Source organism: Neoarius graeffei, chromosome 3 (genome assembly GCF_027579695.1).
Source record: "Neoarius graeffei isolate fNeoGra1 chromosome 3, fNeoGra1.pri, whole genome shotgun sequence".
NCBI classification, from domain to species: domain Eukaryota; kingdom Metazoa; phylum Chordata; class Actinopteri; order Siluriformes; family Ariidae; genus Neoarius; species Neoarius graeffei.
Window position 1 is genome coordinate 93874445 of NC_083571.1, and position 72089 is coordinate 93946533.

The 72089-nt window shown below is 41.7% G+C and overlaps 2 protein-coding genes across 3 annotated transcripts; one reads left to right on the top strand and one right to left on the bottom strand.

Moving 5' to 3' along the window:
• The first annotated feature begins 7228 nt into the window (after nucleotides 1-7228).
• Nucleotides 7229-46475, top strand: nme6 (NME/NM23 nucleoside diphosphate kinase 6). 2 transcript variants are annotated; one of them, XM_060917667.1, is made up of 5 exons: nucleotides 7229-7609; nucleotides 18716-18818; nucleotides 19160-19199; nucleotides 37983-38143; nucleotides 45491-46475. In XM_060917667.1, the coding sequence occupies exons 1-5, from the start codon at nucleotides 7469-7471 to the stop codon at nucleotides 45640-45642; spliced, it is 597 nt and encodes a 198-aa protein (XP_060773650.1). In that variant the 5' UTR covers nucleotides 7229-7468; the 3' UTR covers nucleotides 45643-46475. The 2 variants fall into 2 exon arrangements, with proteins under 2 accessions (XP_060773650.1, XP_060773651.1); XM_060917668.1 differs by having other exon boundaries at nucleotides 7229-7513.
• Nucleotides 46476-49184: 2709 nt separating this feature from the next.
• Nucleotides 49185-53382, bottom strand: baalcb (BAALC binder of MAP3K1 and KLF4 b). The gene is made up of 3 exons (XM_060916091.1): nucleotides 53199-53382; nucleotides 50768-50961; nucleotides 49185-49366 (listed from the first exon to the last, which is right to left on the bottom strand). Exons 1-3 carry the CDS (start codon nucleotides 53380-53382, stop codon nucleotides 49199-49201), a joined length of 546 nt encoding a protein of 181 aa, XP_060772074.1. The 3' UTR covers nucleotides 49185-49198.
• Nucleotides 53383-72089: the final 18707 nt, after the last annotated feature.

Sequence of the window (72089 nt, forward strand, 5' to 3'; positions counted from 1 at the left end):
CATCCTGAATAAAGTGTGACAAGTGATGCCTCGTGCATGGCTCATTTAATAACAAGTAATAGATTTCGAAAGCTTTTTCCTCCATTCTAATTTGTGCATTTGTTAGACTGGTAGATTGGAAACTTGTAACATTTCTCTCTATGTATACGGCTTGCTTGATGATATAAAAGCAGCTGAAACTACAAATCGGTCCCGTATTTTGATTAAAAAAATAAAGCATGGAAATTAGAACAGCTGTGAGGCAGTGCTTTATTTTTAAACTAAGAGCCATCAGGTTCTACATGATGCACCAAACAGCATGCTGTCTTGCATTTACTGAAATTATCAGCATGAAATATAATCATTTTCAATGTAATGACTATGCGGCAATAAAATGTCTTGTATGGATATAAACTTTAATTGCATAAAACACACAAATATGGCAAAAGCATTTTTGACAATCAGGCTCTGTATCATGTATCATTTTTCATAACAAATTATGCCACACAATATTTCCTGACATTTTTTTCTCCAAGTAAATTCTGGCTTTATAGTTTCATAGGGTTTTAAAGGATTATTAATTGGGTATAAATATAGGTTTAATTCTGTTAAAGGGTATCATTATTGAGCATTTATCCAATAATAAGAGTGCATTATATAAAATTGTGGTTGTCAAATCAACATACGGTACAGCCAAGAAAAATGTTGACATTACTTTGGCAAAGTATCTTTCAGTAAACAACAGCAGCACCAGTAATGGTGATCACAACAACACTATTTATTATTATTATTATTATACATCTATCCATTGTCCGTAACCCCTTATCCTGTGCAGGGTCACGAGCAAGCTGAAGCCTATCCCAGCTGACTATGGGCGAGAAGCAGGGTACACCCTGGACAAGTCGCCAGATCATCGCAGCCACCAATTAACCTAACCTGCATGTCTTTGTAGGGGAAACTGGAGCACCCGGAGGAAACCCACACAGACACGGGGAGAACATGCAAACTCCACACAGAAAGGCCCTTCTTGCTGTGAGGCGACAGTGCTAACCACTACACCATCATGCCGTACGTTAATAATAATAATAATAATAAGGATACGAATAGAAGAAAATAAGTTGCTGAGATTGATAATTTAAAAAAGTGTGAAAAATAAAACAATTTTATTATTATTATTAATAATAATAATCATAACACAAAGAAATATAAGAAAATAAGTTGCTGAGATTGATCAATTTAAAGTGTGAAAAAGAAAACAACATTTATTATTATTATTATTATTATTATAATAACAAGAATAATCACGGCGGCACAGTGGTGTAGTGGTTAGCGCTGTCGCCTCACAGCAAGAAGGTCCTGGGTTCAAGCCCCGTGGCCGGCGGGGTCCTTTCTGTGTGGAGTTTGCATGTTCTCCCCGTGTCCGCGTGGGTTTCCTCCGGGTGCTCCGGTTTCCCCCACAGTCCAAAGACATGCAGGTTAGGTTAACTGGTGACTCTAAATTGACCGTAGGTGTGAATGGTTGTCTGTGTCTATGTGTCAGCCCTGTGATGACCTGGCGACTTGTCCAGGGTGTACCCCGCCTTTCGCCCGTAGTCAGCTGGGATAGGCTCCAGCTTGCCTGCGACCCTGTAGAAGGATAAAGCGGCTAGAGATAATGAGATGAGATGAGATAATAATAATCATAACACAAAGAAATATAAGAAAATAAGTTGCTGAGATTGATCAATTTAAAGTGTGAAAAAGAAAACAACATTTATTATTATTATTATTATTATTATTATAATAACAAGAATAATCACGGCGGCACAGTGGTGTAGTGGTTAGCGCTGTCGCCTCACAGCAAGAAGGTCCTGGGTTCAAGCCCCGTGGCCGGCGGGGTCCTTTCTGTGTGGAGTTTGCATGTTCTCCCCGTGTCCGCGTGGGTTTCCTCCGGGTGCTCCGGTTTCCCCCACAGTCCAAAGACATGCAGGTTAGGTTAACTGGTGACTCTAAATTGACCGTAGGTGTGAATGTGAGTGTGAATGGTTGTCTGTGTCTATGTGTCAGCCCTGTGATGACCTGGCGACTTGTCCAGGGTGTACCCTGCCTTTCGCCCGTAGTCAGCTGGGATAGGCTCCAGCTTGCCTGTGACCCTGTACAACAGGATAAAGCGGCTAGAGATGATGAGATGAGAATAATCACATTAATGATAACACAATTAGAAGAAAATTAATTGCTGAGACTGATCATTTAAGTGAGAAAAAGAAAACAATAACAACAATAATCATCTCATCTCATTATCTCTAGCTGCTTTATCTTGTTCTACAGGGTCGCAGGCAAGCTGGAGCCTATCCCAGCTGACTACGGGCGAAAGGCGGGGTACACCCTGGACAAGTCGCCAGGTCATCACAGGGCTGACACAGACACAGACAACCATTCACACTCACATTCACACCTACGGTCAATTTAGAGTCACCAGTTAACCTAACCTGCATGTCTTTGGACTGTGGGGGAAACCGGAGCACCCGGAGGAAACCCACGCGGACACGGGGAGAACATGCAAACTCCGCACAGAAAGGCCCTCGCCGGCCACGGGGCTCGAACCCGGACCTTTTTGCTGTGAGGCGACAGCGCTAATGCCGCCCCGCACATTACAACACGAAGAAATAGAAGAAAATAAGTTGCTGACATTGATCATTTTAAAAATTGTGAAAAGCAAAACAACAATACATTATTATTATTATTATTATTATTATAACAAGAATAATCACATTAATCATAACACAATTAGAAGAAAAATTGCTGAGATTGATCATTTAACAGTGAGAAAAAGAAAACAACAATAACAACAACAAGAATAATCACAATAATCATAACACGAAGAAATAGAAGAGAATACGTTTCTGACATTGATCATTTTAAAGTGTGAAAAACAATCAACAATACATTTTATTATAGCAAAGAATCACAATCATAACACGATTAGAAGAAAATAAGTTGCTGAGATTGATCATTTTAAAGTGTGAAAAAGAAAACAACAATAATTTATTATTATTATTATTATTAACAGCAAGAATCACAATAATCATAACACGAATAGAAGAAAATAAGTTGCTGAGATTGATCATTGAAAAGTGTGAAAAAGAAAACAACAATAATCACAATAATCATAACACAAAGAAATAGAAGAAAATACGTTTCTGACATTGATCATTTTAAAGTGTAAAAAAGAAAAATGTTATTATTATTATAGCAAAAATCACAATAATCATAACATGATTAGAAGAAAATAAGTTGCTGAGATTGATCATTTAAAAGTGAGAAAAAGAAAACAACAATAACAACAACAAGAATAATCACAATAATCATAACACGAAGAAATAGAAGAAAATAAGTTGCTGACATTGATCATTGAAAAGTGTGAAAAAGAAAACAACAACAATAATAACAACAATCACAATAATCATAACACAAAGGAATAGAAGAAAATAAGTCACTGACATTGATCATTTTAGAGTGTAAAAAAAGAACATTTTTGTTATTATTATTACAGCAAAAATCACAATAATCATAACATGATTAGAAGAAAATAAGTTGCTGAGATTGATCATTTAAAAGTGAGTAAAAGAAAACAATAACAAGAATAATCACAATAATCATAACATGAAGAAATAGAAGAAAATAAGTTGCTGACATTGATCATTTTAAAATGTGAAAAACAAAACAATACATTTATTATTACAGCAAAAATCACAATAATCATAACACGAATAGAAGAAAATAAGTTGCTGAGATTGATCATTTAAAAGCGTGAAAAAGAAAATAATAATAATAATAATAATAATAATAATAATAATAATAATAATATGTCTATTTAGGGAACAGTTACAGTATTCAGCCGCCCAGTTTAATGCTAATAAAATCTGGACGGTTCCACATTGAGACTAAAACTACATTTAAACTTGGACATTAAACTATTTAATACATTATAACTTCGTCTAAAAACGCATACAGCTGTTGTGTGTCTAATAATAAGTGTATTTGCCTTTGATATACTATTTAATAGATTTGGATTTGGATGCCTCTAGCCTCACAATACGAACATTACTTTCCATCTCATACTAGCAGTTTGCCAAACTCGCAGGCCGCTATCTGAGCTGCACATGCTGTTTAGTAGGACCATAGATTTACATAGAAGACTAGATGCCTCGTCCCCGTTGCCCGTCAACGAAGTCGAACGTCCGCACATGGCGGCCATCTTACCTCAGACAGCTGGCTTACCCATTACATTGTGTTGGTAGCGATATGTACTTTTCAGATGACCGTAACTTCATCAAATTTCAATCGATATTCAAACGGTTTGGTTTGTTATATAAAAAAACCAAACGGAAGTATGTATTTATGATATTAATGATGAATAATCATTTTATGTTTTAAAAAAATACGCATAGCTTGGCGAAAATATTTCAGTATACTACAGACTGTAAGACAGGATGCATGCTGAAATTCCTATGCTGTGAGAAGCCTAACACTGCATATTTATGGATAACTGCGGCCTTAGGACAAATAACCATACAATTTATTTCCAATTTTTAGTGAAAATATTTTTACGTGTGATAGGGCCGTAGGGGAAGCTAAAGTTAAATAAACAGCTTACTCACTTCTGAAACTTCAGAAATACTTCATCCACCTCAAAAACCTCATGCACTCACATCATAGCATAATAACAAATGCACTGCCCAAGTAAGTAATAGTATAAAACAGTGACAGCGACTCACGGTACACTGTAAAAAATATCCGTAGAATTAACAGTGAATTTATGTAAAATCATGACATAAAAAAACTGTAAATACAAAAACAATGAAGCAGTGTGTAATTTACATCAATATACTGTAAAACTCCTAACCAAATACCACTGTTAATTTAACAGTAAGAATATGTTGAATTGATCATATTTTTTTGTAGAATTTACAAATTGTTGTAGTTTAAACACAGACAAACTGTAATACTAAAACAGAAAGTGATACTTAAAATTACATCATTGCCCTGTTAAAAAAATTAAAAAATGTCAGTAGAGGCTCTCAGGCACGTTTCGTAAAACTCTAAATCATATAAAATATCTGTCTAGTAGATCATTGCTTGTAACCATCATTTTACATTGAATCCCGGTGAAATGTTCATGCAATCATTGTTTATTGTACAATGAATATCCATAAAATTAACAGTTATGTATTGATTATTGTACATTGAGTACCTGTAGAATTTACATTTAGTTATCATTAATTGTACATGGAATCCCAGTGAAATGTACAAGTTATTCTGTAATGTTGTTTACATCTCATCTCATCTCATTATCTCTAGCCGCTTTATCCTTCTACAGGGTCGCAGGCAAGCTGGAGCCTATCCCAGCTGACTACGGACGAAAGGCGGGGTACACCCTGGACAAGTCGCCAGGTCATCACAGGGCTGACACATAGACACAGACAACCATTCACACTCACATTCAGACCTACGGTCAATTTAGAGTCACCAGTTAACCTAACCTGCATGTCTTTGGACTGTGGGGGAAACCGGAGCACCCGGAGGAAACCCACGCGGACACGGGGAGAACATGCAAACTCCACACAGAAAGGCCCTCGCCGGCCCCGGGGCTCGAACCCAGGACCTTCTTGCTGTGAGGCGACAGCGCTAACCACTACACCACCGTGCCACCCCGTTGTTTACATTTCACTGTATTTTTAACAGGATTATTCTGACAACCACAGCTGCCAGTATTTTTCCGTAAAAACAACGGATTTTTTTTTTTACAGTGTAGTTTGTGACAAAAAAAGCATTTAATTAATCACATGTGGTTATACTTCCAAGGATAAAAAGATATCTTTACATTTACAAAAAGAACATTCAAAGCTGATTATCATGTCAAAGTCAATATATGTTAGCACAGAAGATTGAAATTTCATTTGACTAGGCTCCAATGTGCAGTTAAAATAAAACTAAACATACTGATATAAACATCTACAATTAAAACACACACATCATCTTGTCATCAAAGTCAGTACTTTGATTTCCTGTAAATCATAATGTGAGTGCTGTGCTTGCGTAAGTCTTCATACCCCTTGTCTGTGGTAAGATGGCCGCCCTGTGCGGTGAGGAATCCATGTGCTATGGGAATTATGGTAAATACCAAATGCCGACATGGAAAGCACACATGAACGCCCCCTCTTGTGGTATTTTCCACTGGGCAACTCGTAGAAAATTTTGATACACGAGTTGCCGAGGTGAGATGAACTTTAACCTTTTCAACATGGCGGCGAGCGGTACAAGACTAGCTTATGAACCAAGAAAGAAGTGGTTTTCACCTACGGAAAGCTGACTCTCACCTTCTAAACAAGTCATGTTATCTCATCTCATCTCATTATCTCTAGCCGCTTTATCCTTCTACAGGGTCGCAGGCAAGCTGGAGCCTATCCAGCTGACTACGGGCGAAAGGCGGGGTACACCCTGGACAAGTCGCCAGGTCATCACAGGGCTGACACATAGACACAGACAACCATTCACACTCACATTCACACTCACGGTCAATTTAGAGTCACCAGTTAACCTAACCTGCATGTCTTTGGACTGTGGGGGAAACCGGAGCACCCGGAGGAAACCCACGCGGACACGAGGACATGCAAACTCCACACAGAAAGGCCCTCGCCGGCCCCGGGGCTCGAACCCAGGACCTTCTTGCTGTGAGGCGACAGCGCTAACCACTACACCACCGTGCCGCCCGAGTCATGTTATGTATATTATATTATTATAATACGTATATTATAGCCTAATACAAAATATTCTGTGGCTGTCCAAAGAACGCCAACAATGATCTAGATACTGGCTACTCTCATTGTGGCTACAGCCAAATTTCCAAAAACTGCGTGGCATTCAATGTGTTAAGAAAATCTCTACTTGTCATGATCAGGAAATATTCAGCATTTTTTGACTTTTGATAACTCATATTCCTGCTGCAGCTGATGAACAAGGCAACCTATAATTGTTTTAGCCAAATAACAGGCCTGATTCTGAATCTGGTCCACCATCTTTAATTTGTCAACAACAACAAAAGCATGTGAACACAACACACTGGTAAATACCACTTCCCAACTGGAAAATATCATCTTCCCATAGCACATGAACGCAGCATAAATCTATGAGTAGGACAGCACGTGGCTGCAGTGTGTGTAGGTCACTTCCGGTCGAGCTGAGAGGAGGCATTTGATTGGACCGCTCTTCTTGGTTTCCGAAAGAACAAAATGGCGGCGCCCATACAGGCTGGGAAGCGCGTGCAGAAGTAGCAAAATGTTGAAAGAAATGAATGAGCCGCTAGTCAGGGATTTATTTATTTTATTTTTACTAGACAGTTAATTAGTTATTCCACGGCTTTGAGAGTTTAACCGGTTTAAGATATGATATGAAGTGTCGGTTAGTTTACATTCCAGCGTTATCAGGGTTGAACCTGTACAACTAGTGGATGAAGGTGATAAGTAAACAGAAGGAGCATTTCCCGCAAACGCAGGTGATGAGTTTGATGCGTCTACGTTGCGCGAAAGCGCTGCAGCTCACTCTGGCAATCATAAAACCTGACGCTGTCGCTCATCCTCTGATACTGGAGGTGAGAGGAGGATGAGAATGTTGTTATTGTTGTTGTCTGTCTGTCTGTCTGTGTGTGTGCACGCATGTCAAACACTACGTTCAGACTGCAACCTGAAACGACCCATATCCGATTTGTTGTGAAATCCGATTTTTTTGTTAGGCCGTTCACATTACCAATTATATGAGACTTGTATGCGATCTCCAATATGAACGGAAAACGACCCAAAAGTGTCCCGCATGCGCAAATTGACACGTAATAAGCACATCGTGTGCTGTGTGTGTGTGTGAGAATGAGTGTGTCTCTGCGTGAGAGAGAGTGAGTGTGTGTGTGTGAGTGGGGCCGTGGCAGCAACCTCCATTGATTGATGTGCGCATGCTCTCTGTCTAGTGCAGACATCCCAAGACTCCCGGAAGTTCCGGGAGTCTCCCGCATATTTATAGCGGCTCCCTGATGCCCGCAAATTGGAGAATATCTCCCGGAATCTAGAGCAAGTGAGCAAGCGCGTGCACGCGAAACATTAATGTCTGCATCGCGCATATGACGGAGTGCGAGAGAGACTGTGTGCGCGCCTGTTCATGTAGCGCATTATGTCATTGTTGTTTTCCACCAAAGAGGCGGGATTAGCCAACGCAGAATAGTGACGTTTGTCTCTTGTTGATGACGTGTAGGTCGCATGAATGCGACCTGTCCGGTCAGACTGCAGTCGCATGTGAAAATATCGGATATGCATCGGATTTAGGACCACATATCCAAGCGGCCTGGGTCGCATGTGAAAAAATCGGATCTGTGTCGTTCAGATTGTCAATAACAAATCGGATACAGGTCGCATATGGACAAAGAAATCGGATATGGGTCGTTTCAGGGTGCAGTCTGAACGTAGTCTAACGCTACGTTCACACTGCAAGGCTTAATGCTCAATTCCGATTTTTTTGTGAAATCCGATTTTTTTGTGAGGTCGTTCACATTAACAAATATATGCGACTTGTATGTGAAACTCAGTATGAACGAAAAGCGACCTAAAAGTGTTCCGCATGCGCATTGCAGGATACGACGACGTCACACGCAGTGAGCATGGCCAGTGTTTACGGAAGTAAAACCGCCCGGTTGCGGTATGACTCATCCAATCTAGCTTGAATAGCTGCATCCCCCCAAATGGAAATCAGCTCCCTAACCTCTGCGTCTTTCCATTGAGAAGATTCTGAACCTTCACAGCCCGAAGCGTCCCTCGCATTGATGTCATGCGCAGGGGCGCAGATACGTTTTTTGAACTGGGAGGGACAAAAAACTGGGGGGGGACAAAGCTGCCAGCAAACCAACCCCAACCCCGATATGCCTGTCAAACTTGTTGTTAGTAACCATAGCAACCAAGCTCGAGCTCGCAACCTGTGCAGTCTGCGCAGCTCAACCAACCGAATATCAGTCTTTGTTTTATGTGAGTTGTTGCAACTATGTATACACTGCCGTGCACCTCAATAAACCGAATGGTAATTAGTCTTTTGATTTTTACGTGAGGTTTGCCTTATGCAAAGAAAGACAGCATAGACGTTTTTTCCTCCCTATAAGTGGGGGGGACCGAACGAGGTGAATTTAAATCTGGGTGGGACGAGTCCCACCCTCTATCTGCGCCCGTGATTATGCGCCATGTTGTTGTAACTTTTTTGAGAGACCCGCCGCCTACTTCAGCGCAGAATAGTGACGTAGCGTTCACACTGCAGGCTGAAGTGACTCAAATCCGATCTTTTCGCCCATATGTGACCTGTATCCGATCTTTTATTGACAATATGAACGACACAGATCCGATTTTTTCAAATCCGACCCAGGCCGTTTGGATATGTGGTCCTAATTCCGATCCCTATCCGCTCTTTTCATATGCGACTTCAGTCTGAACCGCCAGGTCGCATTCATCCGACTTACACGTCATCAACAAGCCACAAACGTCACTATTCTGCGCTGAAGTAGGCGGCGGGTCTCTCAAAAAAAGTTACAACAACATGGCGCATAATCACGGGCGCAGATAGAGGGTGGGACTCGTCCCACCCAGATTTAAATTCACCTCGTTCGGTCCCCCCCACTTATAGGGAGGAAAAAACGTCTATGCTGTCTTTCTTTGCATAAGGCAAACCTCACGGAAAAATCAAAAGACTAATTACCATTCGGTTTATTGAGGTGCACAGCAGTGTATACATAGTTGCAACAACTCACATAAAACAAAGACTGATATTCGGTTGGTTGAGCTGCGCAGACTGCACAGGTTGCGAGCTCGAGCTTGGTTGCTATGGTTACTAGCAACAAGTTTGACAGGCATATCGGGGTTGGGGTTGGTTTGCTGGCAGCTTTGTCCCCCCCAGTTCAAAAAACGTATCTGCGCCCCTGCGCATGACATCAATGCGAGGGACGCTTCGGGCTGTGAAGGTTCAGAATCTTCTCAATGGAAGGACGCAGAGGTTAGGGAGCTGATTTCCATTTGGGGGGATACAGCTATTCAAGCTAGATTGGATGGGTCATACCGCAACCGGGCGGTTTTACTTCCGTAAACACTGGCCATGCTCACTGCGTGTGACGTCGTCGTATCCTGCAATGCGCATGCGGAACACTTTTAGGTCCTTTTCGTTCATACTGAGGATCACATACAAGTCGCATATATTTGTTAATGTGAACGACCTCACAAAAAAATCGGATTTCACAAAAAAATTGGAATTGAGCATTAAGCCTTGCAGTGTGAACATAGCGTAAGACCCTGGTTCTGAACTATCCCCTGTCTTACACATTTTTTTCCTACTCCCAATACACCTGATTGAACTAATCAAGTCAAGTTTATTTCTATAGCACTTTTAACAATAAACATTGTCGCAAAGCAGCTTTACAGAATTTGAACGACTTAAAACATGAGCTAATTTTATCCCTAATCTATCCCCAATGAGAGCGACGGTGGCAAGGAAAAACTCCTCAGACGACATGAGGAAGAAACCTCGAGAGGAACCAGACTCTAAAGGGAACCCATCCTCATCCGGGCAACAGCAGACAACATGACTATAACATTAACAGTTTTAACATGAAGTCAGTTTCATTGATGTTATAAACACTTCATTGATGGAAACTTGAGTGCAAAACTGTTCATGACAACTGCAGTCCTAAAGTTAGCAAGTCAACTGCAGTCCCCAGCCACAAAAGCATTACTGTAAGAGTCCAGAGCGTCTTCCAGGCGCGACCCCCAACTGTCCTCGTGGGGCAGAATTTGAACGACTTAAAATATGAGCTAGTTTTATCTCTGATCTATCCCCAATGAGTGCGACGGTGGCAAGGAAAAACTCCCTCAGACGACATGAGGAAGAAACCTTGAGAGAAACCAGACTCTAAAGGGAACCCATCCTCATCCGGGCAACAGCAGACAACATGACTATAACATTAACAGTGCTAACATAAAGTCAGCTTCGTTGATGCTATAAACCCCCCACCGACGGAAACCTGAGCGCAAAACTGTTCACAACAACCACAGTCCCAAAGTCAGCAAGTCAACTGCAGTCCCCAGCCACAAAAGCACCACTGCAAGAGTCCAGCGTGTCCTCCAGGCGCGACCCCCAACTGTCCACATGGGGTAGAATTTGAACGACTTAAAACATGAGCTAATTTTATCCCTAATCTATCCCTAATGAGCAAGCCTGTGGTGACAGTGTCAAGGAAAAACTCCTCAGACGACATGAGGAAGAAACCTTGAGAGGAACCAGACTCAAAAGGGAACCCATCCTCATTTGGGCAACAACAGACAACATGACTATAACATTAACAGTTTTAACATGAAGTCAGTTTCGTTGATGTTATAAACTCTTCATTGATGGAAACTTGAGTGCAAAACTGTTCATGACAACTGCAGTCCTAAAGTTAGCAAGTCAACTGCAGTCCTCAGCCATAAAAGCATTACTGCAAGAGTCCAGAGCGTCCTCCAGGCGCAACCCCCAACTGTCCACATGGGGCCGTCCTCCACAGGAGTGATGCGATGAGACTCCAACCAGACAGGGCACCAGGATGGATCAGGCAGGTCCAAGGTGCAGAAGTCGTCAGCATCTCGATCCCAGGACTGACATGTAACTCAGAGGGACAGGTTTTTTGGGGGGGAGAAAACACAGGTTGTTAGGTATGCCCAGTGTCACCTGAATAAGTAGGACCAGTATACATATTGCACTGAGTACAAGCAGGGACTCCGGCAACTAACTATGACAGCATGACTAAAAGGGGAGCTAATTATTAGGGCAGCACGGTCGCCTCACAGCAAGAAGGTTCTGGGTTCGAATCTGGCGGCCGGCGAGGGCCTTTCTGTGTGGAGTTTGCATGTTCTCCCCGTGTCTGCGTGGGTTTCCTCCGGGTGCTCCAGTTTCCCCCACAGTTCAAAGACATGCAGTTAGGTTAATATATGGGACGGCCTTGGGCTGAGGTGCCCTTGAGCGAGGCACCTAACCCCTAGCTGCTCCCCGGCTGCCCACTACTGTGTGTGCGCGCACGCATGTGTGTGTTCACTGCTTCAGATGGGTTAAATGCAGAGAGGAATTTCACAAGCGTGTGATGAATAAAGTTGTTCTTATCCGCCTCTTCCTGAGTGTGGGTATGTTAGAGAAGAGAAAGCACTAAGGCGCTGCATGTCTCGAGCCAGAAACATCATCAGTGACCCCTCACACCCTCACTATGGGCTGTTCTCCCCTCTGGCCTCTGGAAAGAGGTTCCGTAGCATTCGGTGCAGGACCACCAGTTTCTGTAACAGCTTTCCCCCCAGGTCACCAGACTGCTGAACTCCAAACCCAAACTTCTATTTATAACTTGAACATTCCTAATTCCACAGGTCACTTTATACTATTGCACTTTATAATATTTTTGCTGCTGCGTAATTTAATTTAATACACTTCATATTTCATTCTGTGCTGAGCCAAATAGCAACGAAATTTCGTTCTGTGTATATTTGTTGCATGCTGAATGACAATAAAGGTTGTGTAATACCCTGTCCACACTAGGGATTTTGTACCGATACGAAACTACTTTCGTACCGCAACACCTGTCCACACTAGCAACTATACCGGTACTGTAGCGGCATAACTGTATCAGTACGAAACCCACAAAGGTATGGGTTTCGTACCGGTACAGTATCGGTACTGTAGTGCTTCGCTGTAGTGTGGACAGATGAAGCAGCTCTGTATCGATACAAATATAATGCGCAAGCGCAATGGACCATTCCTACGTCTTCCGGATTATTCATACAATACAATACGCCCGTGCTTTCCAGCTGTAAATAAAACGTCAAAATGGCTCAAAACGACCGTGGAGCTACATGGAGCAAAGAAAGGGGGGAGGGGGGGGAGGGAGGGGGAAAGAAGGAGGAAGAGGGGAAAAGGGAGAGAAAGGGAGGGGAAGAGAAGGGAAGAGGGAGAAAGTGAGGGGGGAGAAAGGGAGATTCGTTTTCTTTGTTTCTTTCTCAACTGCCTCGCACGTTTTATACGATTCGACAGAACAAATGACCAGAAATACAGACTGTACACTGACAACAAAAAGCGCACACATGTTGTTTCATCCGCCATATTCTCGGAAGGAAGTTACTCGGTAACCACGGAAACATTTCGTGCACGTGCATTTCAACTTCCGTGAAAGAAAACCGCAAACATTTCTCGCTAGTGTGGACAGATGCACTAAACTGTATCGATACAGTTATACCACTTTCGTACCGGTATAAGTGTGAACACAGCATAAGTCTAAAATGTGTAGGGCAGTGGGGGATAACAGGACCAGGGCTGGGAATCTAGGAGATGATGAACATCCAGACAAATATGCAAAGCAAGTGTGAACCATGTGAAGTATTGGTTTTCGATGTTGAGTCACAATGACACCGTTTACCTTGTAAATGGTACGAAAATGAGCCAGACTGTGTCAAAGTTTAGCACGAGAGTCAACTCATAAGATGATTGCCAAGCCTTCAAGAGCTGAATTTGGTGTATTATTCATTCATCTTCAGTAATCTTTGTAATCTTTTGGTTAAGGGTGTGGTGGGTCCGGAGCCTATCCTATCCATGTCCTGAAGGTTCGAGAACCAGCCTTGGGCCTAAAGCAGGGGTGGGCAATTATTTTTTCCATGGGGCCACATGAGAAACAGAAAATTTTGTGGAGGGCCGGACCAAAAGGCTGAACTAAATTCTGCATAATATTAATTGTATTTCTTTATATAAAGCAGTAAATAACATTGTTTTTACAAGCTGCTAAGACTGGTAAGAGTATGGAAAAAACGAGGTTGCCTTACAAAAAATGTCATTTATTCAATCAAATTTCCCAAAACAATGGTTAACAAAATGTGAACATTTGTACCATTTTTTTTTTCAGTCACATTCACCCCAAAACACAATAAAGACATCACAATATTGTCTTTCTACTTCAAATATCAAGCAAGATACATCATATTATAATAATGATGCCCAAATTTGTAGTCTAATCACCTCATTTGGTGCTTTTCGCCGGAGATCGGCTCCGGCGCCTGCTGGTGACATCACACGATGTGATTGGCTGGACCGTTTGAAGGATGACGTACAAGTTTGTGGTTGGTCTGGACAAATTACGGAAGTAGTTATCGCGGGATTAGGTTTCGTGGGATTTCATGTCATGTTCATGTCGCGCGCATTGCGTTTTTGTTGAACACAACTTCAAAATAAAAGCAACGCACATTCAGTCCATGCATGAGGTAAAATGAGAAAATACGTTTATTTTGTAATTTCTCATTAACCTTACGCGGGCCGGTCAGAATGAACCAAAGGGCCGGATGTGGCCCGCGGGCCGTAAAATGCCCTGGTCTGGCCTAAAGGGTCACTGGTTCGATTCCCAGGACCGGCGGCCTAGAAAAATGTGAGGGGAGTTGAGTGAATGAACAGCAGTTTCCCCTCCTTCTGTGTCATGGCTGAAGGCAAGGCATCTAACCCCCAACCGCTCCCCAGGTGCTGTAGTATAGCTGCCCACTGTGTGCTCATTGCTCACTTGTGTGTGTGTGTGTGGTTCACTGCTTCAAATGGGTTAAATGCAGAGGAGGAATTTCGCCATGCTTGAATCTGTGCTTGAGTGTACGTGTGATAAATAAAGGCTTCTCTCTTCTTCTTATCCTGGGAGTGAGCTTGGAATAAATCCTGGATGGGACACCAGTCTGTTACAGGGGACTACCCACACACATTTTGGGGTGTACTGCACTGGTACTTAAAAAAAAAAAGTGTGTGTGTGTGGGGGGGGTGTTAAAGATCAATAGATTATATGAAATAATAACATTGGGTGGCATGGTGGTGTAGTGGTTAGCACTGTCGCCTCACAGTGAGAAGGTTCTGGGTTCGAGCCCAGCGGCCGACGGGGGCCTTTCTGTCTGGAGTTTGCATGTTCTCCTCATGTCTGGGTGCTCCGGTTTCCCCCACAGTTAAAAGACATGCAGTTAGGTTAACATGGGGCAGCCTTGGGCTGAAGTGCCCTTGAGCGAGGTACCTAACCCCTAGCTGTTCCCCGGGTGCTGTAGTATGGCTGCCCACTGCTCTGGGTATGTGTATGTGTTCACTGCTTCAGATGCGTTAAATGCAGAGGATGAATTTCACTGTGCTCGAGTGTGCATGTGACCTAAAGGTTTCTTCTCCTTGAATATTCTTTACAATAGTAAAACATTTAAATCTTTTACAGGCTGCTCACTCTGCTGAATGATATATATATATATATCTGCATAATCTTTGGGACAAATGGAGAATGTTTTGTGATTGAACAACCCCAATAATTGCACTTTCAGTGGTCAGTTCATTTCGGTCAGTGGGAGCTTTTGTGGTTGGTCACATGGGCCACAAATTTGGAACTCTTGGGAACCTATAGTTTAGGCCAGGGGTTCTCAACCTTTTCTGCTTCGAGGCCCACCTATTCATACTTGTAACGAGTCGGGGCCCATTAAAAAAGAGAAATTATTTTGGCTCATCTATTCTATTAGAATCTAATAATCTACTGTAAAGTGTATTAATGGGATGCAACATCACTCTTGGTTACAAATGGGAGCCCAGGAATTAAATAAGTGCAATAAATACAAACTGTTTTTAATTGTAGGTATTGTATTTAAAACTGTATGGATGTGCCAGAAGCCAACATAAAACCATGCATGTAGGGCATTCTCAGTCAAAAGGAATTAATGATCCAAAAGTGGAGTCTGGCCCATTAACACAAGAACTTATTGCCATGTTTGTGTACAGTAAACAAGCAAGTTATTAAAATCAAGTAGTACACTCAAAAGAAGTGGATATAGAAACCATTCAGTGGGATTAGATCCTTACACGCTAACGGAGAAGGATTTTTCCTATGAAAGAAAAATTTGCTAGCTAAATTTGACATTAATAGAATACATTTTGATCCTATTGTCACCATAACTAAATACAAAGACAACGGTTATGCATACAGCTAATGAACTTAATGTGAAGATAATTAACAGATAATCAACAGATTTTAAGTTTTTTTTTAAAGATTGTGTTTATTTTTAGTCTTTTATATTCGTAATTATTTGTATCTGTACATGCGCAACCCCACCAGCTCTGCTGATCAACTTATCGTGATTTTAAATAAAGTTATTCATTATGAGTTGGAAAATTATCCATCCATTGAGTTCCTCGACATCTCGCACTACCTGGTGCTGCAGACATCGTTCTACACGGACAAACGGATGAAAACCTGGAAGAGCGTGGAGGAGTACAAATTTTTATATGTGGCTGGGTTAAAGATCTGGGGATCAAAACATGACAAGATAAATCCTGTATCCTTTTTGCCCGGGTAAATAGGAGTTTCTGGGCTTTTTGTACATGTCTTTGAGATGGTTACTAGAAGTTTTAGTATCAGATGTAAACAGACCACAGCTGTTCAATTCTCAATCCTCCCTGCTCTTCTCTTCCAGCAGGCACCACAGATCCATATAATTTACCCTCAAATGTATTTATTTATTCTGCCCACTGTGCATGCACACAGTGTGCGCGCGCATGCACGCATACGCGGGGGTTAAATGCAAGGGAGGAATGTGACAATAATAAAGACTTGTTCTTCTTAATTTATCCACAAATGTATTTATTCCACTTGAAAGGTGCACGTCAAACCAGCTTCCAGATTTGGGACGCCACGACATCCTGAACTATTTAGTATTTGGCTTCAAACTTGAAAAAAATTCACAGCTCACAAGACGGCACTTAGTGGGCTGCGGCCCAGTGGTTGAGAAACACTGGTCTGGGCAACTTTAATTATGTGGATCTTCAAAGAGGGTGGCATGATGGCACAATTAGTAGTGTTGCTATCTCCAGGGTCCCTGATTCAGTACTGAGTCTGGGTTACTGTATGTGTGGAGTTTCAGATGTTCTTCCTGTGTCCTTGTGGGTTCCCAGTTCTTCTCTCGCCTCCCAAAATATGCTGTTTGGGCAGTTGGTTATGTTAAATTGTCCTAGTATGAGTACATGGTGCCCTGTAATGGTCTGATGTCCCATTCAGGGTGTATTCCTGCCCTCGTGTCCAGTGTTCCTAGGATAGGCTTCGAATCCATCGTGACCCTGACCCGAAAGCGGTTTATGAAGATGAATAATAAATGATGCAGCTTCAAAGCAATACAATTATCTTTAGTTCTTTTAGCCCCCAGGCTGCTTTAATCTATGCATGTGGATACAAATGAAAGTGATTTAAATGAAAAATTGGATGAAATTTAACATCTTTTTCTCTGTGACGTTTTCAGCCTTCCGCTTCGTGCTAATTTGAAATGCACCTGAGTGGAGAAGCCTTCAACATTTTGAGTTATTGACTTTGGATTTTGAACATTGTATAGATGAACAATAGACTGGAGTAAAATAAAAAAAAAAAAGCAGCAAACAGATAAATAATGAAGACAAAATGCTAAAAACCATAATTATACCACAACTTGCCGACAGGTGGCTATTTGATCCAATGATAGTTTTAGAAATAACATAAGTACATATATGTATTATTTTTATGAAATATAAAATATCTTGGGGTAAAATTAACAAGGCAAAGACATTTCATTTATGGTATTTAATGTAGGGCGGCACAGTGAGTGATTAGCACTGTCGCCTCACAGCAAGAAGGTTCTGGGTTCGCAGCCGGCGAGGGCCTTTCTGTGTGGAGTTTGCATGTTCTCCCCGTGTCTGCATGGGTTTCCTCCGGGTGCTCCGGTTTCCTCCACAGTCCAAAGACATGCAGGTTAGGCTAATTGGTGGCTCTGAATTGACCGTAGGTGTGAATGTGAGTGTGAATAGTTGTTTGTCTCTACGTTTCAGTCCTGTGATGATCTGGCGACTTGTCCAGGGTGTACCCCGCCTCTCGCCCATAGTCAGCTGGGATAGGCTCCAGCTCACCTGTGACCCTGTACAGGATAAGCGATTACAGATGATGGATGGATGGTATTTAATGTTAGCTTCTCAGTAACACAAATAGCCAAGTAGTGAATGTGATCTAAATGTTACAAAATAATTTGAATGTCTACTGTTGGCTGAGGGGACTGGCAAAAGTCTCAAAAATATATTTTATACTTTGGTTTTCTGTCATATTTTGAATTGTCTTGCTGATACGCGCACATTAATTTTTTGAACTTGCTGGAAAATTTTTTTTTTGTATACAAATGGTAAAACATCAGTATCTTCATTTTCTCATCTCATCTCATCATCTCTAGCCGCTTTATCCTTCTACAGGGTCGCAGGCAAGCTGGAGCCTATCCCAGCTGACTACAGGCGAAAGGCGGGGTACACCCTGGACAAGTCGCCAGGTCATCACAGGGCTGACACATAGACACAGACAACCATTCACACTCACATTCACACCTACGGTCAATTTAGAGTCACCAGTTAACCTAACCTGCATGTCTTTGGACTGTGGGGGAAACCGGAGCACCCGGAGGAAACCCACGCGGACACGAGGAGAACATGCAAACTCCACACAGAAAGGCCCTCGCCGGCCCCGGGGCTCGAACCCAGGACCTTCTTGCTGTGAGGCGACAGCGCTAACCACTACACCACCGTGCCGCCTATCTTCATTTTGTTCTTACCATTTCTTCAATCAGTTTGTATTACTAACACATTTTTTTAATCTTGCATTTTTCTGTTTAAGGCTCTTCATGAGAAGATTCTAGAGAACAACTTCATCATTGTTAGAAAGAAAGATCTCGTCTGGAGAAGTGGTGATTCAGAGAGGTTTTATGCAGAGCATAAAGGTAAGGAAGAATCTTTGTTTTTTTACTCGGAGAGATGTGAACTATATACATTATATTTGAGGCAAAATAAAAAATATTGTGGAAGGGTACTGATCTTTTTTTTTTTTTTTTAATCTTTTTAATTTACTGAAGGCGTGTTCACTGAAAGGGCCAGTTGATGGGAATGTAATAGCTACCATTTCTCTCACAAACAACAAAATATTGTTCTCTTTTACCACCTTGCGTATGATGTTCATCATCCATCCATGACTCATGCTGTCTGAAAGCATTCTAACAGAGTAATAGCCCAGGCTACCTGCCGGCCTAATTGACATCCGTTTCCATTTGTGTGTCTTTTATAGGACGATTCTTCTACCAGCGACTTGTTGAATTCATGTCAAGGTATGAGTGAGTCATTATGTCATTATCATCTTCCCCACCTTTTCTTCACCATCGTTTCCCATAAAGCAGCCTGAACAAAATTCCACATCAGAAATTATAGAGTAAAGAATAAGTAGGCGATGTTGGACACTAAAATATTAAAGGAGAACTGAAGTCATTTTTAAACTCGCGTTATTTCTTAATTAACGTGTTATTCAATACGTTTTCGGTTTTAGTAACCTTATATCGTGACTCATATTGGCAACTAATCGCAATTAAATATTATACTTATTGGCCTATTTGGTTTTTAGCCATGTTGAATTTAGTCCGTTTGGTCCACGGCAGGCGTCACTTATCCGTGTGATCTTCGCGAGACTTGTGCAAGACTTTGAAACGTGAAGTGTCAGCCAGGTGTCAGTGCCGCCATTTTGAAAACTGTTTTCCAAATGCACAAAAACGAGTTTAAATGACGATTACTGCCTACTTTTTTCAAACTTTCCTGATTGCTATCAAAACAAACAAAACTTCCGGCTTGATTACATCAGCATTCGAAAGAGGGCGCGCGCGTCTTTTGACAACGTTGGCAGATGTTGGTCACTTTAGGCCCTTTTCCACTACCCTTTTTCAGCTCACTTCAGCCCGACACGGCTCACGTTTCGACTACCTCAGAGCGGTGCGACTCAGCTCGCTTCAGCCCTACTCAGCACCCAAAACTCGCACCGTTTTGGAGTAGGGCTGAAGCGAGCCAAACCGAGCTGAGTGAGGCTGGGGGCGTGAGGAGACACTCCCCTGTGCACTGATTGGTGAGGAGGAGTGTCCTCACACGCCCACACACGCCCCGCGAGCACGCTGGGATCTGTAAACACCGCAAACCCGGAAGAAGAATAATTACAAATTACGAGAATTTCTGAAGCCTTATGCGCCTCGCCTCATCTATACGCTCTTGCCAGTATCTGTTGTCGGTGACAACAAGCCACAGCACCAAGACCAGCAACACTAACGACTCCATATTTATTGTTTACTCTCCGGGTCGTGAGACTACCGCTTAAAAGGTCACTGATGTCACTGTTTGCGACATCACGTGACGTCCACCCACTTTCGCTAACTCCACCCAATGTGTCCACCCACTTCCAGCCAGCACGGTTCAGCGCGGTTGTAGTCGAAATGCAACTCCAACAGCCCCACTCAGCTCGACTCAGCCCAACTCAGCACGGCACGGCTCAGCCCAACTCAGCCGCGTTGGTAGTGGAAAAGCGGCATAAGATTTCTGCTGTATGTTTTACTTCCGTCCTACGATGACTTGCACAGGTCTCAACGAATCTCGTTTACGGCCATTGCTTTAACATATGGACTGATAGATATTACATAGCATATTTCAAACACTCATAACTTGCTATAGCAGTGACAAAATAGCTATCAAAAATGCATTCCTGTATTTAATAAAATGAGAGAAATAGAATTTTTTTTTTTTTAAATTTTTTTTTTTGGGCTTTTTGCACCTTTATTGGATAGGACAGTGTAGAGACAGGAAATGAGCGGGAGAGAGAGAGACGGGAAGGGATCGGGAAATGACCTCGGGCCGGAATCGAACCCGGGTCGCCCGCATTCATGGTATGGCGCCTTAACCACCTGAGCCACGACGCCCCGAGAGAAATAAAATTTTGATAATAAAAAATTAGCCTTCAGTTCTCCTTTAAGGGTAGTTCTTCGGTAACGGAATTGCATTCACAGCAAAATGTGGTAACTTTCTTTTAGTTGCAGTAGTCAAGATAACGGTATTAAATAAATATTTCACACTGTATGGGGTATCTTTTGACCCTAAAAAAGCCTAGAAAAATTGGCTATGTTTAACTCTGAATGCAAAATCTTTCTTGAGGAAAGAAAAGTCAGTAACGGAATTACATCAGAAAAAAACCCTGAACTTTCAGTTATTAAAATTCAAACCAAGCCCTGTGTCCGAAATCGCTCACTCATTCACTACTCCCTACTCCCTATATAGGGAATTACTATAAAGAGGACTATATAGTGAGCTCATTGGTAAAATGAAAAAACACTTTCGGACATTACTCCGTCGCGCTGGTATTCACGTCATTACCGTCGCACAATTAAAACGTGCCAGATCAGCCGGCTGGTGGGTTTTCAAAATAATACATACATGTATTTTTGTGATAAATCCATATTATACTGAGCGTATTTCCCACATTAAAGTACTTTGTATCTGCTGCATTTTTCAGTTCTTTTTAAATCAAGGCTGAATACTTTCTTCTTTGCCGCTGCCTTTTATTAAATCAAATTTGAGGCTTTTGATTTGATTTCTTTCAGCGCGACTGCAAGGCATGATGGGATATATTGCTTGGTTAGTGACCATCAGTTATACACTACTTTTCGTGATGCATTGTGGGATACTTTGAGTGCGCTATATAGGGTGTAATAATTTTCACTATACATTCGGACAGCACTACAAAATGGCGACCTCACTATATAGTCCACTATATAGTGAGTAGGGAGTGATTTCCCACACAGGGCTAGATCTCTCTGAAGCGACACGGCTATAATCGGGGTGATGATTTTTAAATATGGTTTTCAGTACGTTTTGCCTTGGATTCTATACTTTAGCAATATCACTGAGCTGACAAGTTAAGGCAGTCTTAATAATTTCATAATTTGGCCTCTCTGCTGAAGAATTGACTTTCAGTCCTTTTTTTTTAACTTCTTGATTGTGTGAGAGCTTAAATTAATCATTGTTCAAGTGTTTGCTTTTGTAAATACATTTTTAAATCAAATATTAATTGGCTCATATATTATAGTAGTAATTATATGTTTTTGACATTCTGGTTACTGATAAAGGGTGGCACGGTGGTGTAGTGGTTAGCACTGTCGCCTCACAGCAAGAAGGTTCTGGGTCCGAGCCCCGTGGCCGGCGAGGGCCTTTCTGTGTGGAGTTTGCATGTTTTCTCCGTGTCTGTGTAGGTTTCCTCCGGGTGCTCCGGTTTCCCCCACAGTCCAAAGACATGCAGGTTAGGTTAACATGGGACGGCCTTGAGCTGAAGTGCCCTTGAGCAAGGTACCGAACCCCTGACTGCTGCTTGTTGTTATTGTCAAGTCAAGTTTATTTGTATAGCGCTTTTAACAATAAACATTGTTGCAAAGCAGCTTTACAGAATTTGAACGACTTAAAACATGAGCTAATTTTATCCCTAATCTATCCACAATGAGCAAGCCTGTGACGACAGTGGCAAGGAAAAACTCCCTCAGACGACATGAGGAAGAAACCTCGAGAGGAACCAGGCTCAAAAGGGAACCCATCCTCATCCGGGCAACAACAGAGAACATGACTATAACATTAACAGTTTTAACATGAGGTCAGTTTCGTTGATGTTATAAATTCTTCACTGATGGAAACTTGAGTGCAAAACTGTTCATGACAACTGCAGTCCTAAAGTTAGCAAGTCAACTGCAGTCCTCAACCATAAAAGCATTACTGCAAGAGTCCAGAGCGTCCTCCAGGTGTGACTTTCAACTGTCCACATGGGGCCGTCCTCCACAGGTGCGATGCAATGAGACTCCAACCAGACACAGGGCACCAGGATGGATCAGGCAGGTCCGAGGAGCAGAAGAGGTCAGCGTCTCAATCTCAGGATTGCCATGTAACTCAGAGGGACAGATTTGGGAGAGAGAGAGAGAGAGAGAGAGAGAGAGAGAAAACACAGGTGGTTAGGTATCCCAATGTCACCTGAATAAGTAGGAACAGTATACATATTGCACTGAGTACAAGCAGGGACTCCGGCAACTAACTATGACAGCATAACTAAAAAGGGGAGAGCCAGAAAGTAACACAGGCATGAAGGAGCCCCGGGACATAAAGCAGCAGCCACTACACCCAGGGATGTGATTTTTCCGCGAATTCGTGGAATTCCGCTTTTTTCACCTCAAAATTTGAAAAAAAAATTTTTTCCGATTTTTCGCTCAAAAATCCGCATTCGTATTCTATTCGTTCCGACTTTCAGTACTTCCGTCATTGAGATGAAATGAGGTACGTGATTGGCCCATCGCTCTGTAACAACCAATGAACGCGCTTGTTAGATAGCTGTACGTAAGCTCGCTTCAAACAAAGAGTTGAAAGATGCAACGATTAATATCCCTTGAGATCACACCTCAGCCCGGTAGATGGCGGTAATACACATCGATTGTTAACCGCCAATAAATCGACAGAAGAAGAAGAAAAAGAAGAGTTGAAAGATGGCAGCCTCTGTGATCGAGCGTAAAGATGCAAATCGAGTTAAAGAAATCGACAGAATAGTGAAAAACAAGTTCCGCTGGGAATGGTTGGAGAAAGAGGTTGCTACAGATGTTGGACATAAGACTGTGAGACATTTGTTCAGCGATTTCGTTCTTTGGGGGGAGGGCAGAGGTCTCTGGCTGTCAAGTTTGGGGATGCTGGGACCTCCCCTGCCCGAGCTACGAGCGTGCAAAGTCGGGCTGGAGCCCGGGATAGAAACGAAACCTAAGTGAGTGAACACAGTAGTTTTGAATATCCTTAAGTGAGTGAACACTGGGGTTCTGAATATCCTTAAGTGAGTGAACACTGTGGAGTTATGATTATCCTTTGGTGAGTGAACACTGTGGAGTTATGTATATGAAGTTGACATTGCTAGAGTAGAAACTGCAGAAAAAAAGTGACTGATATGCTGGAACTGGACATGGATGCTAGCATCTTTTTTCTTTGAGAGTTCCTGAAAACTTGTGGATGAATTCTTATGTTGCATCATGTTTGTTTGAAAAGGCACATTTAGGTATGTTCAACTTCGACAGTAATTGAAAGTATAAATTTTGTTTTTCCTTATACAATTTTCTATTTATTCTAATGCAGATGATTTAATTTAGAATGACATTTTTAGGTTTCATGTTTTGGCTTTTTGTCAGTTAAGAATCATTGAATTTACTATAGGGGCTCAGAGTTGCATGTTGACCATTAAATTGGCTTGAATTTGTTAATCATGACAAGTTTTTTCTTGCGTTATTTGCTTGCCATTTTAGTACAATTTTTAAGTCAGAAAACCCCAGAACCCAGGAGCTTCGGGGGGCTTTGCCCCCCTTGTCCCCTCACCAGGGCGCTGCCCTGGACCAGCTGGGGGCCTATGGCCCCCAGACCCCTGGCTAAAATTTTCAGATAATTTCACCAGCCCCAAATCACATCCCTGTACACCGTCAACAAACTCGAGTGAGCAAGCGAGTGGGGGACTGACAGCATCCATACATCCCAGTTTACCAAAACACTCTGTCTGAGGACCCTCCAGATCTACACGTTTACCTCATAAACACCATTAACACAAGGCTTGACTAAACAGATATGTTTTCAGCCTAGACTTAAACACTGAGACTGTGTCTGATTCCCGAACACTACTTGGAAGGCTGTTCCATAACTGGGGCTTTGTAAGAAACTGTGGGGCTGTTCCATAACTGTGGGGCTTTGCGACCCTGTAGAACAGGATAAAGCGGCGAGAGATAATGAGATGAGATGAGATTATTATACCCCTGCTCCGAAGGAGGGCGGTATACTGGTTTACCTTTGTATTTCCGTCCATCCGAAATACCCTTTTTATTGTTGTTATTATTAGGGCCCGAGCCCTATGGGCGAAGGCCCTATTGTTCTTGTAAGAGTTCACTATTATTATTCTTCCGTCTTCTTCTTCTTCTTCTTCTTCTTCCGTCTTCTTCTTCTTCTTTATTTTTCTCCGCTGTTGGGCCATTTTCGGGGCGCTTGCCATGGGCGAAAACGCACGAAATTTGGCACCAGTTCCGAGAATTGCCACCGCTACTCAGAACCAGAAGCCCAAACTTGGCCGGGGCTCAGGACCTCCATAGCGCCCCCTAAGTCGTTGTGATTTTGGCCTCCCGCATTAAGGTGCCTGGTTGCCATATAGTTTGTAGGAGTGGCATGCAATTTGGTACGCATATGTATCTCACTAAGCCGGACAAAAATGTAATGCCAATGCATTAGCCACGCCCAACAGGAAGTGAGGTAATTTCACTTTTGTGCGAAATGCATGGCCACGAAGACGGCGCAACTCCTCCTAGACCGTTCATAGGAATGTCACCAAAATTGATACACATCATCTACAGACATGGCTGACAAAAGTTACTAAATACGTTTCACGTAGGATTAACCGTTCAGAAGTTATGCGTCAATCAATTTTCGATGCAAAATTTTACATGCTTAAAAATTCATAACAAATCTTCTGATTGCTCAAAACTGCTCATTCTTCACACGCGAATCACTCATTGGGCTTCTGACATGTTACCCAATTTCTGTGATGTTTCGCCACTGGGGGCGCTATTTTTGGGCAAAAATTCCAATCTTTCCTCAATTTTGGTCAAACTTCACGGCCACCCTCTTACTACCTCCCATGTCATGTATACCACGTTTTGGAAATTTTCGTCCATGGGGGGCGCTGTTTTTGTCCGACGCAATTGCTCCAAAACGGGTTTTTGGTAAATAATTCCATAATGCTTTTCCTTCACACCACTTCCTCGTGATAGTACGTTGCTGTTGTAGACACTTATTTTTCCAACTCATAATCGCTCATGTACAGCATAGCGCCACCTACTGACATGGGAAAAACCAAAAAATTTATTCTTCAAAAATCTATATCTCATCTTCTATTTACTCAATTGTCATCAAACTTCATACGCAAACTCTTCATAGCTCACCTGACATATACGCCAAATTTTGTGCACTTTCGCCCCTGGGGGTGCTGATTATGGCAAAAATGATATTGCAGCTTCTGATTTGTCAAACTTGCCAAGCAAACTTTTTACAAGACCCTTATTGGGGCGCTTGCCATGGTCGACAACGCACGAAATTTGGCTCCTTTTTCTTAGACTGCCACCGCTACTGAGAACCAGAAGCCCAGATCCAGGCGGGCCTCAGGGCCTCTATAGCGCCCCCTTACTCGTTGTGATTTTGGCCACCCGCATTAAGGTGCCTGGTTGCCATGTAGTTTGTAGTAGTGGCATTCCATTTGGTACGCATATGTATCTCACTAAGCCGGACAAAAATGTAATGCTAATGCATTAGCCACGCCCAACAGGAAGTGAGGTAATTTCACTTTTGTGCGAAATGCATGGCCACGAAGACGGCGCAACTCCTCCTAGATCGTTCATAGGAATGTCACCAAAATTGATCCACATCATCTACAGACATGGCTGACAAAAGTTACTAAATAGGTTTCACGTAGCATGAACCGTTCAGAAGTTATACGTCAATCAATTTTCAGTGCAACATTTTACATGCTTAAAAATTCATAACAAATCTTCTACTTGCTCAAAACTGCTCATACTTCACACGCAGATCACTCATTGGGCATCTGACATGTTACCCACTTTCTGTGATATTTCGCCACTGGGGGCGCTATTTTTGGGCAAAAATTCCAGTCTTTCCTCAAATTTGGTCAAACTTCACGGCCACCCTCTTCCTACCTCCCATGTCATGTATACCACATTTTGGGAATTTTCGTCCATGGGGGGCGCTGTTTTTGGCCGACGCAATTGCTCCAAAACGGGTTTTTGGTAAATTATTCCATAATGCTTTTCCTTCACACCACTACCTTGTGATAGTGCGTTGCTGTTGTAGACACTTATTTTTCCAACTCATAATCGCTCATGTACAGCATAGCGCCACCTACTGACATGGGAAAAACCAAAAATTTTATTCTTCAAAAATCTATATCTCATCTTCTATTTACTCAATTGTCATCAAAATTCATACGCAAACTCTTCATAGCTCACCTGACATGTACGCCTAATTTTGTGCACTTTCGCCCCTGGGGGTGCTGGTTATGGCAAAAATGATATTGCAGCTTCTGATTTGTCAAACTTGGCAAGCAAACTCTTTACAAGACCCTTATTAGGGCGCTATTATTATTAGGGCCCGAGCACCGTACAGTGCGAGACCCTATCGTTGCCATGTGTCCAATTCTGTTCTTTGTCGCCATTGCGGGAGTAATGTCTCTTGCCGAAGAAGCTGTGGAAGGTATTTCGCGGGGACGCATGCCCCCGCCCCCCTTGGCCGCTGGCGCGAGGGCCCGTCGAGGCCGCTTGCGGCTTTAATTATTATTATTATTATTATACCCGAGGGCGGCACAGTGGTGTAGTGGTTGGCGCTGTCGCCTCACAGCAAGAAAGTCCATGTTCGAGCCCCGTGGCTGACGAGGGCCTTTCTGTGTGGAGTTTGCATGTTCTCCCCGTGTCCGCGTGGGTTTCCTCCGGGTGCTCCGGTTTCCCCCACAGTCCAAAGACATGCAGGTTAGGTTAACTGGTGACTCTAAATTGACCGTAGGTGTGAATGTGAGTGTGAATGGTTGTCTGTGTCTATGTGTCAGCCCTGTGATGACCTGGCGACTTGTCCAGGGTGTACCCCGCCTTTCGCCCGTAGTCAGCTGGGATAGGGTCCAGCTTGCCTGCGACCCTGTAGAACAGGATAAAGTGGCTAGAGATAATGAGATGAGATTATTATACCCCTGCTCCGAAGGAGGGCGGTATACTGGTTTACCTCTGTATTTCCGTCCGTCCGAAATACCCTTTTTCTCAGCAACCACAGATCATAGCCACTTGGTATCGAGTTTCAGCTTGGGGTTCTATACCGTGTATACTGTTTTCAGGTCTGTCACACATCGACTTCCTGTTTACTGACTGAATGTATTTGCGAAACATATAGCATGGATTTTGATGCTATTTCAAGAAGCAAAATGCTATTTCAAAATGACAGTTTACCAGGATGCTGTTTGAAATCCCTGGGGAGAGAGACTGCGCTTTACTTACTTGTTTTAGGGTTCATTATTTGTTGATGTCAACATTCATAATAAGTGTCCTATTCCTTCAATTGCTTGCATTCTGATAGAAGCGAGAGTGGGGGGGGGATACGCAAGTGAAAAGTAGCTCGCAGTTGATTTTGTTCCCTTGAAAATATTTTGCTCATACAGTCATCGGGAGCTTCACATTTAGGCAGTAAATAAATTGAATCACTCAGTACATTTACATGCACATCCAAATCGAGCTACTGTCGGTAATCGAGCAAAGGGTCCCAGCAGGGGTGCCAGAGAAATCCAATCCTACATGCACAAGTGAAATCGGGCTATTGTGCAAGGTGCATTGTGCACCCGAGCCACACGTGGCGCTACACGCCCCATCGTGTTGGTACACTTCCGGTTGTCGTTATGAAGAAGAGCTATAGTGTTGCCAGATACTGCTGACGTATTCCAGCCCAAAACATGTTCAAATCCACTAAAATGCACTTAAAACCCCCCAATCTGGCAACACTGGCAGTTCCGTGTTGAAGCTGTTCGGCTTGCTCTAACAGACTGTATGGCTACAAACTGTCCGGTGCAGACCACTGTTTTGTAAGACAACTTATTTTGCACAATAATATTTTTCTAAAGTCCATTTCTTGCTTACAAAAAAAAATATATTTTTTTGCTTACAATTTAACTTATGTCTTAATAAACACACAAAAAGTTCAATTGTTTTGTCCTTATTGACATTCTTCAGATGTTGGACATATATTTGTGTGTGTATACACTAGGGCTGCACAATATATCGAAAAAGTATCGATATCGCGATATCATAGTTTGCAATACACATACCGCAAAAATTACTTAAATTTCGATAAAAGGCGCATTTTTCTGTGCCGTCCAATCACATTTGAATGTCAACAAGCGCCGCGGGATAACTCCGCCCCCTATTGCAAAACAAGTAGAAGCCTCGTGGTGATGGCGGAAGGCGGTAGCAAGTGTGGTGAGACAAACTTGTGTGAGGAGGAACTGGTTTCCAAAAAAAAATGCACGTCTGCTATTTGGAAGTACTTTGGATTCAGGAGGGGTGACGTACTGCAAACTCAGGTACTTTGCAAGACATGTACCTGTAAAACAGTGGTGGGGCGGCTCACTGGGACAAACACTGCTGTACAGAAGCATAAAAACATAAAACCGTGCTCTCTCTCACACACACACACTACCTCTCACTCTCACACACACACTACCGCTCTCTCACCCGCATGTGTTATTAACAGATTGTGTGAGAGTTTATGGTGAATCTGTGTCGCTCACCTTCATCTCCCGGGAGGCGCTGAAATTGCCATTTTGAATGCTTTATGTTAATGTAATGTAGTTTTCAGTTTTTTGTTTACTTCAACTTAAGACATTTTCTGCTGCGCTCACAAAAATTAAGAGATTTAAAGATGATTGATGGACACCATTGCAGGTGTAGCCATGTTTTTCCAATAAAAAATAATGTTGGAATGGAAGCAATGCATTGGGTGTTTTTTTTTTAAATGCTACAGTGCCATGAGAAAGTTTGGGCACCCTTGACAAATCCCAGTATTTTTCATTCATATATAATTGGGTGTTTGATTCTACAACTTAGTCTTGACATATGAAATAAATAAAAGACACAGACATATTTCAGCATTGAAGAGAAGTTTATTGGGCTAACAGAAAAAGTGCAATATGCAGCAAAACAAAAATAGGCCCGTGCATAAATTTGGGCACCCTAACAGAAACATTCCATCAATATTTAGTGGAGCCTCCTTTTGCAAAAATTACAGCCTCTAGACGCTTTCTATAGCCACCAATGAGTGTATGGATCTTGGACGAAGGCATCTTGGCCCACTCCTCCTTGCAAAACATCTCTAATTCCTTGAGGTTTGAAGGTCTACGAGCATGGACAGCTTGCTTCAATTCATCCCACAGATTTTCAATGATATTCAAATCTGGGGACTGGGATGGCCATTCCAAGACATTGTACTTGTTCCTCTGCATGTATGCCCGAGTGGATTTTGAGCAATGTTTCGGGTCATTGTCTTGTTGAAACATCCATCCCCGGCGCAACTTCAACTTTGTTACAGACTCTAGCACATTATCCTCAAGAATCTGCTGGTATTGAGTGGAATCCATGCGACCGTCAACTTTAACAAGGTTCCCAGTACCAGTACTCGCCACACAGCCCCACAGCATGATGGAACCTCCACCAAATTTCACTGTGGGTAGCAGATGTTTCTCTTGGAATTCTGTGTTCTTTTTACGCCATGTGTATTGCCTCTTGTTGTGACCAAATAACTCGATTTTTGTTTCGTCAGTCCACAAGATCTTATTCCAAAAGGATACTGGCTTGTCCAAATGTGCTTTTGCATAGTTCAAGCGACTCAATTTGTGGCGACTGCGAAGAAAGGGCTTCTTCCTCATCACTCTCCCGTACAGTCTTTCCTCATGCAAATTGCGCTGTATTGTTGCCCTATGCACAGTGACCCCATCTGCAGCTAGATCCCTTTGCAAGTCTCTGGTGGTGGTCTGTGGGTTGTTTTTAACAATTCTCAGCATCCTTCGTCTTTGCCTCCCTGAAATTTTTCTTGGCCTACCACTTCTGGCCTTGACAAGGACTGTGCCTGTGGCTTTCCATTTTCTTACAATGTTCCTCACGGTAGACACTGACAGCTGAAATCTTTTGGAAAGTTTTTTGTAGCCTTCCCCTAGTCCATACTGCTCTATAATCTTCGTTTTGAGGTCATGAGAAAGTTGTTTTGAGGCCCCCATCTTGCAGCTCTTCAGAGGACAGTCAAAGAGAAAGAGAACTGGCATTTGGCCACCTTAAATAGCCTTTGTCATGATTGGATGCACCTGCCTATTAAGTTCAAGGCTTAATGAGCTCACTTAACCAACTTGATGTTTTCAATTACTCTGTGATGATTAGTTACAGGTTTTCAAAGCAACAAAATGTCAAGGGTTCCCATACTTTTGCACAGCCTATTTTTCACATTTGATTTAATTTCATACAAAGGAATACACCAATAATTAAAATCAGTGTCTGCAAAACAACCCAGCACTTGGCTCTGATGGGCAAAGGAAGGACATGCCACTAGGGTGTTTTTCTGTGGAGACAGAGTCAATTATTGTACAACCTCAGACGGGGTGCCCAAACTTTCTCATGGCACTGTAGATACAGGGCAGAACGGCGAGTAGAGGTAAGAAAAACAGTATATATTTAATTATCGTGATACATATCGATATCGAGATATTCAGTCATGTTATTGAATATCGCATATTTTTTTGATATCGTGCAGCCCTAGTATACACACACACAAATACAATGACTTGTTTATGTACACAATTCACAACTATGCAACAGCTGTACAGATGTATTTGGTGATACAGTAAGTGAGCTAAATTTTAACAGTGCAAACAATGCCACAAAAAGAAAAGATTCATGCCGTTGTCATGATTCGTTGTCATGCCGACCGAGGCTGTTGTGTTTCCCTTGTGGTCTCGTCACTCGTCACTTCTGGAAGGGGCAGTGCTGAAGTAAGTAGCTCGAATACGTAGCTCAATAGGGTTTACATGCACTTCTCGGCAGAAATCGCATAATCTAGGTCGTGTAGCTCGATTCCGAGAAATCAAGTTCGGTTCAATTTCAGCCGAATTAAGGTGTATACATGGCATTTTGAACTTCGATTTCAGTCGAGCAACGGCAGAAATTCGATTCTCTCTATGTGCATGTAAACGCGCTGAGTGTAACAGTGGACTTTCCCAACATAAATTCAAGGCAGAATATTTTGTCTTGGAACAATATAAAAAAAAAAAAAAAAAGTCTTGTAATTTAGATCTTGGAGAACACATTCAGAGAAATAAAACTTATTGAAAAGCATATATGATCATAACGTGGCCTGAATAACCTTAAAACATCTTCCTCTGCTGAGGTTATTAACATTTAGTTGCTATTTAATGACATCACAAACTTGCTAAATGTGAAACAGAATATATAATAAAACAGATAGAACCTTATAAATTTGAATAAACTTAAAGGAGAACTGAAGGCAATTTTTTCATCAAAAAAATTCTATTTATCTCATTTTATTAAATATAGGAATGCATTTATGCTAGCTATTTTGTCACTGCTCTAGCAAGTTATGGAGTGTCTGAAATATGCTATGGAATATATCAGTCCATATGTCAAAGCAATGGCCGTAAACGAGATTCGCTGAGACCTGTGCGAGACGTCGTAGGATGGAAGTAAAACGTACCGCGGAAATCAAAGTGACCAACATCTGGCAACGTTGTCAAAAGACGCGCACGCCGTCCTTCGAATGCTGATGTAATCAAGCCGGAAGTTCTGTTTTGATAGCAATCAGGAAAGTTTGAAAAAAGTAGGCAGTAATCGTCATTTAAACTCATTTTTGTGCAATATTTCGTTTGGAAAACAGTTTTCAAAATGGTGGCGCTGACACTTCACGTTTCGAAGTCTCGCACAAGTCTCGTGAAGATCGCGCAGATAAGCGACACCTGCCGTGGACCAAACGAACTAAATTCAACATGGCTAAAAACCGAATAGGCCGATAAGTATAATATTTAATTGCAATTATTTGCCAATACGAGTCACGATATAAGGTTACTAAAATCGAAAACTTAATTGAATAACACGTTAATTAAGAAATAACACAAGTTTAAAAATGACTTCAGTCCTCCTTTAAAGTGCATATCACGGGTAAATTCAGGAGCAAGATCAATGTAATTCTCCTATTTTATATTAAACTTTGGTCAAATATCTGTAACATTCTGCATTCTCTGCATTTTTTTTACCTTGCGCAATACCAGAAAAATTCAGTTGAAATCAAGCCATTTGAGGCGAATTGGTCCGCCTCTGAAAAAACTTGGCATTTGGATTTCCCGGCAAACGTTGATTTTCGCGATGTCGCGTGTGGGACGCCTCCTTCTGAATCCTACGTCAGCGCTGGTTTGTTTATGAGAAAACCTGGTGGTTTTTTGCAAATTTCTTCAACGTTATCGTGTAATTATTAAAATGGTTAACAGATGTATCGTAGGAGGGTGTAGCAACACCAATCATGATGGGATTAGTACTCATCGTTTCCCAAAAGACCGGACAATGAGAGAGAAACGGGAGCGCTTGGTCTACACAGGCTGTGCACTGAAACTGCGCAAGCTCTCGCAGCCTGCTCGCGCTTCCGCAGATAACGTCACGAATCTGGCTCCAGACTCCCTTGGGATTTTTCCAGACGCGTTTTGTTATTTTATTTTTTTCTGCTGTAGACAGATGGCCTTGTGCAAAATTACCCCTCTGGATGAGTGTGTAAAGGGACATACTTTCATATAAAAAAACACGAAATTGGTCCAGAATATGCACTTTAAAGTGTAGGCCTTGTTGAGCTGTAAATGCAGATTACTGGATATTTGGTGTGCTGTCAGGTAAAGTTATTTAAGCTTCAGAACATTAGGTAAATATTGTAGAATATACTGGCAGTACTGTGAAGGTTCGTAAAGGATGGTTTAGCCTAAGATGGCGATGATGTATCCGGCCAGTTGTTACCATGGCAACCAGTCATCAGGCAGCTTTCGTGCCTGTGAAAACAAAGATGAAACGTGAGCACGCCACTTGAAGTGACCTCAGTTTGCTGGCTCTGCTTTATGGATTCCCACAAAAGGAGCAGCTCATTATTTTGATATTCCTGCTGTTTATATTGGACATGTGCATGAATAATATTCTACATAATCCTTTCGAGACAAATACACAGAAATTGAAGGCTGTGTGTTTACAGTCCCCTTTACTGTTAAGTAGGGCTACTTTTAAAACAAAAAAAAAACAATATTCTAGTTCTTTAGAGACAATTTTATTGTCATATCTGTATCTTGTTTTACACAAAAGGGATGTGGCAATAAACATGATGCATGATGTTCGGGGAAAACAATCAGTGACAGCGTGGTGTCATGTGACCTGGTAATAACACCATGTTCTGAGTTTTTTATATTGATTTTCTCTTGACAACGTTTACCTTTTTTAAATTGATCCCCCATTTCTTCCTCCACAATTCGATCACCTCCCAATCCCATTCAGCTCTCCCTTATCATCCAACAGTTACCAGCTGAGAAAAGGGAAAACCGTCACATGAATGTTTAATTTATTAATCAATGACACGCCATGCTTTTTAACTGCTTATAATTACAGTTTATTTCAGTGTGGGGAAATAATAGCCTGGGCCCGCCCATCCTAAGCGTGACGCAACACGAGGGCCTGTTGCGAGCTTAGTCTGGCCAGGCAAGCTATCTCCAGCTCTTCCAAGCTCCCGAAAAATCAGGAGCCAATCAACTTTGAGCATCTCCAACGGCCCTGGGTAGAGGCGTGTTCAAGGCACTGACGTAGTAGAACTGCGACCGGAAGCCATAGATTGTTTACACAATCTATGCCGGAAGCGCTTCATTCACTAGAAACATTACGAACATGGAGCAAGTTCTCATTGAAAACGGAGCAAAGAGCAGCCCTGGAGGTATTTATTGAAAGGAAGGACGTTTTCGCCTTGCTCCCGACCGGCTTCGGTAAGAGTTTAATCTACCAGTTAGCCCCGTCGTGTCACATACGTCAGAGGAAAGAGTGATGTGATTGGTTTAAGCTTCGTCACAGCCTTTTCTGGCTTCGACCAGTAGCAAACTGAGGCATTTCAGGGAGGCGGGTCAACCACGCACTTTGGGAAACGGTTGGGATTAATATCTTTGCCAGACCAAATGCTTGCAGAGCTTTGAAGTCGTGTTAGCCAGACTAGGGAAATAAGGAATTATGTCTAGGAATTATAATATCTGATACTCCCTATTAGTCAGACAGAACTGAGGAAGCCTTTTGGACGAGAGGTGAAACGTTTTCAAGAATCTTCAAGCAAGTCCAGTTGCCCATTTCTACCACCCACAGTTTACTATGACCTGGATGATTGAGAATCTTCACAGACATGTCTAGGAATTATGAAATGTTGTCTGTCCGTCTAAATTTCAGCCTGTCCGAATGACGGGCCAAAGGCCTGGAACAATGCGGCCAGGGGTCCGGGGCCCTCCAATGCTAATTACACTACAAGTTGAATATAATTTACAAGAAAATGTCAGAAGATTCAAGAAAAATATGGTTAAAGTTCTATCCAAGAAAACAGTAGTACACACAGGTCAGTTCTATATGTCTAGAAAAAAAGTATTGGGGGCAAGGATATTCCAGTTGGTTACAACTTACTGGTACTCATATACAGTATATAGGTACTATAACAACTGGCCAAGAACAAATTAGGGAGAAATGGGTGAAATAAATAAACAAACGAATGCCTCCTTAAAGGTAACTTTACTACATCAGTGATTTTATTCTTTTTTTATTTTTTATATCTTTATTATTAGACTTAAATGATGTGAAGCATTTGCCCTATGAATGAGCTGTGACGATAGAAATAATATATTATAACGAGACCATCAATGACGGCGTAGCTCACGCCGGTCCTGTCTAGTCCAGAAGGAACGATCTAAAGTGGGCCACCTTGCGCAGTTCTAATCTGAACCAGTCCAGCTCAAATATTTGAGAGTAGAACTGTGCAAAGTGACCCACTTTAGATCATTCCTTCTGGACTAGACAGGGCCGGAGTGGGTAGAAGTCATATGCACCCTTGGAACCCCTACCTTCATGCCAGAAAGAATGAAAATCGGTGAAGAATGGAGGGAGAAGAAGTGATTTGTGTGGAAACTGCTTGTCAGGGCTTAATTACTCCATATCTTCATTATTAATTGCAATTATGCAAATTTGGGTAGAAGCCATATGCACCCCAGGCAGACCCACCTTCCTGCTAAAAAGAATAAAAATCGGTGAAGAACTGAGAGAGAAGAAGCGATTTTTTTTTTTTTTTTGTGAAACGTGGATGACGTTGGACGGACAACGGACAACACATGATGGCATAAAGCTCATCACCTGTCAGCCGGATGAGCTAACAAGTGCATTAAGATAAACCTGTGATTAGAATTACAGTTGGCACTACCGTCAGTGCTGCTGTTCTACGAAACTAATCAACATCTGAACAATCAGATTTGAGAATTCTATGCTGTAGTACTATCTCATCTCATTATCTCTAGCCACTTTATCCTGTTCTACAGGGTCGCAGGCAAGCTGGAGCCTATCCCAGCTGACTACGGGCGAAAGGCGGGGTACACCCTGGACAAGTCGCCAGGTCATCACAGGGCTGACACATAGGCTACATCCACACGACAACGGCAACGAGATTTAAAAAAAAAAAATATCGCGTCCACATGGGCAACGGATCAGTAAAATATCAGGTCCATATGGCAACGCAACGCTTGCTGAAAACGATGCAATACACATGCCACACCTCTAGGTGCGCTGTAAGACGGTCCCATCGGAGACACCACAATAATAGAAGAAGTAAGGACGCATGCGCATAAACTATTATGCGCGAGACTTCATATTAGCCACAAAGTCAGAAAAATCTGTTCGTAAAATTACGTTATAATGACCAAATACAATGAAAAGTATTTTTCCAGTCTCACCTGTGAAAGGTAATCCCATGTGATCTCGTTTGGACGGCAAACCTGTTGGTACAGTTAAACGCAGTACATGAATGAGGCATCTTTATTCTCTGCTTTGACCTATCCAATATGGCGGCGAGGATGACGTATGATTCTACGCGGAAGGCGGCGTTTTTAATGGTCCGGAATAAATTTAATGCTACACGTTGATGAATTAATTTGTTTTTCTACGCCCTTTTTGAGGAATGTATTGTAGGACTTAAACCAACATCTGAAGAGGTGAGATCGCTCCTTTTTTTCCCTATTTTTGCTGGCGGGATTGACTCTGCCCTAAGGGCTCTCTCTCTCTCTCTCTCTCTCACACTTTGCACCATTGCACAATAAATATCTCATCTCATCTCATTATCTCTAGCCGCTTTATCCTTCTACAGGGTCGCAGGCAAGCTGGAGCCTATCCCAGCTGACTATGGGCGAAAGGCGGGGTACACCCTGGACAAGTCGCCAGGTCATCACAGGGCTGACACATAGACACAGACAACCATTCACACTCACATTCACACCTACGGTCAATTTAGAGTCACCAGTTAACCTAACCTGCATGTCTTTGGACTGTGGGGGAAACCGGAGCACCCGGAGGAAACCCACGCGGACACGGGGAGAACATGCAAACTCCACACAGAAAGGCCCTCGCCGGCCCCGGGGCTCGAACCCAGGACCTTCTTGCTGTGAGGCGACAGCGCTAACCACTACACCACCGTGCCGCCCACAATAAATATTCACAGTGAAAATATTTTGTAAGCGCGTTTCATGAACCAAGTTATAGGATTTGTTGACAACTCGCATCGAGTTCGTTACACTTCTACCTGGCGTGAAGCACATGTGGTTGTGACGTAATCGTAAACAAATCCGTTCTACTCATCCAGACGACTTTGCAACGGTGCCGTTGCCAGATCTTTCCACTCTGGAACCCGTTCTCAAAAGATTTCGTTTTGGGGCACCCAAAACGCCGGTGCCGTGTGGACGCCAGGCCGAAACGATAAACAATTTTATCAGATTCACCTGAATCCGTTCCCGTGTGGACAGGGCCATAGACACCCATTCACACCTACGGTCAATTTAGAGTCACCAGTTAACCTAACCTGCATGTCTTTGGACTGTGGGGGAAACCGGAGCACCCGGAGGAAACCCACGCGGACACGGGGAGAACATGCAAACTCCACACAGAAAGGCCCTCGCCAGCCACGGGGCTCGAACCCGGACCCTCTTGCTGTGAGGCAACAGCGCTAACCACTACACCACCATGCCGCCCCTGTGGTAGTATATAAACTGAAATAGTTTATATATACTGTCGACTTTATATAACACCAGCATAAATGATATGGCAAAAAGTTATTTCTAGGTTTGCTGTACTACTTGAAGGTACCTAGCAGTTAAGATTGGCTGTTCACTGTTTCCACTTCAGTGGTCCAATGAGAGCTTACATCCTAGCGAGAGAGGATGCTATTACCCACTGGCGGGAGTTGATGGGTCCCACTAAAGTGTATCGAGCGCGGTACACATCACCGAGGACCATTCGAGCGCAATATGGGCTCACTGACACCAGGAACACAACTCACGGCTCAGGTACTCGCTGACATAATCATACAGAATGTGATGTGTGCATCCTGAAATAAATTCAAGATTCAGAATTAAATTACGACATGGAGCATCAGTCAACTAATATCCACACAGTGTACAAGTGCCAGCTTGGGAAATTCATTATAGTTTGGCTCCTTATGAATCAGAGTGTTGTGTGTGTTAAGGTTTTCAGTGGGTCATAGTACTGTATATCGTCATTTCACATTATATCACATCTTTTCATTCACAAATGTTTTAACCAAGTGAAGAAGAAGCAGACGAATCCACAGAAACACCAATGTGTTTACAGTCCTTTTTACAGCTAAGCAGTGTTACTTTTTAATGAGTCAACTACTGAGAGTCTTGCAAGTGTTTTTTTTTTTTTTTTTAAATCCCCCGCTAGGCGGCACGGTGGTGTAGTGGTTAGCGCTGTCGCCTCACAGCAAGAAGGTCCGGGTTCGAGCCCCGTGGCCGGCGAGGGCCTTTCTGTGTGGAGTTTGCATGTTCTCCCCGTGTCCGCGTGGGTTTCCTCCAGGTGCTCCGGTTTCCCCCACAGTCCAAAGACATGCAGGTTAGGTTAACTGGTGACTCTAAATTGACCGTAGGTGTGAATGTGAGTGTGAATGGTTGTCTGTGTCTATGTGTCAGCCCTGTGATGACCTGGCGACTTGTCCAGGGTGTACCCCGCCTTTCGCCCGTAGTCAGCTGGGATAGGCTCCAGCTTGCCTGCGACCCTGTAGAAGGATAAAGCGGCTAGAGATAATGAGATGAATCCCCCGCTGACCAAAAGGTTCGAAGGGGGATTATGTCGTGGTGGTGCCTGTCCCAGGAAGGGTACTCACCTTCTGAAATCATCTCCTGTCACAGTTTTTGGAGGAATTTCACAAAACTTGACAGGATTCTTTGTTATATTTCGGTAATACACATATTGCAATTTTGTTCAATTCAGTCGCATTTTACCAGAGTTACAGCCCTTGATTACCAAACTTGTACTTTGACAATTTCATGAGGGTGTATTAAGCACTTATAGCATAGATATAGTTGCTGGTGGGGGATATTGTGCTCTCAGAGTACTTTTTTTTTTTCTTTTTTAAACTTCTTAAAAACCAAAAATACATTAATTTATAAGGTTTCATTTAATTCAATATGCATAAATTTGCAAACTCAATAAAACAAAATCGAAAAAAAAATCGAGTCTTGGGATGATGATGATCGAAACATTAAAATGCATATGTAATCATGACGAGAAATACTTTATTTTATTGTTTATTCAAGATTATGCCAATTATCAAAAAAAAAAGATTCTAAGAAAAGCAGTTTTTACACTGTGATTTAATGTTTCCACACTAAGTGTGATCTATAAGGTTTATAAAGCAAATAGACATACACTGTCATACATTTCACTATGTCATAATGACACAAAAGCTGATATATAGCAGGAAGCAAGCTATTAATGTAATTGAGCCAAGTGAGGTGGAGTTCAGCCTCCTTCAAAGCTGCTAAATGTCAGATAATGCACTTGTATGTGAATGGTTGTGAGTGAGGGGAACCCCCCCCCCCCCCCACAGAAATTATCATATTTGTATTGAGTATTAATATATACCATATCATCATGTACTTTAAAGGAGAACTGAAGGCAAATTTTTTATCAAAATTCTATTTCTCTCATTTTATTAAATATAGGAATGGATTTTGACAGCTATTTTGTCACTGCTATAGCAAGTTATGAGTGTTTGAAATATGCTATGGAATATATCAGTCCATATGTCAAAGCAATGGCCGTAAACGAGATTCGCTGAGACCTGTGCGAGACATCGTAGGACGGAAGTAAAACGTACAGTGGAAATCAAAGTGACCAACATCTGCCAACGTTGTCAAAAGATGCATGCGCCCTCTTTCGAATGCTGATGTAATCAAGCCGGAAGTTGTGTTTGTTTTGATAGCAATCAGGAAAGTTTGAAAAAAGTAGGCAGTAATCGTCATTTAAACTCGTTTTTGTGCATTTGGAAAACAGTTTTCAAAATGGCGGCGCTGACACCTGGCTGACACTTCACGTTTCGAAGTCTCGCACAAGCCTTGTGAAGATCGCGCGGATAAGCGACGCCTGCCGTGGACCAAACGGACTAAATTCAACACGGCTAAAAACCGAATAGGCCGATAAGTGTAATATTTAATTGCAATTAGCTGCCAGTAGGAGTCACGATATAAGGTTACTAAAACCGAAAATGTAATTGAATAACACGCTAATTAAGAAATAAAGCAAGTTTAAAAATGACTTCAGTTCTCCTTTAATAGGAACACCTGCTCATTTATGCAGTTATCCAGTCATTCAATCATGTGGCAACAGACAATGTAAAAAAAAAAAAAGAAAGTCGTGCAGATACAGGTCAAGAACTTCAGTTCATGTTCACATTAAACATCAGAATGGGGAAAAAATGTGATCTTTATGATTTTGATCATGGCATGGGTGTTGGTGCCAGATGGTATACTGGTATAATGGTTTGAGTGTTTCAGAAACTGCTGATCATCTGGGATTTACACAACAGTCTCTAGAGTTTACACGGAATGGTGTGACAAACCAAAAACACTGAGTGAGCGACAGTTCTGTGGGTGGAAACGTCTTGTTGATCAGAGAGGTCAGAGGAAAATGGTGAGATTGGTTCTGGATGTGTTGTGCTTTTTGAGATGCTTTTCTGCTCACCACAGTTGAAAAGAGTTACTTATTTGAGTTACTATAAACTTCCTGTCAGATCAGACCAGTCTGGTCATTCTCATCAGCAAGGTGTTTCAGCCTGCAGACCCTCCACACACAGGATGTTGTGGGTTTTTTTTCCCCCTCCCCCTCCATACCATTCTGTGTAAACTCTAGAGATCAACAGTTTCTGAAATACTCAAACCAGCCCATCTGGTACCAACATCCATGCCATGGTTAAGGTCGCAGAGATCACACATTTTAGGGCGGCACGGTGGTGTAGTGGTTAGCACTGTCGCCTCACAACAAGAAGGTTCTGGGTTCAAGCCCAGTGGCTGACCGTGACCTTTCTGTGCGGAGTTTGCATGTTCTCCCCGTGTCTGTGTGGGTTTCCTCTGGGTGCTCCAGTTTTCCCCCACAGTCCAAAGACATGCGGTTAGGTTAAACTGAGGTTGCCTGAAGTACCCCTGAGTAAGGCACCTAACCCTCAACTGCTCCCTGGGTGCTGTAACATACACTACGTTCAGACTGCAACCTGAAACGACCCATATCCGATTTGTTGTGAAATCCGATTTTTTTGTTAGGCCGTTCACATTACCAATTATATGAGACTTGTATGCGATCTCTAATATGAACGGAAAACGACCCAAAAGTGTCCCGCATGCACAAATTGACATGTAATAAGCACATCTACGTAATACGTAAACTAAAAAAAGCGCACTCTTCAAGTTTAATGATTTTTTGTTTGTTTGTTTGTTTAATTATCTGGTTAGTGTTAAAGTGTGAGGGCTCGTGTGTGTTTTTTGTTTCTGAACTGAAATGAAAACTTGTAGCCTGGTAATGAGGGTTGACTCCTAAATGTCTCTCTAATTTCTATATAAGTGCACTACATGTTACTAGGAAGTAATGGATTTTTAAACTCTATATAGTGCACTCGAGCTTCAGTAGGCAGTCATTTGGGATACGGCCGCTGTATTACCAAACTCTTAATTCAGGCTTAATAATTTGCACATATTTATTTCGTCATATTAATAAACTTTTTCTACATTTTTATAAATATTTTAGATTGTTTATAGCCAGCTGAATTCTGCAACTTCTCTCAGCGCTGGCTCAAGGTGCAGAAACACCAGTGCAGTTTGCGATGGAGATGAGGTGAGACCTGGCGATGTGGTTTTTGTGGCGGCGGCGGAACCCACACAATAATCTGATTAATGTGGGCAGCAGACTAATGAGACCGAAGGTGTCAAATTACTGGAAATTTCCAGAAGAATCTTATAATCTTGTAATACAGGATGGTTTAAGTTATAAATCAGTTATAGAAACTGTTTTATTTAATCAGGCTAACAGATAAACATCCAGGTCCCTACCAAATCCACCATTAGCTTGATCAATTCTATAAAAGTCTATTTAAATTCTGAAAACTGTACAAATGTTGTTGTTTTCCACCAAAGAGGCGGGATTAGCCAACGCAGAATAGTGACGTTTGTCTCTTGTTGATGACGTGTAGGTTGCATGAATGCGACCTGTCCGGTCAGACTGCAGTCGCATGTGAAAATATCGGATATGCATCGGAATTAGGACCACATATCCAAGCGGCCTGGGTCGCATGTGAAAAAATCGGATCTATGTCGTTCAGATTGTCAATAACAAATCGGATACAGGTCGCATATGGGCAAAAAAATCGGATATGGGTCGTTTCAGGGTGCAGTCTGAACGTAGTCATAGCTGCCTACTGCTCTGTGTCTGTGTGTTTTCACTGCTTCAGATGGGTTAAATGCAGAGGAGAAATTTCACTGTGTGCTTAAGTCTGTGCTTGAGTGTATGTGTGACAAATAAAGGCTTCTTCTTCTCTCTTCCCCATTTTGATGTTTGATGTGAACATTAACTGAAGCTTTTGACCATCTGGATAACAACTGACACGAACAAAATTCCTAATTATTAATCAGTACGTGTACTCGCTCTAAAATGGTCCGAGTCATATGAGTTAAAGGGGAACTGAAGTCATTTTTAAACTTGCGTTATTTCTTAATTAACGTGTTATTCAATTACATTTTCAGTTTTAGTAACCTTATATCATGACTCGTATTGGCAACTAATCGCAATTAAATATTATACTTATCGGCCTATTCGGTTTTTAGCCATGTTGAATTTAGTTCGTTTGGTCCACGGCAGGTGTCGCTTATCCGCGCGATCTTCACGAGACTTGTGCGAGACTTCGAAACATGAAGTGTCAGCCAAGTGTCAGTGCGGCCATTTTGAAAACTGTTCTCCAAACGAAATATTGCACAAAAACGAGTTTAAATGACGATTACTGCCTACTTTTTTCAAACTTTCCTGATTGCTATCAAAACAGAACTTCCGTCTTGATTACATCAGCATTCGAAAGAGGGCGCGCGCGTCTTTTGACAATGTTGGCAGATGTTGGTCACTTTGATTTCTGCTGTACGTTTTGCTTCCGTCCTACGATGTCTCGCACAGGTCTCAACGAATCTCGTTTACGGCCATTGCTTTGACATACAGTGGTGCTTGAAAGTTTGTGAACCCTTTAGAATTTTCTATATTTCTGCATAAATATGGCCTAAAACATCATCAGATTTTCATACAAGTCCTAAAAGTAGACAAAGAGAACCCAGTTAAACAAATGAGACAAAAATATTATACTTGGTCATTTATTTATTAAGGAAAATGATCCAATATTACATATCTGTGAGTGACAAAAGCATGTGAACCTTTGCTTTCAGTATCTGGTGTGACCCCCTTGTGCAGCAATAACTGCAACTAAACATTTCCGGTAACTGTTGATCAGTCCTGCACACCGGCTTGGAGGAATTTTAGCCCGTTCCTCCGTACAGAACAGCTTCAACTCTGGAATGTTGGTGGGTTTCCTCACATGAACTGCTCGCTTCTGGTCCTTCCACAACATTTCGATTGGATTAATGTCAGGACTTTGACTTGGCCATTCCAAAACATTAACTTTATTCTTCTTTAACCATTCTTTGGTAGAACAACTTGTGTGCTTAGGGTCGTTGTCTTGCTGCATGACCCACCTTCTCTTGAGATTCAGTTCATGGACAGATGTCCTGACATTTTCCTTTAGAATTCGCTGGTATAATTCAGAATTCGTTGTTCCATCAGTGATGGCAAGCCGTCCTGGCCCAGATGAAGCAAAACATGCCCAAACCATGATACTACCACCACCATGTTTCACAGATGATATAAGGTTCTTATGCTGGAATGCAGTGTTTTCCTTTCTCCAAACATAACGCTTCTCATTTAAACTAAAAAATTCTATTTTGGTCTCATCCGTCCACAAAACATTTTTCCAATAGCCTTCTGGCTTGTCCACATGATCTTTAGCAAACTGCAGATGAGCAGCAATGATCTTTTGGAAGAGCAGCGGCTTTCTCCTTGCAACCCTGCCATGCACACCATTGTTGTTCAGTGTTCTCCTGATGGTGGACTCATGAACATTAACATTAGCCAATGTGAGAGAGGCCTTCAGTTGCTTAGAAGTTACCCTGGGGTCCTTTGTGACCTCGCCATTACACTCCTTGCTCTTGGAGTGATCTTTGTTGGTCAACCACTCCTGGGGAGGGTAACAATGGTCTTGAATTTCCTCCATTTGTACACAATGTGTCTGACTGTGGATTGGTAGAGTCCAAACTCTTTAGAGATGGTTTTGTAACCTTTTCCAGCCTGATGAGCATCAACAACGCTTTTACTGAGGTCCTCAGAAATCTCCTTTGTTCATTCCATTATACACTTCCACAAACGTGTTGTGCAGATCAGACTTTGATAGATCCCTGTAATTTAAATAAAACAGGGTGCCCACTCACACCTGATTGTTATCCCATTGATTGAAAACACCTGACTCTCATTTCACCTTCAAATTAACTGCTAATCCTAGAGGTTCACATACTTTTTCCACTCACAGATATGTAATATTGGATCATTTTTTCTCAATAAATAAATGACCAAGTACGATATTTTGTCTCATTTGTTTAACTGGGTTCTCTTTATCTACTTTTAGGACTTGTGTGAAAATCTGATGATGTTTTAGCTCATATTTATGCAGAAATATGGAAAATTCTAAAGGGTTCACAAACTTTCAAGCACCACTGTATGGACTGATGTATTCCATAGCATATTTCAAACACTCATAACTTGCTATAGCAGTGACAAAATAGCTATCAAAATGCATTTCGATATTTAATAAAATGAGAAATAGAATTTTGATGATGATAAAAAACTGCCTTCAGTTCTCCTTTAACTTTGAGTCCGAACACTGTTTTGCCTCAACGACAGATGAATGGTCAGAACAGGTTGTCGTGGGAGTAATCTATTCTCCTGCTGTTCTTCACCAACTACAAATCGATTTCTTCATGCCATTCTTTCTTTCTGTTCAGTGCACAATTGCACACGTCTAACAGACTGAATGGAGCCATGTACTGTAACCAGTCAGCACACATACATTTGTAAACAAACTGCGTTATGTTCATCAGAGTGGATTATATCGATGGTCAATGTTTACTAATGGATATTTAATTACTGATTGTGTATTCTGTTGTTTGTGAGCACTGCTGTCAGCATCAATTCTTCTGCTCGTCTCTGTGCTTTTACTTAAGTTACTGAAATTTTTTTTTTTGTGTGTGTGCTCACAGATTCACCAGAATCAGCCGAAAGAGAGATTGCGTTCTTCTTTCCAGAGTTCAGTGTTCAGCACTGGTTCGAGATGGAGGAGCCATGTTTTAGGGCAGGGCATGTGGAATATGACAAGCGGAGACAAATCCATTCTGCACTAAAAGATATCTAACAATTTTAATGCCTTAATCAGAAACAGCTCAAATGTACAGTACTGTGCAAAAGTCTTAGGCACATGTAAAGAAATGCTGTAGATCAAAAATGGCGTAAAAATAACGAAATTAAATGTTTCAACATTATAAACAGCAGTAAGCCATAGTAAGTGGAAAAAAAGTCAATATTTGGTGAGAGACGACCCTTTGCTTAAAAAAAAATAGTCTCGGGTACAATGAGTGCGGTTTGATAAGGAAATGAGCTGTAGGTTTTACTGAGCATCTTACAGAACCAGCCGCAGTTCTTCTGGACACTTTGTCGCACTCGCTTCTTCATTTTACGCCAAAACCCAGTAGCCTTCATTACGTTTTCTTTTTTATTCTGAAAAGTGCTCTCTTGTGTAATATGCAGCTCAGATACAAACTTTTTTTTTTAAAATAACATTTAATTTTGTGCTGGAAAACAAAAGTTTGGACTCCTAAAATGTTTTTGTACCGACTCGATGATGTAGAAGTCATAAAATAGAAATCTACAACAAAGTTTCTATGGAAAAAAATAGGGTGCATAAGACTTTTGCACAAGACTGTATATAAAGACCTGAAAGCACTATTCAGGCTGAATATTGTGCCATTTTCTTGGATTCAGTTGCTGACACGTTGCTTTATCTTTTCTTATTTGTGATTTATAGAATCTTCATTATTTTCAAATAGTTTTGTGCCATTTGTCTTTTTTGTAAATGATTGTGTGAAATGATGTTCACTTTGAAATGCTCCTTTTATTACTGAACATATTCTACTGGCTCTCTTTTCATTGTTATCTTTTCTATACCAATTAAAGCACTCAGCGCTTGAAAAATCCCATTAATGCATCGTGTTAACTTGAAAAAATCCTGTTAATGTTTTAAACACAGCTTTAAAGGGATAGTTCGGGATTTTTGACATGAATCTGTATGGCATCCCCATCAATAGTGTCGTGCAAACACACTGACTTACCCCTGACAGCATCCTGTGAGTCCAGTTCTTGTCCAGTTTTGGTCCAGACGAAAGTAGTCCGGCAAGTTTGTTGGGGTCACGAAAGTAAAACGTTTTTTGTCTCAAAACAGTATGTGTTCAAAAGGGTGATTATATTTGCATCACAAAACCGTTGCCAAATAAAAAGTCAGACCTCGAAATCGCTTGGCACTATTTTCTCTCCCTTCTCATCACTGCGCGCTGCCGCCAGGTGACAGCCACGGCTGTTTCATTCATTGTTTACTGCTAGCAAAGTTAGCGACAACATGTCTGACTACGACAGCGACGTTGAAAACATTGACTTCATCTCACAGCCAAAGGGATATCTTTATGAACCCGAATATACAGATGAAGAAATTCGCCAGATGGAGTTAGAACAGGCAGAGAGAGAAAGGGTGGACAGAGAAGTGGAAGAAGGTGAAGCTGGAGCCACAGCTTGTTAGCGCCGCTGATCTGAACTCCTAATCACTGCCAAACAATGGGAAAGGTGTTGATTCCTACGCAGATGTCAACATGACAGCGCGCAGTGATACCAAGGGAGACAAAATATAGCGCCAAATAATTGCGAGGTCTGACTTTTTATTTGTCAACGGTTTTGTGATGCAAATATATCACTCTTTTGAACACATACTGTTTTGAGAAGAAAAACGTTTTACTTTCGTGACCCCAACAAACTTGCCGGACTACTTTCGTCTGGACCAAAACTAGACAAGAACTGGACTCACAGGATGCTGTCGGGGGTAAGTCAGTGTATTTGCACGACACTGTTGACGGGGATGCCATACAGATTCATGTAAAAAATCCCGAACTATTGCTTTAAATGTTGCTCACACATTTAGAATGTACTGTATATTTGATAGTTTTCTTCACATCATGAAGTTAACTTATGATTTATGGTAAACGAGTAAAAAAGTGTTAACGATTGAAGTAGTGGATAGGAACATTAGCACATCATGGTGTTGTATCTTAGCCTGTTCTGACACTCCATGTCAAATTCAAGGCAATTAAAGCTGTACTGTCTTTCAGATTTTTCAAGTTTAGGTCATAAAAAGAATTTTCCTCGACACCCAATTATTTTTGTTTAGTGGACCGAAAGCTACTGAATTCGAATCACAGACTTCCAATTTATTAGTTTAAAAAAAAAAATTAATGAGTTTAGGGCCGGCGGCACGGTGGTGTAGTGGTTAGCGCTGTCGCCTCACAGCAAGAAGGTCCTGGGTTCGAGCCCCGTGGCCGGCGAGGGCCTTTCTGTGCGGAGTTTGCATGTTCTCCCCGTGTCCGCGTGGGTTTCCTCCGGGTGCTCCGGTTTCCCCCACAGTCCAAAGACATGCAGGTTAGGTTAACTGGTGACTCTAAATTGACCGTAGGTGTGAGTGTGAATGGTTGTCTGTGTCTATGTGTCAGCCCTGTGATGACCTGGCGACTTGTCCAGGGTGTACCCCGCCTTTCGCCCGTAGTCAGCTGGGATAGGGTCCAGCTTGCCTGCGACCCTGTAGAAGGATAAAGCGGCTAGAGATAATGAGATGAGATATTACAGAAATAAACATACATCACAATGACCAAATTTCAGAGGGAACTAAATTTCATCGATTTTATGAAATCGAAAGGCCGTCTAGCTTTAACTTATTGTTTTGGTTATTTCATTCATTCATTCATTCATTCATTCATCTTCAGGAACCACTTTATCTTGGTTTCTCGCAGTGGATCCAGAGCTAATTTTGGTAACACTTGGCACAAAACAGGAGAATTCACTGCACATGGAACACCAGTTCGTCACAGGACACCATTCACACACCAATGCGCACTTTGGGACAGTTTAGCGTAGCCAGTCTGTGTACCTGCATGTCTCTGGACAGCAGGAGGAGGAAACCAGAGAATATGGATGACCCCCATGTAAACATGGGGAGAACAGGTGAAACAGTTCAGTCCACAGCCAGTAACCCGAGTTCAGGAACCATCAAACTGTGAGGCAGCAGTGATACCCACAGCGCCACCATCCTGCCTAATTATGATATTAATTTGTTAAATACTCCCCAATAAAACGCCATTTGTCTCAATAGCAAAAGTGAATTAGTCATCAAACCTTTAAAAGGCACTCTTGATTAAAAGGATAATTACATACAATTGGTGCGCTGCCTACATAAAACAGATGCAGCCATGTGGTTTTGTTTATACTTTATATATATATATATATATATATATATATATATATATATATATATAGCTTAAAAGGGCTTCTGGTGATTGATTTGATTGTCACAAATTTACCCTGTTTTTCCAGAATATCATTTCAAATAACTCCGTTCTCAAATTTGAACTCCGTTCAAATGGATGGATGGATGGATGGATATCTCTGTTGCCCCTGGGGAATGATAAATAAAAGCAACAATTTGTTATAAATGAACTAAATGTGACTTTCACACAAAACTACATCGTCTAATAAAGCCTGTCAGAAATCAGACCTTCCTTTTGGCTCCACGCTGCCTTCTATTCATCACAGTTTTTACAAGACTGGTGATCCATCCATAAGTCGCCTTATGTCAGTCCCTAAGCTGCGTTCTTGTCTCACTTCAGAACAGAGTCTGCTTCTGCTTCCGTCAAACGATCCAGAGGTTTCATGACCTCAAAAGTAGTGTGGGATTTTTCTTTGATCCTTCCACTCTTGTCCATTTGACGAATGCTCTGAGTTACAGTGATGGTCACCTGCTTACTGGACATCCTGTTGTCTTGCCACTTGGTTTACCAGGATGCAAAAGAAAAACAAACAATAGAATGTGATTACTGATTGCAGAAAGATTATACAACACACTTCTGTAATATTGTAATTTGCACATCTGCTCGTTATGTTCAATTCTACTGAATCTAGGCCACGTAAAACTACAATAAACAACAGTTGTGATATTGGACATAGATAACACAGGGTAGTATTAGAATACAGTGGTGCTTGAAAGTTTGTGAACCCTTTAGAATTTTCTATATTTCTGCATAAATATGACCTAAAACATCATCAGATTTTCACACAAGTCCTAAAAGTAGATAAAGAGAACCCAATTAAACAAATGAGACAAAAATCTTATACTTGGTCATTTATTTATTGAGAAAAATGATCCAATATTACATATCTGTGAGTGGCAAAAGTATGTGAACCTTTGCTTTCAGTATCTGGTGTGATGCCCTTGTGCAGCAATAACTGCAACTAAACATTTCCGGTACGTTTGTTTTCCAGCACAAAATTAAATGTTGCAGGAAAAAAATATGCTTGTATCTGAGCAGCATATTCCATCAGAGAGCACTTCTCATCTCATGATCTCTAGCCACTTTATCCTGTTCTACAGGGTTGCAGGCAAGCTGGAGCGTATCCCAGCTGACTACGGGCGAAAGGCGGGGTACACCCTGGACAAGTCGCCAGGTCATCACAGGGCTGACACATAGACACAGACAACCATTCACACTCACATTCACACCTACGGTCAATTTAGAGTCACCAGTTAACCTAACCTGCATGTCTTTGGGGGAAACCGGAGCACCTGGAGGAAACCCACGTGGACACAGGGAGAACATGCAAACTCCACACAGAAAGGCCCTCGCTGGCCACGGGGTTCGAACCCGGACATTCTTGCTGTGAGGCGACAGCACTAACCACTACACCACCGTGCCGCCAAGAGAGCACTTTTCAGATTAGAAAAGAAAACATAAAGAAGGCTACTGGGTTTTGGTGCAAAATTAAGAAGCGAGTGTGACAAAGTGTCCAGAAGAACTGTGGCTGGTTCTGTAAGATGCTCAGTCAAACCTACAGCTCATTTCCTTATCAAACTGCACTCATTGTACCTGAGACTACTATTTTTTAAAGCAAAGGGTCGTCTTACACCAAATACTGACTTTGTTTCATTTATTATGGCTTACTGCTGTTTATAGTATTTTTTTTATGTTGAAACATTTCATTTCATTATTTTTAAGCCATTTTTGGTCGACAGCATTTCTTTACATGTGCCTAAGACTTTTGCACGGTACTGTATAAAGCAGATTGACAGAGTTTCATGCCACACTGTGTATTTATAATGCAACTATTCTGAAGATAACACCAAGTGCCTGATTTCTAATGGATCTATTGTTGAATGGAAAGTTCAGACTTACAATCTCTTCAGTACGAACAACACTTCTCCTCTGCACTGTGGTGCCTGGTGAGGAAGGCAGCCCCTCCTGTTCTTGAGAGGCCAGTATAGAGTGAGGACCACCACCTTTCACATCTTTAAGAGTAGCCTCAGACATGGCAGAACACACCTTGAGGTACGCCTGAGCAGGCGCTGGCAGGCCATCGTCGAAGATATCTGTCAGCGCAAATAGAGAGTCACCAAAAATAAAAAATAAAAATAGTGAACACAGTGACTCATACTTTTGGCAATCATTAGAGCCAGCATCTATCTAAAGGTTTTGGGCAGGTCGAATTTTGAGCTTTATGTATAATAGAGGTGGAAGAGAAATGATACTTATACTTGACTCTAAAAGAAAATCACTGCACTCTGAGTTCTGATATGCAATTACGGTATGTTATACTTGTAGAAGGAAAGCTGAAACATCTACATGCCAATTACAGTACATAAAAATCAAATTACATGAAATTATGACTCATATGGAAAATAAATATTCAAGCTAAATGGTAATATTTTTATTTCGATTTTTATTTGGCATCACTGAGATTCAAAGCTTTCCTTATCACCAATCAAGTATTTTATCTTTACCACTGTAATATTATTATTTTAGATTTTTTTATTGTGTAAAGTAAAGCCCATCCCCATCTAGTGAGTTGCAGAAGGAACGGTGCCATCTCCATGACAACTGAAGCTGAATGTACTGGTGTCTGGAAAGTATTCTCCTAAAGGGCAATGCACTTGCTTGTTGAAACAGTGCAGTTGATACTTTCTAAAAGATTGTAACAAGATACATAATTACAGTGGTGCTTGAAAGTTTGCGAACCCTTTAGAATTTTCTATATTTCTGCATAAATATGACCTAAAAGATCATCAGATTTTCACACAAATCCTAAAAGTAGATAAAGAGAACCCAGTTAAACAAATGAGACAAAAATATTATACTTGGTCATTCATTTATTGAGGAAAATGATCCAATATTACATATCTGTGTGTCAAAAGTATGTGAAGCTCTAGGATTAGCAGTTAATCTGAAGGTGAAATTAAAGTGTTTTCAAGCAATGGGATGACAATCAGGTGTGAGTGGGCACCCGGTTTTATTTAAAGAACAGGGATCTATCGAAGTCTGATCTTCACAACACATGTTTGTGGAAGTGTACCATAGCACGAACAAAGGAGATTTCTGAGGACCTCGGAAAAATCGTTGTTGATGCTCATCAGGCTGGAAAAGGTTACAAAACCATGTCTAAAGAGTTTGGACTCCACCAAGCCACAGTCACACAGATTGTGTACAAATGGAGGAAATTCAAGACCATTGTTACCCTTCCCAGGAGTGGTCGACCAACAAAGATCACTCCAAGAGCAAGGCGTGTAATAGTCGGCGAGGTCACAAAGGACCCCAGGGTAACTTCTAAGCAACTGAAGGCCTCTCTCACGTTGGCTAATGTTCATGAGTCCACCATCAGGAGAACACTGAACAACAATGGTGTGCATGGCAGGGTTGCAAGGAGAAAGCCACTGCTCTCCAAAAAGAATATTGCTGCTCATCTGCAGTTTCCTAAAGATCATGTGGACAAGCCAGAAGGCTATTGGAAAAATGTTTTGTGGACAGATGAGACCAAAATAGAACTTTTTGGTTTAAATAAAAAGCGTTATGTTTGGAGAAAGGAAAACACTGCATTCCAAAATAAGAACCTTATCTCATCTGTGAAACATGGTGGTGGTAGTATCATGGTTTGGGCCTGTTTTGCTGCATCTGGGCCAGGATGGCTTGCCATCATTGATAGAACAATGAATTCTGAATTATACCAGCGAATTCTAAAGGAAAACATCAGGACATCTGTCCATGAACTGAATCTCAAGAGAAGGTGGGTCATGCAGCAAGACAACGACCCTAAGCACACAAGTTGTTCTACCAAAGAATGGTTAAAGAAGAATAAAGTTAATGTTTTGGAATGGCCAAGTCAAAGTCCTGACCTTAATCCAATTGAAATGTTATGGAAGGACCTGAAGCGAGCAGTTCATATGAGGAAACCCACCAACATCCCAGAGTTGAAGCTGTTCTGTATGGAGGAATGGGCTAAAATTCCTCCAGGTTGGTGTGCAGGACTGATCAACAGTTACCGGAAACGTTTAGTTGCAGTTATTGCTGCACAAGGGGGTCACACCAGATACTGAAAGCAAAGGTTCACATACTTTTGCCACTCACAGATATGTACTATTGGATCATTTTTCTCAATAATTAATGACCAAGTATAATATTTTTGTCTCATTTGTTTAACTGGGTTCTCTTTATCTACTTTTAGGACTTGTGTGAAAATCTGATGATGTTTTAGGTCATATTTATGCAGAAATATAGAAAATTCTAAAGGGTTCACAAACTTTCAAGCACCACTGTATTTTTCATGTTTCCTCACCAGAGTTGGTGGTTTTCGCTGATGCAAATGCAACCTCAGAGGAGGTCTCTGAAGGGATGCTGTGGATTGAAGACAGAGGGATGTCTGTATCTGTGCTGGTCAACCAAGTAGATTCGGTCTCTTTGGTCCAGCTTTCCCGGTACCGTGGTTCCAAAGCATCTGTCCTAGAGCCTCCACAACCCATGATTCTTCCAGAGATCGGGGATACACCAGAGGAACTCACCAGTGGCACTTAACACACTAGCTCTTCATTCGTTCATCTTGATATAAAAAGGTTCAATAAGACTCTTCAAAGAGAAAGTACAGGCAACATTCTGACCCGCATGCTATTTCGGTGGGAGACACAAAACAATGTTAAAATGTTCTCATGTGGTGATATTAAGTAGCCTAATGTTAAAGTAATTAAAATAATGAATGAATTTATTTTTATTTTGCTTATCCATTGCAGGTTGCAGATGAGCTGAAGCCAATCTCTGCTCGTGCTACACCCTGGATAGGTTGCCAATTTATTTCAAGGCTAATACAGAGATGAACATCTGTTCACATCTATGGGCAATTTAGAGTAGCAAGTCAATCTAATCTGCATGTCTTTGCCCTGTGGGACGAACCTGGAGCACCCAGAGGAAACCCACACATGCATGAAATGAACATGCAAACTCCACACAGAAAGACCCAGTCAACCATAAAGATCAAACCTTGAACCTACTTGCTGTGAGGTGACAGTGCTAACCACTGCACCACCGTGCCACCATGATTAAAATAACATTTTTGGTAAATGTTAAATGCGGTGACACGGACACTGTTGCCTCACAGCAAGAAGATTCTGGATTCGAGCCCAGTGGCTGACAGGGGCCTTTCTGTGTGGAGTTTGCATGTTCTCCCTGTGTCTGCGTGGGTTTCCTCCGGGTGCTCCGGTTTCCCCCACAGTCCAAAGACGTGCAGGTTAGGCTAATTGGTGGCTCTAAATTGACCGTAGGTGTGAATGTGAGTGTGAATGATTGTTTGTCTCTATGTGTCAGCCCTGCGATGACCTGGCGACTTGTCCAGGGTGTACCCCGCTTCTTGCCCATAGTCAGCTGGGATAGGCTCCAGCTTGCCCGGGACCCTGCACAGGATAAGCGGTTATGGATAATGGATGGATGGATGGAATGTTAAACGCTAGTAGATGTAGAAATGCTATCTTGGAAAGGTCCATATTTCTAGAAATAGTTAAGACTAACCATCAAATGATTGATATACCAAAGGTGAAAGCAAACACTGGGATGTCTGAATGAGCTCTGCAGAACTATTATAGGTGAATTAAAGTAAAGACATTTGTCTTAAAAGTATATGGCTCGTAGTTGTAAGTGAACATGGTGAATTATATTATCCCTGGTTAAACCCCCTGTGTTCCCCTTGTGTTCATACATACAGTGTCTAGTTGAGGTTTCACTTATGGACAGAAATTTCCATGAAACATTTTCACAGAAGCTAATAACTTTATTGGATTTCAAGAGTCAACTTATTTATGATTCAGTTACTGATGCAGCTTCTTATGTTTTTGCCTCTGTTTGTTTGTCTGTTCCCAACATAACTCAAAAAGTAGTGAACAGATTTTGATGACATTTTGAGAAAAGGTGAGCTGTGGACCAAGGAACAATTGATTAGATTTTGATGCAAATCAGCAAATGTATGTGGATCCAGGATTTTTTTTTGCCTGTTCCCAACATAACCCAAAAAGTAATGAACAGATTTTGATGAAATTTTGAGGAAAGGTGGGCCATGGGTTACTGAATAATTGGTTAGATTTTGGTGCAAATCTGGATATTTATGTGGATTCAGGATCCAGATATGTACACGGATCCAGGATTTCTTTTTTTTTATTGTTACCAATGTAACTCAAAAAGTAATGAACTGATTTTGATGAAATTGCTGAGAAAATGTGGGCCATGGGTTAAGGAACAATTGGTTAGATTTTGATGCAAATCTGGATATTTATGTGGAGCCAGGATCCAGATATGTACACGGATCCAGGATTTTTTATTTTTATTTTTACCAATGTAACTCAAAAAACAACAAACAGATTTTGATGAAATTTTGAGAAACGGTAGGCCATGGGTTAAGGAACAATTGGTTTAGATTTTGATGCAAATCCAGATATGTATGTGGATCCAGGATCCAGATATGTACACGGATCCAGGATTTCTTTTTTTTTATTTTTACCAATGTAACTCAAAAAGTAACAAACAGATTTTGATGAAATTTTGAGAAACTGTAGGCCATGGGTTAAGGAACAATTGGTTAGATTTTGATGCAAATCCGGATATGTATGTGGATCCAGGATTTCTTTTTTTTTTTTTTTTACCAATGTAACTCAAAAAGTAACAAACAGATTTTGATGACATTTTGAGAAACGGTAGGCCACACTCTAAAAAATAAAGGTGCTTCAGTGGCTTTTCAAATCTCTGGATGTTTCCATGGAGAGTCAAAACTCTGTGATGAACCATTACATTATGCGAAAGGTTCTTCACATTGGAAATGGTTCTTCAGAGCCTGGCATTCTCTTACCATTTGCTGGTCAATGCACATAGGCTATGTTTACACAAATCTGTCTTCACTGCTCAAACAAATGGTTTAAATGGTTCTTTAAAGAACTGTTGCATGAACGTTCTTTGAAGCCCTGAAAAAGGTTCTTCTATGGCATCGCCCTGAAGAACCGGTACTGGCCCCATTATTTTTTAGAGTGCATGGGTTAAGGAACAATTGGTTCGATTTTGATGCAAATCCAGATATGTATGTGGATCCAGGATCCAGATACATACACGGATCCATGATTTTTTTTTTAATTGTTAAAAAAATGGAACTCAAAAAGTAATGAATGAATTTTGATGACATCTTGAGGAAAGATAAGCCAGTGAACATTTGATTAATTTTTGATGCAAATCTGAATATGTGGCTTGGCAGAGGTATGCACTCGAGGTGCCCTTTGAGTATTTAATGTGTAATTAATAGAATTATGAATTTTAATGCAATGTTTATTTTCTGCATAACCAGGAAAGCTTTGTAAGTGCTTTCCTTTAGTGCCTGAAGTAGATCACTCTACCATCACATAGCTGACATTTAAATACCATCTAAATTGTGTTAACAACTCAGAAACACACAAAGCCATTATAAATTATTATAAAACCGCTTGGAATCAAAATAAACATGTAATGCCATCCATACTTTTTTTTTTAAAGTCGGAATAACATTAGTAGTATATCAGAGGGTTGAGAAATTCTCAAGAGTGAGCTCTCATCCACAGACTGGTATTTAACTGTCTGTTATTGAAAATGCCACTCAGTGCGCATGCTCACACCACAATTATCTTATAGTACAGCAGCGCGTTCAGCTTCATAACAGTGCTGTATTTTATTCTGCAGCCAGTCAAGTAATAGTCTGTTTATTATGACAGTAAGTCATATTTCACTGTCAAAATCTACGGTTCGGGGAAGTGTAGCGTTTATTTACAATATCTTTTAAAAACCGAAACAATTAATGATAGCAAACAATCACTCACCTCGGTTTCTGCATCTTTTTTTTTTTGCTACATTCTTGGCAGATGTTCATTACAGCGGTGGTTTTTCCAGCAATAAATGTGACGCCCCTTCTTCAGCCAGCGCGTGTGCGCGTGCACGCGCGGGTGTGTGTGCGTGTGTGTGTCGTGCGGTTCATGTCGAGGCTGTGTGTGTGTGTGTGTGTGTGTGTGTGATATTTTCTAAAACGTAGGCCTGTTATATTATGCAAAGAACTGCAATATGGCACTGCTATATGTGTTGACAGATTAAGCTTCCATAGCCCAATAAATCCCACCATCATATGTATCATCTGAAAAATACCTCATCTCATCTCATCTCATCTCATCTCATCTCATCTCATCTCATCTCATCTCATTATCTCTAGCCGCTTTATCCTTCTACAGGGTCGCAGGCAAGCTGGAGCCTATCCCAGCTGACTACGGGCGAAAGGCGGGGTACACCCTGGACAAGTCGCCAGGTCATCACAGGGCTGACACATAGACACAGACAACCATTCACACTCACATTCACACCTACGGTCAATTTAGAGTCACCAGTTAACCTAACCTGCATGTCTTTGGACTGTGGGGGAAACCGGAGCACCCGGAGGAAACCCACGCAGACACGGGGAGAACATGCAAACTCCGCACAGAAAGGCCCTTGCCGGCCACGGGGCTCGAACCCGGACCTTCTTGCTGTGAGGCGACAGCGCTAACCGCTACACCACCATGCCGCCCTGCTACAGAGCTGCCATCTTTAAAATAAGCCTTAATCTAGTTTAAAGCAGCCTGGATCTGGAACTGGTTTAGTTGGGGTACCTGCCTGGCTGGTTAAGCTAGCATTTCGGTCTCAGGTGAAGTCAAGTCAAGTCAAGTTTATTTCTATAGCGCTTTTGACAATAGACATTGTCGCAAAGCAGCTTTACAGAATTTGAATGACTTTAAACACAAGCTAATTTTATCCCTAATCTATCCCGAATGAGCAAGCCTGTGGCAACGGTGGCAAGGAAAATCTTCCTTGGACGACATGAGGAAGAAACCTCGAGAGGAACCAGACAGAGAGGTGAAGCTGGTTGGTTATAAAATGGTGGACTGGTGAATCTGGCAAAAATATGGTTAAACTTGTGGGCCAGCTTAATGAAGTGGGTGAAATCATGGTTAAACTAGTAGACCAGCCTGGTGAAGCTGGTTTAAATGGTGGGCCAGCTTGGTGAAACTGATGAATGCATGGCTAAACTTGTGGAGCAGCTTGATGAATCTAATGAAAGCATAGATAAACTGGTGGACCAGCTTGGTGAAACTACTGAATCCATGGTTAAACTGGTGAACCAGTTTGGTCAATCCAGTGAAAGAATATTTAAACTGGATGACCTGCTTGGTGAAACTACTGAATCTCATCTCATTATCTCTAGCCGCTTTATCCTTCTACAGGGTCGCAGGCAAGCTGGAGCCTATCCCAGCTGACTACGGGCGAAAGGCGGGGTACACCCTGGACAAGTCGCCAGGTCATCACAGGGCTGACACATAGACACAGACAACCATTCACACTCACATTCACACCTACGGTCAATTTAGAGTCACCAGTTAACCTAACCTGCATGTCTTTGGACTGTGGGGGAAACCGGAGCACCCGGAGGAAACCCACGCGGACACGGGGAGAACATGCAAACTCCACACAGAAAGGCCCTCGCCGGCCCCGGGGCTCGAACCCAGGACCTTCTTGCTGTGAGGCGACAGCGCTAACCACTACACCACCGTGCCGCCCAACTACTGAATCCATGGTTAAATTGGTTGGCAAAGCTAGCGAACTCGCTTGTAAGAAGTACTGTATCACTTCATTTTTTATTTTTGAAAAAGTTGTGGCACAGCAGTTATGCTCATATGTACATAGGAATAACATCCATGAAATATGTCAGTCAGGATTTAGACCTCATCATAGCACAGATACAGCACTGGTTAAAGTAGTACTTTTGTCATCTGATCAGGGCTGTGTCTCCCTGCTTGTATTGCTTGACCTTAGCGCAGCATTTGACACCATTGATCATTCCATTCTCCTGGATAGACTAGAAAATATTGTGGGAGTTAAGGGAACCGCCCTCTCCTGGCTCAGCTCTTATTTGACTGATCACTATCAGTATGTTGATGTAAATGGTGATTTTTCTAGACATACTGAGGTAAAGTTTGGTGTTCCACAAGGTTCTGTCTTAGGCCCACTGCTTTTTTCTTTATATATGTTACCTCTGGGTGATATTATTCATAAACATTGTATTAATTTCCACTGTTATGCTGATGACACACGGTTATATGTTTCTGCAAAACCTGATGAGAGACACCAGCTTAATAGAATTGAGGAATGTGTAAAGGACATTAGACACTGGATGCTTATTAACTTCCTTCTGCTTAATTCTAACAAGACTGAAGTACTTGTACTAGGACCACATGCAGCTAGAAATAGGTTTTCTGATTACACAGTAACTCTGGGTGGCCTTTCTGTTTCTTCACGTGCAGCAGTAAAAGACCTCAGGGTGTTCATTGACTCCAGTCTTTCATTTGAAACTCATATTGATAACATTACCCGGATAGCTTTCTTTCATCTCAGAAATATCGCTAAGATAAGAAATTTAATGTCACTACATGATGCAGAAAAACTATTTCATGCTTTTGTTACCTCTAGGTTGGATTATTGTAATGCCTTACTGTCTGGATGTTCCAATAAGTGCATAAACGAGCTCCAGTTAGTTCAAAATGCAGCAGCAAGAGTCCTTACTAGAGCTAGAAGATATGACCACATCACCCCTGTCTTATCCACAAATTTAGTATTGTTTATAAAATACTACTATTGACTTTTAAAGCTCTGAATGGTCTCGCACCACAGTACCACCTGAGCAAACTTCTGGTCCTACTTAGATCAAAAGGTGCAGGCTATCTGCTGGTGCCTCATATAGTGAAGGCTACATCAGGGGGCAGATCCTTTTCTTACAAAGCCCCACAGTTATGGAACAGCCTTCCAAGTAGTGTTCGGGAATCAGACACAGTCTCAGCGTTTAAGTCTAGGCTGAAAACATCTGTTTAGTCAAGCCTTTTGTTAATAGTGTTTATGAGGTAAAGGTGTAGATCTGGAGGGTCCTCAGACATAGAGTGTTTTGGTAAACTGGGATGTCTGGATACTGTCGGCCCCCCACTCACTCACTCAAGTTTGTTGACGGTGTAGTGGCTGCTGCTTTATGTCCCGGGGCTCCCTCATGCCTGTGTTACCTTCTGGCTTTCCCCTTTTAGTTATGTTGTCATAGTTAGTTTTGCTGGAGTCCCTGCTTACATTAAGTGCAAAATGTATACTGTTCTTACTCATTAGGTGACATTGGGCATACCCAATAACCTGTGTGCCCCCCACTCTGTCTGTCCCTTTGAGTTACATGTCGATCCTGAGACCAAGATGCTGACCTCTTCTGCTCCTCGGACCTGCCTGATCCATCCTGATGCCTTACATCTGGCTGGAGTCTCATCACATCTCTCCTGTGGAGGACGGCCCCATATGGACAGTCAAAAGTCACACTTGGAAGATGCTCTGGACACTTACAGTAATGCTTTTATGGCTGAGGACTGCAGTTAACTTGCTAACTTTAGGACTGCAGTCGTTATGAACGATTTTGCACTCAAGTTTCCATCAATGAACAGTTTATAACATCAATGAAACTGACTTCATGTTAAAACTATAATGAATTTCCTGGTTTCACAGTTATACTTTGTGACGATATAGGACACTGTTATAGAAGCAAGTTATTTATAATCACGTTGTCTGTTATCACTCAAATGAGGATGGGTTCCCTTTTGAGTCTGATTCCGCTTGAGGTTTCTTCCTCATGTCGTCTGAGGTGTTTTTTTTTCCTTGCCACTGTCGCCACAGGCTTGCTCATTGGGGACAGATTAGGGATAAAATTAGCTCATGTTTAAAGTCTTTAATTTTCTCGAAAGCTGCTTTGCGACAATGTCTGCTGTTAAAAGCGCTATAAAAATAAACTTGACTTGACTTATACATTGCTCTGGATAAGAGTGTCTGCTAAATGCCATTAATGTAATGTCATATAAATCTGTTCACATGGAAAGGAGGTGCTCAAAATGGACTGACATGAGCCATTTCTCCAGACGAGGGCAGTACAGATCAATCTTTCACTTCCTGCCCTCTGGTAGAGAGAGAGAGAGAGAGATAGATAGATAGATAGATAGATAGATAGATAGATAGATAGATAGATAGATAGATAACACTTTAATGTTAGATAACTGAAATTTGTCTTCCGTCCTAGCAAAGTATTGCAAATGCAGCTCCATTTGTGAAGGATAATACATACAATACTACATTACATATACACACGAACTACATACCCACACAGTTACACAACAGGCAGGTACAATACATATAACATCACATAAAATAAATAACAGCACATATGACATAAATGTCCAATCACCGTCTGCTTGACCTTGTTTTAGTTTCAGTGTTTAACTTCAGGATAGCCTGGTGTACAAAAGAATGCTTTAACCTTATCCTATTAAATTGTGGCACACTGAATCTGCGATTAGATGGTAAGAGTTGATGGTCAGTGTATGTAGAGTTCATACCATGGTAAAATCTTTTAATGTAATTTAAAAATGGAAAGATTTCAAAATCTTTACTGAACACTTCAACAGCAAACAGTACATTCGTAGCATCACATTCAAACAGGACATAAACAGTACAAGAATCACATACCTGACCCATTTTCCAGTATTCAGATACTATTCGTTAACACATTCATTTCAAACTTATGGATAACTAGTCCATGATGTTTAATCTGATGGAGGAAACACTGAATATAGGTATTTTCACAGACTATTTTTTTTAAAAATATCCACTGAACCTTCAGAATCATTGCCATGGAATGAGATATCACATGTTGGAACTGATTTATTGAATGAATCAAACCACACCTGGTAAGCAGGACATGTTGAGGCTGCAATCTTAGTGCTTCCTGTTTCAAATAACCACCACAGGGAACTCGATCGTAAGTGCAAGGCAACGTATCTCATAAACATTTGACCACTGGACAACAAAATTTGTATCTTTATTTACATAAGATAGATGGGTTTTATCCAGCGCTTATTTTTAATTTGCTTTTTAAAAAATAATGTGGGATTATTTATTAACACATTTTACAGAAAATATTCATAACTGTTTCATATAAAACTAGTTAAAACAGTTTTATTAGTCCACTAGCTTGTTGGACAATTGACAGTTTGTGTCATGTAAAGGGGGTGGGGGGGTGGATAGATGTAATCACAGGAAGAGTTTTATTGAGAGCATGCTAGCAAACATATCCAAAATGCAGACAAAGGCAGAGTCAAAAAACAGCCAGTAAATGAGTGAGGCACAGACAGGATATCAGAGGTAATGCAGTACTCACAGTCCAAAAATACAAACAGGGTCAAAACCAGAAAAGCGATACAAAATACAAGGCTTGGTAACATTAGACGCAGGGGACAGAGTGAATACTTTGCAAAGTCTGTGTTTATGGGAGTCCTTATATGTATGTGCTGTGATTGAGCTCTACTCAGGAACAGGTGCATGGTAATTAGTCCTAATGGTGCTGTGCACACACCAATGCGTGTGGACGTGACACATCAAGTTTGATATTTGATCATAACTATATAGTAATGATGTAAAGTGAAAGCACTGGTTCACTGCTGTCCACCAGGCACCCAGCAGAGTCACACCATAATTAATGTCATGGTGTTGTTTCTGGTGCATGGCATGCAGTGTCAAAGAAAGGAATAAACATGTATTCGTAACTGCGATGCGTATCTCATTATTGGTATCACTGTCACAAGACGATGCAGCAATTTATTGATGTGAAATACACTACACTATACAATCCGATGGCTCGTATGCTATAATATTATTGTTCTATTCGGGTTGATTTTGTGCCCTTGCAAATATTTTGCTCATACACTCATCAGGAGCTCCGCTTTTAGGCAGTGCTTAAATATCTATATTACAGATTGCAGTTACATACCTGCCCAGGAGCAAAATCTACATCCAACTTCAGCCCCTTCACCAGTAATAAATTTCTCCATCTCATCAAGTTTTTATTTTTGGAAGAAATTCTGCCATGTTTTCCTTTCCAAATAGCCTGAGATGGGGCAGAGAGGAGGCCCAAGTAAACACACACAAGCAGACTATATAATAAATAGAAAAATTGACTATTGCACCTTTAATCATATTGATTGTTTAATGCTGAAAAAGTCTGCTCTCAGGAGAAGAAATGCTCAGTATCCAACTTTTGTGATCTTAGGATACAATCCATGAGCAAAACCTGTAAAATACGAGCATGCACAAAACATTGTACATAGGACCCCTGACACCCCCCTACACACACAAAATGAGACAACACACAGTTAGACGGTCTGTCAAGTTGTTTAACTTTTACCACACAAGACATTAAAAATGAATAATTAGCCTTTAGTAGAAATTAATGTGTCAGGATTTCTTTGTGCACCCATTAACTTTTAAGCTATCACTTCAATATGATGTGAACTTGTGTCCCGCTTAGTAAGGAGTCTTTAATTGGGAATAGAGAATCAATAAAATCCATTATAATCGTGATGGGTTTTATGCGGAACTGACTGGATTTATTGGAGTAAATGAAATGGAAGGAAGGCTTTGATCACAAATGCTGACTCTTGTGCTGACTAAAAGAATAAAAGGACGTCCAGTGTGATCAATATTTTGCCTAAGTGGCTATTTTATGTCAGCAAAGTAACAGTTTGTATAGTTTTATCTATACATTTGTGATAAATTTCATCAGATTGAAGTAGGCCTTTAATTTCGTGGTTTATCCACTTGTGTAGGATGTGCACAAAATGCATTTTCATTTCATTTTTGATGCCTTGTCTTGAAACCCTCAGTACTCAATAATCCTCTCAGAGCCAGGAACTGTTCCAGAAAGGGAATTAGAGGAGTTTGTTGAACAAGTGTGCAAGCCTGCATATTAGCGCTTATCCAAAGCATCAGGACAATTGTTGGAAGTAAACATCTTCCTTTCAAAGAAAAAGCTCACTTGATTCTATAATGTCTGTGCGTTCAACATACCTGAAGAACATAATACTGAGCCACCAATGTAGCCTCTGACATGTTTACATTGTTACACTGTATATGACACTTTGTTCATAGAGCCATATACAGTATGTAGAGAATGTAAACATCCATCCATTCATCCATCCATTATCTGTAACCGCTTATCCTGTTCTACAGGGTCGCAGGCAAACTGGAGCCTATCCCAGCTGACTATGGGCGAGAGAATGTAAACATTTTAGACGTATTTCCAAATATACACAATTTACTGTAAATTGAATATTGAAATAGCATGGCTGGGGTGGCACGGTGGTGTACGTGGTTAGCATGGTTGCCTCACAGCAAGAAGGTTCTGGGTTTGAGCCCAGCGGCTGGCGGGGGCCTTTCTGTGTGGAGTTCGTATGTTCTCCCCGTGTCTGCGTGAGTTTCCTCTGGGTGCTCCAGTTTCCCCCACAGTCCGAAGACATGTGGTTAGGTTAATATGGGACGGCCTTGGGCTGAGGTGCCCTTGAGCGAGGCACCTAACTCCCAACTGCTCCCCAGGTGCTGTTAGAATGGCTGCCCACTGCTCTGGGTATGTGTGTGTGCTCATTGCTCATGTGTGTGTGCATGTGTGTGTTCACTGCTTCAGATGGGTTAAATGCAGAGAGAATTTCACAAGTGTGTAATGAATAAAGTTGTTCTTTCTTTCTTTCTTTCTTTCTTTCTTTCTGTTTGTAGGCTATGCCTTGGGAAACATGGTGTGTTCAGCAGCTTCCAGACTATGAACAGTAAAGGCACCTGGATAGGTATGACTGCTCAACATCTCATCTCATCTCATTATCTCTAGCCGCTTTATCCTTCTACAGGGTCGCAGGCAAGCTGGAGCCTATCCCAGCTGACTACGGGCGAAAGGCGGGGTACACCCTGGACAAGTCGCCAGGTCATCACAGGGCTGACACATAGACACAGACAACCATTCACACTCACATTCACACCTACGGTCAATTTAGAGTCACCAGTTAACCTAACCTGCATGTCTTTGGACTGTGGGGGAAACCGGAGCACCCGGAGGAAACCCACGCGGACACGGGGAGAACATGCAAACTCCGCACAGAAAGGCCCTCGCCGGCCCCGGGGCTCGAACCCAGGACCTTCTTGCTGTGAGGCGACAGCGCTAACCACTACACCACCGTGCCGCCCTGACTGCTCAACAATTTAATGTTTATTAAAAACAAATGTATATAATTTCTCTCTTACATCATATGTAGTGGATCAGCCAAGACATTTTTGGTGTCGGAAAATGTCTTCTTTATTTTCACTGCAGCCACAAAGCTAATGCAGCTAACAGGTTATTGCAGTCTATCTCACACAAACCTTTTCTATAATGATATGCTTTCACACTTGCTGCCGCTAATCCAACTATTGTAATTTAATACAGATTAAAAATTGTAACAGGTTGAAATAGTCCTGTTTCTCACTGCATGCTGGAACATCATGTCACCAAGCCCAAACCAATACTACTACTACTACTACCTCACTCAATGACAAAAATGTATTTTGAGGCAAGTCTTTTACTCTTCAGTACAATCTCAGTTTGTCACATTAGGTGCTTTTGGACTGTTGGAGGAAGTTCCCCTTTTTTGTGTGTCTGTACTGCAGGAAATGAGAACAAGCATAGTTTTGAGAATACTATTTTGAGGGACTTTGTTAGCTCCTGTTTCGGGGTAGGTACTCTCCCAGCACAAGAGGAACCATGAGTGACGTAAGGGTATGGTGATTGGTCCAGATGTAAGTGTACATACATTGGTTGAACATGAGCCAACCTCATGATATTTTTAAAAATCTGTGTAAAACATTAGCCATGTAAATAACAACTCTTAATGTTCGCATTAAAAAAAACCAAACAGAAACACACAGATAAATGGACCGACAGTGAATTCCAGGCTTTATTGAGTGTATATGCAATGGAGGAAATACAGCACGACTTTTACATATCTAAGAGAAATATGTAACGCTAACAAGCCAGGTTACATCACTTCAACGTTCCTACTGTTGGTGTGAATGCAAACAGAAAAAAGCCCTTGAAGGTATGTAGTTCTTGGGGGAGCTCCCTCATGTGTAGTTCCTTTCAAATAAGTCCCTAGAACTGTAGAGAAAGATACAGACAGAGTTACAGTAATGAAACAATTATATGTACAATATAGAACAACCCACTGTAACACCATCATTTTGCTTGGAGGTTGGAGACCTTGATCCTGAGAAAAAGTTTGGCTAGTTTATCCACTCCCAGCAGGAAACCCTCAACCAGTACATTTGTATGTTAGTCTCAAAAAGAGATGCTTTTAGCAGACTCTGTAAAAGAATAATTCATGGTGCAAGGTAAGAGGTTCCTTTCTAGTGTTTTATATCACAGTGAGAAACTTTTCTGCTTACCTGCTTTAAACTGGCAAAGAGTGTGCACCTATACTAAAATCTGGCAAGATGAGAAATCAGAAGTAAAGCAACCCACCATGCTAAAGCAGATGGTCTGTATAGTCTGCTGCTAAAAGTGGAACACAAGAAAAAAGTGGACACTGTAGATGTGTTCTACTTCAAGCAAACATAAAAAACTACCAGTCAGCTCTACTGACAAGCAATGTGAAACATGGATTGACCCCAGTCTGTTGGCAGTATCGGGACTGGTCACCCAAATAAGTAAACCAAAGACTGATGAACAATGGTACATTGATGGTATATCAGTGAGCTGACACTTTCCTCTTACTTACTTACTTTATTTACTTAGGGTGCCCATAGGTGAGCCTGCGGTCTCACATGCTAGTCATTCTGATTGTTCATACATGCTACAAGTTCTTCTGTTGTGCTGACACCAGTATCATCCTTCAGTAAGTCAATATATGCCTTGATTAGTCTACCCTGATGCCTTCAGCCATGAACAGGTTCCCATAATAAGACTTTGTTGGTTGTGATCTCAGAATTATGATAACAGTAACCAGCAACAGCCATTCTTTTAGCAGCAATTCTGTTGCAAACTGGTGGTAGTTCACCATATAGAACTGTATTTGGAATGTGATCTTGCCTTTCCACATTTTTCTCACTAGACTCAGTGAGCTGTCTGTGTAGCAGATGTTTAAATTCGGGGCATAAAAGTTATTGTACCACAGAAGTCGCATCCCAGGGTTTTTGAGGAGCTACACATTGTCCATCCTGGTGTTGAATGAAGGCTTTTGTGTGCAGCTCTGTATATGGTGGAATGGCATGGATCATGATAAAGTGTTATCACCCCTGACAAGAGAATCAAAAGATCCCATGCATATCTCCACCCATAGCCTTGGCCAAGCAAACCATTCCATCAGATACTCATGGACATCTTGCACAACCAAGCAAAGGCCAGGTGTTGTTGTCAATACTCATTCAGGTAATGGACTTCTCAGCGACAGATAGAACCATTCATGCTTTCAGAATACCTGAGATCTTTGTCATTAATAACGGACCCCAGTTTACAGTATAAAAATTTGACATACTGTATTTCTGAAGGCTAACAGGGTCAAAGATTTTAGCTCATCCCCTTAGAAGCACCACATCCTGCTACCAATGGACTCAACCTTGTTATCACAGTTATAATATTAAATCAAATTTTGTTAAAGGTCCCATGGCATGAAATTTTCACTTTCTGAGGTTTTTTAACATTAAAATGAGTTCCTCTGACCTTCTTAAGTCACCCCAGTGGCTAGAAATTTCATAATGTGTAAACCAAGCTATGCCCAATATTTGAGAATGGCGCGTCAAAACGGCGCGTTGAGAAACTCTTCCTTTGCCGACGTCAGCAAGGGAGATGATCCCCCCCCCGGATTCCCACCCACTTTATGGATTGCCCGCCCAGCTCAAAAGTTGCCACCAAACATGGAAGTTGCGCTGTACATGGATGTGACAACACAGAAAGGAGTCTGTTTTTACTGCCGACGGGAGAGCCCCTGAAGACGCAGTGGCTTAATTTTATTTACTCCAATAATACGCCGTCGAGTCTACCTAAGACGGTGTATGTTTGTCGGAAGCATTTTCCTGATGAATGTTTCCACAACTTGGGACAGTACAGGGCAGGTTTTGCACATCAACTGTCACTGAAGCCTGGGTCCGTACCAAGCATCCCTGCCGCATCAGCCACAAACAGCGAACAAGTAAGTGTATAACTGTTAAGTCGTTTTGCCGTGTTTTAAAATCGGTGCGTTAGCCTTGCAATGGCTACATTAACTGTGCAGCTAACCGCTTCCTGCAGTTAGCCAGGTACTCTGCGCTACAAAACCAAAAAGCATGCAGCATGCTCTGTTAAACTGAGTTTAGTCTGGAAATTGACTGTAACTTATGAGCTTATGTTTTGCCGTGTTTTAAAATCGGTGCCACATTAGCCTTGCAATGGCTACATTAGCTGTGCAGCTAACCGCTCCCTGCAGTTAGCCAGGTACTCTGCGCTACAAAACCAAAAAGCATGCAGCATGCTCTGTTATAATAGCCAATCAAAACAGTTTTTACAAAGACACCCACATTCTTTTTTTAAGTCACTCGTTCATTTTATTTGTTTGTTTGTTCAGTAAAAACCCAAACATTTGTTGAATTTATTTTATTTCCTCGCGTCGCACCTTAATGACGTCAGCGCGCGGTATTTTTCCCTTCGCGGTTTGTTCCTTCTCTCTCGCCATAGTAAGACACCCACATCCGCTTGTTCTGACCCACTGGAGGTAGCGTCACAGTGCTGTTAGCCAATCAGAGGTAACACGTTTACATGTCATGAATATTAATTATAAGACCTGCCCCCACCCTCTACCCTTCCCCGCCTCCTGCTTCTCATTAGCAAAACGACGCACTGGGAAAAGCGCTGAAATGGGGCTTTCTCCCAGGAGGCTATATCTACTTGCCGAGGGTTCATTTCGAGAAAGGCTGCGGATATAACATCCGGAAACCTCCACGAGCCTGTTTAAAGCATCAACAAACCACCATGCCATGGGACCTTTAATAATATCAAAAGACTGGGGCGGCACGGAGGTGTAGTGGTTAGCACTGTTGCCTCACAGCAGAAGGTTCTGGGTTTGAGCCCAGCGGCTGACGGAGGACTTTCTGTGTAGAGTTTGCATGTTCTCCCCATGTCTGCGTGGGTTTCCTCCAGGTGCTCTGGTTTCTCCCACAGTCCAAAGACATGCAGGTTAGGTTAATTGGTGGCTCTAAATTGACCGTAGGTATGAATGTGAGTATGAATGGTTGTTTGTCTCTATGTGTCAGCCCTGTGATGATCTGGCGACTTGTCCAGGGTGTACCCTGCCTCTCACCCATAGTCAGCTGGGATAGGCTCCAGCTTGCCCGCAACCCTGCACAGAATAAGTGGTTACGGATAATGGATGGATGGATAAATCTGTCAGTATTCACTGGTTTGCCGCTAGACTTTACCTCAACAAATAAATTTCTTTTTCAGCAAATGTTTCGGCAAAAACAATCTTGAGGGCAACAAAGAATAGTAGTGCTATAAATATAATAGTATTTTATTTATAATGTTTAGGAAACCTGTGCAGAAAAAAACAACAGAAAGAAGGAAAAATACTGTACATATTGCACTAAATTCTGATGTATTATTCTTGGAACAGTGTTCATGTGAACAATATCCATCTCTTGGTATGTTCTACACCATCTTACTTCCCATTCCTTGATGAATAGCATGGTTTGTTGTGTATATAGGAGTATTCTGCACACCTGATGTTGTTCCTATGGCATAACTATATCATATGTAGATGTTCTTCCAGTGTCTATGTGGGTTTCCTCTGGGTTCTCTGGTTTTCTCCAAAAATGGCAGTAATTGGATTGACCATGCTAAATTATCCTAAGTGTAAATGAGTGTGTGTGTGTGTGTGTGTGTGTGTGTGTGTGTGTGTGTGTGTGTGTATGATGTCCTATAATGGTGTATTTGCACCTCACACACGTTTTTTGCATTAGGCTCTAGCTCAACCATGGACCTGACATGGATAAATTGATTAATGAAGTTGAATAATCAACATTCAATATACACGAGACAATGGGACTTGGTGTGTGTGTGTGTGTGTGTGTGAGTGAGAGAGACAAATACCCCTTTTCCACCAAATCAGTTCCAAGGCTGGTTCGGAGCCAGTGCTGGTGCTGGTTCACAACTCGTTCAACTTGTGAGCCAGCTGAGAACCAGTTTGCTTTTCCATAGCTTGCGGTGCTAAAGGAAGCCACGTCATTACGTCGCTGTATATGTCAGTTATGTCGCTGTATACGTCATTATGTCGCTGTATACGTCAGTTACGTCGCTGTATACGTCAGTTACGTCGCTACGTTTGCATAAACCTTGGCGCGAATATCGAAGCAAAAACAACACGGAAGAAGCAGCAGCAGCAGCAGCAGCAACAACAACAATAATAATAATAATAATAATAATGGATGACTTCGCGTTTGTACAGCTGCTGCTTCTTGGCGCTTAAAAATGGCGATCTTTCGCGGTCTTGTTATCGTTGTTGGTCTTAACAACTCCGCCCCCCCGCTGACGTAAGCGGTTCTTTCCTCTGGCCCAGCAGAGAGTTGGTGCTAGCCTGGAACCGGTTTTTCTGGCCCCAGAGCCAGTTCTTTGTCAGTCAGTGCGTTTACATGCACATAGAGAAAATCGAATTTCTGCCGTTGCTCGACTGAAATCGAAGCTCTAAATGGCATGTAAACACCTTAGCTCGGCTGAAATTGAACCGAACTTGATTTCTCGCAATCGAGCTACACGACCTAGATTATGCGATTGTAGCCGAGCTACTTAGTGCATGTAAACCCTATCGAGCTACGGAGTCGAGCTACTTACTTCAGCGCTGCCCCTTCCGGAAGTGACGAGTGACGAAACCAAAAGCGGGAAAAACAACAGCCTCGGTCGGCATGACAACGAATCATGACAACGGCATTAATCTTTTCTTTTTGTGGCATTGTTTGCACTGTTAAAATTTAGCTCACTTACTGTATCACCAAATACATCTGTACAGCTGTTGCATAGCTGTGAATTGTGTACATAAACAAGTCATTGTATTTGTGTGTGTGTGTGTATATATATATATATATATATATATATATATATATATATATATATATATATATATATATGTCCAACATCTGAAGAATGTCAATAAAAACAAAACAATTGAACTTTGTGTGTTTATTAAGACATAAGTTAAATTGTAAGCAAAAAATGGACTTTAGAAAAATATTATTGTACAAAATAAGTTGTCTTACAAAACAGTGGTCTGTGCTGGACAGTTTGTAGCCATACAGTCTGTTAGAGCAAGCCTAACAGCTTGAACACGGAACTGCCAGTGTTGCCAGATTGGGGGGTTTTAAGTGCATTTTGGCGGATTTGAACATGTTTTGGGCTGGAATACGTCAGCAGTATCTGGCAACACTATAGCTCTTCTTCATGACGACAACCGGAAGTGTACCAACACGATGGGGCGTGTAGCGCCACGTGTGGCTCGGGTGCACAATGCACCTTGCACAATAGCCCGATTTCACTTGTGCATGTAGGATTGGATTTCTCTGGCACCCCTGCTGGGACCCTTTGCTCGATTACCGACAGTAGCTCGATTTGGATGTGCATGTAAACGTATGTAGTGGAAACAGAAAACCCGGTTCCAAACTAAGCACTGGCCCCGAACCAGCCCTGGAACTTCTTTGGTGGAAAAGGGAAAGAGAGAGAGAGAAAGCAATAATCACCATCAGGTTAAATGGGCTTTTTCCATTCAACTGGTGAGTCAATCAATCAAGAACGACAGACAAAAGACCCTGGATAGACTTGATGTGCACACTCATCAGGCAACTGACAGAGTAAGATGATCTAATACCTACAGGAATTGCGTGAACCCTGCTTGACCTCCTCTCCTATTTCATTCGAGAGTTTAGGCCAAGTTAAAAGTGTCATTGATTTATAGGCTTGGGCTGCACTTGATAGACCACAAAGAGCTATAATTCCTTGCCCCCTTCAGCCATAAACACAAAATGAGTTCTGTATTGGGTAACAGAACTATTAAAGCAGGAAATGATGCCACTCTGAAGCCTGATGAGACTGGAAGCGTCTGGTTTTTCTGGTATATTACACTTTAATACACTGTTCATTGTTACAGTTTAAATATCACAGTTCTTAGTCAGTCATTCACTGGAATCACAAAACTGTCAGCTGAATCTTGCAAGCTAGTTCAAAAATCATTTATTACAACCCTAAATCAGACAAACTTGGGATGGT

Bases quoted from the DNA above. Each gene is read 5' to 3' on its own strand.
- baalcb (XM_060916091.1), bottom strand. From the start codon at position 53,382: ATGGGTTGTGGAGGCTCTAGGACAGATGCTTTGGAACCACGGTACCGG. The intron at 50,962-53,198 runs GTGAGGAAACAT...TTGCGCTGACAG, and splicing joins AGCGAAAACCACCAACTCTG to ATATCTTCGACGATGGCCTG. The intron at 49,367-50,767 runs GTAAGTCTGAAC...TGGTAAACCAAG, and splicing joins TTGTTCGTACTGAAGAGATT to TGGCAAGACAACAGGATGTC.
- nme6 (XM_060917667.1), top strand. From the start codon at position 7,469: ATGAAGGTGATAAGTAAACAGAAGGAGCATTTCCCGCAAACGCAGGTG. The intron at 18,819-19,159 runs GTAAGGAAGAAT...TGTCTTTTATAG, and splicing joins GTTTTATGCAGAGCATAAAG to GACGATTCTTCTACCAGCGA. The intron at 19,200-37,982 runs GTATGAGTGAGT...TTTCCACTTCAG, and splicing joins CTTGTTGAATTCATGTCAAG to TGGTCCAATGAGAGCTTACA.